The sequence below is a fragment of the Stylophora pistillata genome, chromosome 6, assembly GCF_964205215.1.
Source record: "Stylophora pistillata chromosome 6, jaStyPist1.2, whole genome shotgun sequence".
Lineage (NCBI taxonomy): Eukaryota > Metazoa > Cnidaria > Anthozoa > Scleractinia > Pocilloporidae > Stylophora > Stylophora pistillata.
The window spans coordinates 34,107,052-34,179,140 of NC_142524.1; the positions used below are offsets into that span (position 1 = coordinate 34,107,052).

General features: G+C 40.1%; 1 protein-coding gene and 7 pseudogenes across 7 annotated transcripts in view; 5 read left to right on the forward strand and 3 right to left on the reverse strand.

The window, feature by feature from the left end:
* LOC148729554 (uncharacterized) overlaps positions 1-6,126 on the forward strand; it is a 7,904-nt pseudogene extending 1,778 nt beyond the window's left edge. Inside the window, exons 1-4 of the transcript XR_015989116.1 lie at positions 1-1,920; positions 2,490-2,587; positions 5,113-5,227; positions 5,799-6,126. The exon at positions 1-1,920 is cut by the window's left edge and continues 1,778 nt beyond it. The product of XR_015989116.1 is annotated as an uncharacterized LOC148729554 (transcript). The remainder of the gene's footprint in view (positions 1,921-2,489; positions 2,588-5,112; positions 5,228-5,798) is intronic.
* Positions 6,127-8,428: 2,302 nt separating this feature from the next.
* Positions 8,429-10,868, forward strand: LOC148729555 (uncharacterized). The gene is made up of 3 exons (XM_088725165.1): positions 8,429-8,517; positions 10,131-10,410; positions 10,734-10,868. Exons 1-3 carry the CDS (start codon positions 8,429-8,431, stop codon positions 10,866-10,868), a joined length of 504 nt encoding a protein of 167 aa, XP_088581291.1.
* A 6,011-nt stretch (positions 10,869-16,879) lies between these two features.
* On the reverse strand, positions 16,880-19,433 carry LOC148729556 (kynurenine formamidase pseudogene; annotated as a pseudogene). The gene is made up of 2 exons (XR_015989112.1): positions 19,175-19,433; positions 16,880-17,955 (listed from the first exon to the last, which is right to left on the reverse strand). The product of XR_015989112.1 is annotated as a kynurenine formamidase pseudogene (transcript).
* Positions 19,434-19,704: 271 nt separating this feature from the next.
* LOC148729557 (uncharacterized) lies at positions 19,705-52,756 on the forward strand (annotated as a pseudogene). Its single transcript, XR_015989115.1, has 7 exons — positions 19,705-19,767; positions 20,544-20,604; positions 34,039-35,013; positions 39,550-40,020; positions 45,410-49,154; positions 51,740-51,854; positions 52,427-52,756. The product of XR_015989115.1 is annotated as an uncharacterized LOC148729557 (transcript).
* LOC148729558 (uncharacterized) lies at positions 20,598-28,572 on the forward strand (annotated as a pseudogene). Its single transcript, XR_015989109.1, has 3 exons — positions 20,598-21,421; positions 22,480-26,103; positions 26,595-28,572. The product of XR_015989109.1 is annotated as an uncharacterized LOC148729558 (transcript).
* Positions 35,029-36,984, reverse strand: LOC148729559 (uncharacterized; annotated as a pseudogene).
* A 5,428-nt stretch (positions 52,757-58,184) lies between the features above and the next one.
* Positions 58,185-61,641, reverse strand: LOC148729560 (kynurenine formamidase pseudogene; annotated as a pseudogene). The gene is made up of 2 exons (XR_015989113.1): positions 61,500-61,641; positions 58,185-60,280 (listed from the first exon to the last, which is right to left on the reverse strand). The product of XR_015989113.1 is annotated as a kynurenine formamidase pseudogene (transcript).
* Positions 61,642-61,859: 218 nt separating this feature from the next.
* The window catches only part of LOC148729561 (uncharacterized), a 10,526-nt pseudogene continuing 296 nt past the window's right edge, over positions 61,860-72,089 (forward strand). Inside the window, exons 1-5 of the transcript XR_015989108.1 lie at positions 61,860-62,092; positions 62,574-62,634; positions 64,512-66,086; positions 66,207-69,936; positions 70,459-72,089. The exon at positions 70,459-72,089 is cut by the window's right edge and continues 296 nt beyond it. The product of XR_015989108.1 is annotated as an uncharacterized LOC148729561 (transcript). The remainder of the gene's footprint in view (positions 62,093-62,573; positions 62,635-64,511; positions 66,087-66,206; positions 69,937-70,458) is intronic.

The following is a 72,089-nucleotide window of genomic DNA, read 5'->3' on the forward strand; positions in this document are numbered from 1 at the left end:
CGAAAAGGCTAAAGAATACGCAAAGAAAGCACTTGCTATCAGTAAGGAGATTGGTGACAGAAAGGGAGAAGCAGCTCACTAGGGAAACTTAGGAACATTGTTCCATTTGCCAAGTGAATATAAAACGGCTCAAGAATTTATCGAGAAAGCACTTGCAATCAGAAAGGAAATTGGCGACAGAGCGGGAGAAGCAACTGACTACGCAAACTTAGGAACAGTGTTTCATTCTCTAGGTGAGTGCGCAAAAGCTAAAGAATTCATCGAGAAAGCACTTGCAATCAGAAAGGAAATTGGCGACAGAGAGGGAGAAGCACGCGATTATGCAAGCTTAGGAAGATTGTTTCATACGCTTGGTGAATATGACAAGGCCGACGAATATTTCCTCAAGGCCCTCCCAATTTGCAAAGGCATAGGAGACAATATGAACGAGTTTCAAATATTTTGCGACCTCATAGTTTTGAAGCTGGCTCTGTTCAATCATAAAGAAGCGTTCAGGTATCTTTATCAGTGTATTGAAAAATACGAAAAACTGCGAGACTTCATTAAGCACAACGATTGTTTCAAAATATCTTGTTTGGAAAAGCATGGTGTTTTTCCTTATGAAATGCTCAGTAAAATACTTTGACACTGGGGATTCTAAATATGCTCTTTACGTCGAAGAACTCAGACGGGCAAGAGCTCTGGCGGACTTAATGGCTGCTCAATATTCTATTATGCGGCCCCAGTTCTCAGGCGATCTCCAATCATGGTGTGACATCCAGGATATCATTAAAAAGGAAGCCAGTTGTAACTGTCTGTACCTTTCGATTCATTATGAAGATGTACGGATTTGGATTCTCAAAACAAGCGGAGATATTCATTTCCTCAGACTGCAGACAATAGATTCGGATGATTTTGGAAATTCCGGGTCAGTTCCTAACCTGAAAGCGCTTTTTTCGGAGAGTTTCCGCCACTTTGCCATTCTACCCGGAGATGTTTGCGAAGATCGCTCTTTAAATGACGAACGTCTTCTAAGATCATCTGACGATATCAACCGATCGCCTTTGGCACACAATAAAGCTGATGATATGGAAAAAGAGCTTCGTTGATGCTACGAAACAATCGTCACTCCCGTGGCCGATTTATTGAAGGAGCCTGAAGTTATTATCGTCTCTGACAGCTGCATGTACCAAGTACCATTCGCAGCCTTGCTTGACGAAGAAGGAGGATATTTGTTTGAAAAGTTCAGAATCCGTATCGTTCCTTCTTTGACCACCCTCAAGCTTATTAAGGACAGTCCTCCAAACTAGCACAGTCAGAGTGGGGCTCTCATAGTGGGTGAACTTGAGGTGAGCAAAGTGATTTACAAGGGACAACCGATTATCCTCAAGCCATTACCAGGTGCAAGAAAAGAAGCTCAGATGATTGGAAGAATGCTTGGCGTTCCCCCATTGTTAGGGAAACATGCAACAAAGAAGGCGGTTATTGGACAGATGAAGTCAGTTGGGCTGATACATTTTGCTGCTCATGGAGATCCCGAGAGAGGAGAAATCGCACTTTGCCCTGGTCGTACAACGAATGATATTCCACAAGAAAAGAATACCTTCTGACGATGGCTGACGTATCCAAAGTTCAACTTCGAGCTAAACTGGTTGTTTTAAGCTGTTGTCACAGTGGACGCGGAGAGACTAAAGTCGAAGGAGTAATTGGAATCCCTCGGGCGTTCTTAGGATCCGGTGCTCGCTCTGTGTTAGTGGCACAGTGGGCCCTGGATGACGAATCAACAGAGCAGTTCATGAATCATTTCCACGAACACTTGTTTCGTGTTGAAAGTGCCAGCGAATCTCTTCACGAGGTCCGAAAGTGGATGAGAGATAATGGCTTTCCCGAAGTGAAGAAATGGGCTCCTTTCATGCAGATTGGCGATAATGTCACTTTGAGGTAGATAAGAGTGTAATGAGCCAAGTTTTCAATTAAGAAACCGAAGAAATGAACCTCAGATTGGCAACTTTGTATGACATGTTAGAAGGAAACAAGAATCAAATATATAAAACCACCAACGTTTTAGGAAGTCGGGAAGACTGACGGATTGGCTATTTTACTTGTTCAGTAACCTCTCCACAGAGTGTACAAGGAGACTTTGGAACGCATTTTATTAAATTAGGACGATTTGGAAAAGCCAAAAGTCTTAAGACACAAAATACAAATTCTTTAGTCTTCTCACACGCCCACCCTCATTTAATTCATTTTATGGAGCAAAGAAAGGAAGCTGGTTTCGGTTAAAAAAAGGATTTGTGTTGTGTATCCCATACAGTTCTCAAAAAAGACCAACGAGACAAAAAGAAGAGGGAGTCTTAATTTCAAAGCGAGCTGCGCGACAATATCTATAGTTCACAGCAACTAAATCTGGCATAACCGTGACAGCAAAAATTCCAGGAAGTAACATATTAAATTACTTAACAATTAATTTACTGTTTTTCTTATATTCAGCTGTAAATTTTCCCTTTCAGGAAAGAAGACATAATATGCAAGGTTCAAAACTGATTAGGAAATCCTTAGAGCCTGAGTGAAGCTGACTTCTTTGAAGATCCTCATCTTTGTCTCTACTGTATTAAACGGAACTTTTCGTGTGATATGACACAGGTATATTTTGCAGTTGAGCAGTGAATAGAATTTTGGGTTTCCTCCTTAGCAGAAAGGCATGCCCCTCATTTAGATATTAGGAATAGTTTTCGTTAGAAGCCGTCCATTATATTTACAGCCCGATCAATCAATATTTTTGAAGAACGAATTATCTTTTGAATAGACGTCTAACGAAAAGGTTATCGTTGTGATTATGAGCCGCTAACTTTCTTTAGCCTTTCTTACAAAGAAAAAAGTCATTCATATGGATGTTTAGGATACTGATTTTTCAGTAAATGTTTTCATTCTTTAAACAAAAGGTCTTCACAAAGTATCAGACTTATAAAGGCTGGAACGCCCTTTGGAACTGATATGTCGAAAAGGGCTCATTTATTTATTCAGTCAGTTATTGGAGACTTTGGAAAACTTCAGAAGTTAACCCCAGTCATATATATCAATCATGGGGCAAAAAATGCGGTCGAGGATACTTCTTTCTTGGCAGCTGCTCTTGTCATTCATTATTAATTTTATAGTCGAATGTGAGTGTTAAAACCAATCACGATTAAGACGTCGAATTTTTTGTTTTTTCAGGTAAGTCTTGGCACCTGACAACTATGTTATGCTTAATTTTTTTCCGAAAGTAATTTTGGCTCGGCATGATCTACGTTCAAATTTTCAAGTACTACTTTTAATTTACTGAAAATCTGACAACTCTTTTTTTGTCATGATCATAACATGCATTACATCCATCTCGCAGATGAATGAGTTACTTTCGAAGTTTGTCATCTTAATTCTGACGATCAGTTTTCAGTCCAGTGGGGAAAATCTTAATCGTCAAGATTCTCGATCGAGTTTCGCAAACTTTGTTGAAAAGCCTTTCTCGAAGCTGACGTCTCCGATCTTGGCTTCGTTGAAGTCGTCAACTCTCGATGAATGTGTTTTCGAATGTCTGGCTAACAAGCAATGCTTCTCCATAAACTTCGCGACAGATTCGGGAGCTGATGACATGTACGAGTGTGAGTTATTATAAAAATTGTGGGACGTTAAAGAACCCACACACTCTTCGAAAAGAGTAGGGCACGTAGTGCCCGGTGTTGTAGTCTATCTTTGTGTAGTGTCTAATGTGTAGTGTCTAATGTGTAGTGTCTAATGTGTAGTGTCTAATGTGTAGTGTCTAATGTGTAGTGTCTAATGTGTAGTGTCTAATCTAAGGTGAGTTGGGGAGGAAAGGTGAAATCAATACATGGACTGAAGTGGCTGCATAGTGCGCCTGATGAATTCTGACGTCCGATCTCACCTTAACTGATTGTAAAGCGCGACTGATTATCTATATAGTAGTCTGCGCTATATAAATGTTAAATTGTTGTTGTTGTTGTTGTTGTTGTTATTGAACGCTGATATTTTTAACCAAACGGATAAGTTTGCTGCCAGCGGAGAGTTTCATTACTACCAGAACAAACTTGGTTCAAACTTAATGTTCATGCAGAAACTGCTATGCTGTAAATTTGAAGTACGTAGTTCTCGATCGCAACCTTGCTACACAAGCTGCTAAGGCTTAAATTCTATAAATAGAAATAAAGATATTCCATTGGTGTTATGTTGAAATTAGCACTGTTCTGACAGACCGAATATCTTTCCATTTTATTTCATTTTGAATTAGTCGCAATGTTTGAAGAAACAGAAAAACGACTTCTCGAAATAAAATTCCTCAATTAAACCAAACATCAACACTTTCTTGGCTTTTTAAATTCAGACACCTAGACTCCAGCAGAGAGAAATTCACAAATTAGTTGCAAGTACACTTTTTTTGTAACGGAAACATACGGCTTGCATCGATGAAAAATTCTGTAGTTTTTTGATTTTCATTCGAGCGTTCTCATTGACCAAACGTCTCGAAATAAAATTTCTCAATTAAACCAAACATCAACACTTTCTTGGCTTTTTAAATTCAGACACTGAGACTCCAGCAGAGAGAAATTCACAAATTATTTGCAAGTACACTTTTTTTGGAACGGAAACATACGGCTTGCATCGATGAAAAATTCAGTAATTTTTGTTTTTCATTCGAGCCTTCTCATGACCCAAACGTATTATTCAACAAGAATTGAGACCGAGAAAATAAAATCTGATATTCTCTTGATAACACCTATTAGTAAGTGAAGTCACGATAAGAAACAAACTCAAAACAAACTCGAGTAGATACAAATAAACACTGTGTTCTCTTTGCACTGATCCATTTTGCCGATGGCTCACCGATCGATTTAGGTTTTTCAAGTAATCAATTTGTAATCACACGTTTTCAAATACAATTTCCAGTTTTTGAAAAATTATTTAAGTCAGTGATATTTGTCACAAAGGTGCAGAAAATTGATAAACTTGGAACGAATTAAAGGGAAGGTAAAATCAGCAACTGAAGCCGAGGGTGTTTTGGCAAACGATACCATTATGAATATGCGGCTTTAAAAGTTTCTCACCATTCACAAGGGAGTTGTTATTTTCTATGTTGTGCAGAGTCCTTGCAAGGAGCATCCTTGTAAAAATGGCGGGTCCTGCTTCCCGACTTTCAACGAGGAGGAATACATCTGCAAATGTGCCTCTGGATACAGCGGAAAACACTGTGAGATGGGTGAGTTACCCAGCCTACAGCATTTAAAAGACGTTTTTTTACATCGCTTTTGCAAAAAATCTGCTTTGTTAACCCGGTTCCCTTAAGATGAAGGATGAATGATGCCCCTGTTATCTCCCTTAGATGCGATATAACATAGGGGATACGCCCAACCCCTCTCCCCCAACCTTCCTCAAAGCATTTAAAGACTCCAGTGAGTGATGCAAAATAAAAGTGAATAGAGTAAAAAATGACCTAACCATTTAACCCCTAAAGAGTGACCAACATCTAATTTCTCCTGACAATATCAGCCCCGAATCACATGTTGACGTTGTGAGAATAAAGGAAATCATCGGCAACCAAAGAGGCTCTTGATTGTTAAACAAATTCTCCTTGTCAGCACCTTAGGAAATGTATAGAGAATGGTATGGAGAATTTGGTTACTGATATTAGGGTGGAAAGGGTTCAATACCAAGATGGAATATGAAACATGAAACTAACCCCTTCAAAATGAATTAAGCAATACTGAACCATAAAAATTTCCGAATGGTTCATTCTGCTTTAACACTGATGTCAAAAGCTTTTTCGACAGGTCACCTTTTAATCTGCGAGGGTGAATCAGGCCAATTGAGATGCAAAAATGAAGGAAAGATAAAAGTTCTGTCTGCAAACTATGGGAGGCTTGACTCTCACTCGTGTCTTCACCAATGGATTGGTAACACCAACTGCCGCTCAGGGAACTCTCTTGCTCGAGTACAGCAAATCTGTCAAAGTAGCTCCACTTGTGAGCTGGAAGCGACTAATGCGTTTTTTGGCGGTGATCCATGCCGGCGAATACATAAGTATCTATTTGTTGAATATCAATGCCAATAAAACTTCACATTCAGAAAATTTAAGGGTAACCTAAGAGAATTAAAACAGACTATCCCAAGTCGTTACCTGAGCTCTCTCCCTTCCCCGACCAAAGAGGTATACTACTACTGTCCTAGTAAAGACTTTAGACGAGTGCTCGGTGATATTCACACGGCAAAAAAACCGTCGTTCACTGTTAATTTTACGAAATGGTGAATGTCTGAGAAATTCAACATTAAACTAACGTTTTCCGATATCTGTAAACTGCGGCAAATTCACTGCCCACCCTCAGTAAAACTCCGGAAAAACATGAAGTTCGCCTCAAGTTATCCAGCACCAGGAAAACTCCAATTATTATACCTGTTCTCCTGAACGTTTTTCTACAGTTTTCCCGTGCGCGCGAACGCTGCATTTTCCAAGCGTTTTCCCACAAAATAACCAACGGTGAATGCCATGAAAACTGGATGTTTGTCGATTGTTTCCCTGCTCCACGAAAACGCTAATGTATAGCTTGTTTTCCTGAACATTTTACTATGATTTTCCCGTGCGCGCGAACGCAGCATTTTCCAATCGTTTTCCCACAAAATAACCAACTGTGAATGCCATGAAAACATGATGTTTGTCAATTGTTTTCCTGCTCCACGAAAACGCTAGTGTCTACCTCGTTTTCCTAAACGTTATTCTATAATTTTCCCGAGCGCGCGAACGCTGAGTTTTTCGAGCGTTTACCTGCAGAATTGCGAACAGTAAATGCCATAAAAACAAGAAGTTCGCCGATTGTTTTCCTGCTCCACAAAAACGCTAGCGCTAGCTTGACTTCCTGAACGTTTCCTCTAGTTTTCCCGAGCTTACGATCGCTGCATTTTCCAAGCGTATTCCTAGAGAATTACTAATAGCATGAAAACATGATCTTCGTCGATTTTCTTTCCTGCCCCATGAAAACGCTAGTGTATAGCTTGTTCAAGCAAAAGTCTTTCTCTAATTTTCCCGAGCAAGCGAACGATGCTGTTCTCTCAGAATTATTCATGACCGTGTTTAAGTAATAAAGATCATTGTTGTTCGTCTCTTGCTTTCATGCTCTATCAAACACTTGTAAACAGCTTACATTGTTTTCCTGTAATATTTCGTTACCCCCACCGACGCAGCCCCAAACAGTTTCTTTAGAAACTATCAGCCTTTATTCATTTGCTTTCCTGTAGCTTTTGTAGTTTTCGTAAGGACAAGAGCACTGCAATTTCCAAGCGTTTGATTGTTCACACAGAATTACTAACGGTTAACGTCAAGAAAACATGACCTTCGTCTATTGTTTTCTTACTCAAAGGGAAACGCTGAAGTAGAGCTCGTTTTCTAGTGCATAGCGGATTTGGTCCCCTCGCGGATTTAAATCCCCCGGTGCAAGTCCGCCAACAGATGTAAACACCCCTTCGCAGATTTAAACTTTCCTACCAAACTTCCCTTTAAGCGTTGTTTGTATCATATAGCCCTAATCCCAATCCTAACCCTAATCCTAAACCCTAGCCCTAAGCCCTAGACCTTAACCTTCAGCGCTTTCGCCCTTAAATGTAAGGAACGATGTTTTCACTAGGTTTTGTTGGGTGTCCAAATCCGCAGGCGGGGCAGATTTGAACCGGGGCTTCTCAGATTATTGACCATGATTGGGTCATTTGAGGAAATTCAGTCATTTGAGCCAGTTTGGTCATTTGAGACAACTCAGTCATTTGAGCTGGTTTGGTCATTTGAGGCAATTCAGTCATTTGAGCTCCTTGGGTCATTTGAGGCAATTGAGCTGGTTGGGCCATTTAAGGAAATTAGCTTTAATTGACTGATTGGTTTATTTGAGGCAATTCAATCATTTGAGCTGGTTGGATCATTTGATAGAAATTTTGAGTTTGAGTTAAAACAATTCCAGTTTGAGTATGAAATTTGGAGTTTGAATTAGAATTGAAATTTTGATCTCTAGTTAAAATTTTAAGTTCTTGTTTAAACATCGATTTGGAAAGAATGGAAGGACCTGAAAAGTCACAAATTTCATGATTGAGGATGGAAAAAAGAAAAAGTGTAAAGTATATGCTTTCATGAAAAACTTCTATCGATCTGGTGAATTCGGCGTCGATTTCTGCGCCAAACTAACAAACCGCTGATCCAAAATACCAGCGCCCGACAACAAAGCCGCTGAAGCTGCTGACACCTGCGGGCCCGACCGCGATGAATTATCCTTTCAGATCTAATCATAGAACTGGACCTTGTGAATTGACCAATCAAATAACCTTGCTTTGATAGCGTCTTGGGGGAACCTCGAAGTGCTCAACAAATATCTGACTCGACTGTAAAAACGTGTCTGCCGATCTGTCGTCTAACTTTCGATCAGAAATGGCAAGTTCTAGAATCGGAAACGCCAGTCCTTCAGAATTCCGCCTTCTTTTAATGAAACTGGCTGAAGTTCAAAACAAATTGGACACACACAAATTGGGCTCAATTGTACACTGAAGTGTTGAACAAACACGCACCAATAAAGAAAAAACGGGTCAGAGGTGATCAGTTGCCATGGATAACTCCATTAATTCAACGCGAAATCTCGCGTCGTAATCGACTGTTTAAGAAACATGCAAAGAGCCCAACAACAACCTTTTGGGAGGAATTCAAGAAACAGAGAAACAACGTCACATCCCTGAAACGAAAAGGGTTGAAGGCGTTCTGCATGGAGGCATCGTCAAACACTAAACATCAGGGTGAGTTTTGGAATAAGTTGAGACCTTTGTTGCCAAGCAAAGAAAAGAAGCAATCAAAGACAATTCTGATTGAGAATGAGCGTGTAATTACCAATTCATTAATGGTGGCTGAAATGTTCAACAACTACTTTTGCGAGGTGTCCAGGAGTGATGGTGACAGTAAGGAAATGGTTGAGTTTGTTGATCATCCTAGTGTTAAAGTCATTGCTGAGAAAACTTGTGATGATGTTTTTGACCTCGTTCCAGTTGATGTTGGCTACATAGGGAAAATTTTGGATACTCTTGACCCTCACAAGACTGTTGGTTGCGATAAAATATCTCAGAGGCTACTTCGTTTATCCTCACCTGTTATTACCGAGCCGGTTACCCGTTTAATCAATTATTTATTATTTATTTGTTATTTATTATTTAATCAATTATTTTATTACCAATCGTCAATGGCCGATAGTTTGGAAAAGCAGTGACGTTGTTCCTGTTTTCAAGAAGGAAAGTATGACGGATAAGACCTGCTATCGTCCAGTTTCTGTTCTGACTTCCTTATCGAAATTATATGAGAAGGTATTGTTCGATCAAATCTATGAAGCCTTTTATTGGCGACTCTCACCGAATCTGTCTGGCTTTCTCAAGAGTCACTCGTGTTGCACGGCCTTATTGAAATTGACTGATTGGAGAGATTGGAGAGCCTGTCTTGACAGAAGAGTAGCTGCTGCAGGTAGGTAACGCGGAGACTACTAAAATAGGGACAACTAATTACTTTATATTAAGAACTATATTAGGCTTCTCGAAGTCTGTGTCATACGACTTCCTCCTCAAGTTGGCCGACATTAAGTCTTTGGAGAATCGTAGGGAATTCCAATCGTTAGTTATGTTATATAAGTGCTTGTATGATAAAGGGGCTCCTTATATAAGTGATTTTTTTAATTTTAGAAATGTACCGTATAGTTTACGCGGGCTCAGTACAAGGCTAGATTTACCTCTTTTTAATCTCGAGTTTTTACATCGGTCTTTTTCATTTTTAGCTAATAAACTTTGGAATGCACTACCCCCTAAACTCAGAGAATATCAAGATATTGTTTCATTCAAGCGTTCTCTTAAAGCCCACACGGCTTATTGGTAGTGATTGTAAATATCGTTATTGTTAATATTGTTAATATTGTAACTTTTTATTGATAGCTCTTGTCTATGATCTTCGATCCTGTTTTTAGTTATTTAATAGATTTACTTATTACTTGTATTCTTACAGAAATTATGTTTTATTTCTAATTGTACATACACGTACACGTTTTAACGAGAACTTCTGTACTCCTAGGTGTCACGTGTTTAAATAAAGGATTGATTGATTGAACGGATCAATCGTCAGTCATAGCGCAGCTGAGACAAGTAAATGATTCACTTCAAATCATTGAGGGAAACCAGAGCGATATTTCCGATCCCATCCTTAACAAGCTGCAGAGTATCGAGTCGCGGCTCGAGAACGGTTTCAAGGCCTTGGAGGAGAAGATTGCAGCTTTAGAAGGAAAAGTTGTGGACTGTCCTGCAATCGCAGAGGGAAGCGCTTTAGGAATGCTAACGCCACCAAATTCTTCAAAGAAAAGAAAGATCGCCCGCCATCCTGATCTCTCGGTGAGTAATCTTAATAGACAACATATACGTTGTCCTTAGTGCATGTTTCTTACGCGGATAATATGATGACTTGTTTCAACAAATTTTGCGGCTTGCCAACCAAACTCGAGAGCCGGTTTTAAAATGCGCGCCATACAAATTTTTTATTTCTCACACCTATTGTTTGTCTTGCCGCACAACCGCCTGTAGATATGTTTGAAAGACCGCTTCTGTCCTGTTTCAAAGGCGCCGAGGAATCTTTAACAGTCATTTCTTAATTAGTTAGTTTGGAAATAAAATGGGACACGCACTTTTTAATACTAATGCACTGGTATCGTTCACAGCACTATAATCGTTCAAAGATGGAACAGTGGGACCCACCGCGGTCGCCGGTGATCACCGGCGACCGCGCTTTTACAGGGTCTGCCTCGATAAACAAGATAGTGAAGAGTGTCGTGGCTTCGTCACTCTTGCCATAGCGCCTTTGTGAACCTGCTCTTAAACCATTATAACGCAGGTACTGTGGACAAATGTCTTGCAATTTCGTCTACGTTGTTCGCCTGCCTGGAGCCATTAAGCTTCACAGACGAGAGCATAAAGGTGATTCGTGGCGTATGATGGTTGTGTTGATGCTGCTTGAGTATGAAGGCCAATTTGGCCACGTGCATCACATTGCAAGAAAAGAGCAACACATGGCAGTGCCAGCTTCCTTGATAAAAACGCTTAAATGGAATCACCACATGGAGAAATTAAGACATCAAAATTCTACTCTCTGGTAAAACTGTGCGCTAAACGTTTCAGGTGGGGCTATGGGTGGAAATTAATCTTATATGATATAAAAATAGATCGTGAAGCTAAGGTATCAGGTAATTCTGCCAACAGATGGACTGCAATAAATAATGGTAATTATAAGACTGAGTGGAGTTTAGGTGAGAGTCTGATTGGTTAATCATGTGTATGATTACAGACTGAATTCGACCATGAAGTCCTGTTACCGTTGTACCATTACAATTTCTGCATAAAACGAATACATTTATTTGAGAAAATATCTCTGATATACAGACAATTTCTAGACTGCTAGCATTGAGCCTGGCTGAGGTACTGAAAAATAATGACTGAACATGTTGGGGCATGGCTCAGCTGGTAGTAATGCCCAACTAGTATCTGGCTGGCACAGGTTTGAGGCCAACTGAGGCCTGGTAATAAACCCATTGACCCCTAAGAGTGATAAGCATCTAATTTCTCCTTACAATATCACCCCTGAATCACACATTAAGGTCACGAGAATAAAGGAAATGATCACCAAAGAAAGATCCTCTGGATTGTTCAATAAATTCTCCTTGTCATCAGCTTAGGAAATGTATAAAGAACAGTATGGAGAATATACAAACTGACGTTAGGGTGTAAAGGGTTAATAAATAGTTGATGACTCATGTCAACCAGTTATTCAGAATATAAATAGCAAATGTTTAATTACTTGAAATTAAGTTGATAATTATTCCCAATTGAAACAAACTTTAGCCACTGGTTGGCACAACCAAACTCTAAGCCATCTTTACTTAGCCGAACCTTTTATCTGAACTTTAACATTAATTTTGTGAACAGTGCCAATAAGGCCAAAAGCTAACAGTGAAGGATATTAAACTCTCTTATAGAGAATCCCTGAGGCTCTCTGCTTTTGTAAAACTGTAGTTTGGGTGAGACCTTGTGTAAATAACCTGCCCTGCATCGTTGTTTCAAAGGCATTAAAAATAGAGATGTTTTCACTCTAAGTATAATTACTACAAAGAACAACTTTAAAATGTTCCAGACAAAACCAGTTTTCAAGGTAATTTTGATATTAGTTTCTGATTATACAATATTTTCTAAATTATCATAACAGGTTTCTTGAATGTGTGAAAAAGAAAACAGCAAAAAATTTACATTTTCTCTCGGAGATCCTGCTCTCAGAATCCTTAGTAAAACCCTAATCAATCAAGGTAATACTCAAGTTGAAAACTGAAAAAAACCTTTAAAACCACAGCATGACTATGCACTTTGCTATGTCGGGCATGCCGGCCCGCGGTATCTGTCACATATGCGCACGCATGCCACGTGCGCACCTTGTAGATTTGACAATCGCCATGTTGAAAACAGAGATGTTGAGTTTGTATTGAGTTGTAGTAATTCGTCTAACTTAAATCCGTGAAACACAACAGATTGGCGACGAGATTTTCAGAACTCACAAAAGAGACGTTCAGGCCTAGGACAATATGCCGATTGGAAAGATAGAAGCCTTCGATGAAACTAACGACGACTGGCTTGCCTACGTTGAACGAGTAGAGCAATACTTTCTCGCCAACGACATTAAGGAAGACAAACAAGTAGCAGTGATGCTCAGCCTAATGGGAAACAAAACGTATGGGCTATTACGAAACCTCTCTGCCCCAGAGAAACCATCCAGCCTGTCTTTCAAAACCATCGTGGAAACTCTACAGAAACATCTTTCTCCGAAACCACTGCTCATCGCAGAGCGATTTCGCTTTCACAAGAGAAACCAACTGGAAGGTGAAACCGTAAGTACTTACATTGCTGAATTAAAGAAGTTGACACTTTATTGTGAATTTGGAGCGAGCTTAAATGATGCATTAAGGGATAGACTAGTGTGTGGACTACACAATGAACTTATCCAGAAACGATTACTCTCCGAATCAGAGTTGACCTTAGCAAAGGCGACGGAAATTGCATTTGCCATGGAAGCTGCGGCAAAAGATACCTTAGAGTTACAGGGTAGTAAAGAATCCGACGTTAACAAAATAAACACTGAAAACGCACGAGTATATAATGTGAAGCCGAAGCCCCGTGATAATTGTTATCGATGCGGTGGCACCACACATGAATCATCTGAGTGTTACTTCAAGAAGGAAACATGCCGGAAATGTGGAAAACTGGGCCACATCCAACGAGTTTGCCGCTCTGGAAGAAATCAGAACACTACCCAACGAAGAAAAGTTGATAAACCCAATCTGCATTCTTTTGAGATGAGTGATGAATGTGATGACGACAGTTTTGTGGCATCACTAGAAGTAAACAATGTCAACCAAGTAACAGCTGGTGAGGTCATCTGGGTTACACCAAAGATCAACGGACACACCCTGAAAATGGAACTCGATACGGGCTCAGCAATATCCACACTTCCATTGCAGAAATACAAGGAAATATTCGCAGACACACCACTGGTGGACACCAAAGCCATTTTGAAAACCTACTCAGGAGAGAAGATGAAACCAGAAGGAAAACTCCTTGTACGTGTGGAACACAACAATCAGGTTAAGAACTTAACATTGTACGTGGTAGAGACACAAGGCCCAGCCTTGTTTGGAAGAGATTGGCTACACGAGATACAACTCGACTGGAAACAGATCTGCGCCATTTCAAAAGAGAAGACACCACAAGAAACCCAAAAGAAATTAGAGAAACTCCTGGACGAGTACAGTGAAGTGTTTCAAAACGAAACTGGCACACTCAAGTCCACCAAAGCAAAACTAACGCTTAAGGAAAACAGTCAACCCAAGTTTTACAAAGCAAGACCTGTTCCATATGCCTTGAAACCCAAAGTCGAAGTTGAGCTGAAACGTTTAGAGGAAGAAGGAATACTGAGCAAAGTCAACTTCAGCAACTGGGCAACGCCTATTGTACCCATCGTCAAACCAAACGATACAGTAAGGATCTGTGGTGACTATAAAATCACAGTAAACCCCCAACTGCAGTCAGAGGAGTACCCTCTCCCTCGCATTGACGACATATTTGCTAAGCTGGCAGGGGGGAAGAAGTTCACCAAAATCGACCTTAGACAGGCATACCACCAGATGGAAGTGGAGGAAGAGTCACAAGAGTACCTGACAGTCAACACCCATCAAGGATTGTACCGATACAATCGCCTGGTATTTGGAATAACGTCAGCCCCAGCCATTTGGCAGAAATCAATGGATCAAATCTTAGAAGGAATAGAAGGGACAAGCTGCATCTTAGACGATATGATAATCACAGGAAAAGATGACGAAGAGCATCTCGCCCACCTGGAGGAAACACTGAAGAGGTTAAAGGAACATGGCCTGAGAGCAAATCGCGGGAAATGCGAGTTTTTCCATACAAAGATCACCTACTGCGGACACGAAGTGGACCAATACGGACTACACAAGACCCAAGAGAAAGTTGATGCCGTCGTCAATGCCCCAAGGCCAGAGAACGTTCAACAAGTCCGTTCATTTTTGGGATTGGTAAACTATTACCATAAGTTCTTACCCAACCTCGCAACCACCCTCAACCCCCTGAACAGGCTCTTAGAACAAGGCAAGCCGTGGAAGTGGTCCGCAGAGTGTGAAGAAGCCTTTTTCTCGATGAAGAAACTCATAGCATCAGATATGGTACTTACCCACTATGATCCAGAACGACCATTGAAACTAGCATGCGACGCCTCACAAGTCGGAGTCGGGGCCGTACTATCGCATGTAATAGAAGACGGCTCAGAACGGCCCATAGCCTTCGCGTCACGTACCCTTACGAGAGCAGAAAGAAACTACTCCCAGATTGACAAAGAAGCCTTAGCCTTGGTTTGGGGAGTCAAGAAATTCCACCTATACCTATTCGGCCGCCATTTCACGCTGGTCACAGATCATGAACCTCTGACCTCAATTCTTAACCCCAAGAAAGGGATACCAGCCATGACAGTTGCCCGTTTACAACGTTAGGCATTGTTCCTAGCAGGATTCAAGTACAGCATTGAGTACAAAAACACCACCCAACATGGAAACGCGGATGGACTATCACGCCTACCCTTGGAAAAGGCGTACAGCAAGGAAGTAGCTGATCCAGCGGAAATTTTTCAAGTGTCACAGCTCGAAGTACTGCCAGTCAATGCAGATATGGTTCGTCAAGCAACCCAGAGAGATCCGGTATTATCACGTGTGGTAGAACACACGAGACAAGGGTGGCCACCAGTCAGTGAAAAAGAATTGGAACCATTCTACAGAAGGAAGGATGAACTTACATTACAGGATGGTTGCCTTCTGTGGGGCTCTCGAGTGATAATTCCACCTAAGTACCGAACACAGTTGTTAGAACAACTTCACGAAGGCCACCCCGGAATCGTAAGGATGAAGGCGTTGGCTAGGAGCTACATTTGGTGGCCAGGAATGGACAAGAAAGTCGAGCAAACAGCAAAAGGATGCACTGGCTGTCAACTCACCCAGAACAATCCTAAGACCGCCCCACTTCATACGTGGGAGTGGCCAGCACGCCCATGGCAACGTATCCACATAGATTTTGCGGGACCATTCTTGGGAACAATGTTTCTCATTGTTGTGGATAGCCACTCAAAATGGCCCGAAGTAATACCAATGACCACTACAAGCGCTGCAAGAACAATTGAGGAACTAAGAAAGCTGTTTGCGACACACGGATTACCACAACAACTGGTCAGTGATAACGGCCCACAATTCACATCAGACGAATTCAGAACATTCATGAGGAATAATGGTATCAAACACAAAAGGACAGCGCCGTATCACCCAGCTACAAATGGCAGCGCTGAACGTTTTGTACAGACATTCAAGCAAGCTCTACGCGCAGCACTGACTGAGAAGAAAACCCTCTCCTGGAAACTGGCAAACTTCTTGCTAGCCTACAGAACAACACCACATGCGCTGACTGGTGAGGCACCAGCGGTACTCCTCATGGGAAGAAACCTCAGAACGAAACTCGACATACTGAAGCCTAACATACGGAAGCGAGTGGAAGAAAAGCAGCAAGACCAAGAGTTACGATCCAGCCACAACCCTACCCGTGAGTTAACCGTAGGTCAAGCTGTCGTTGCACGAAACTACAGAAGCGGAGATAAGTGGGTTCCTGGTATCATCACAGCTCACCCTGGACCCTTATCCTACGAAGTCAGAGTCGGACCAAATACAGTATGGCGACGACATATCGATCAACTCAAGGAGACTGCAGTAACTCCGAGCGTTAATAAGGAGTACTTCTCCCCACACCTAGACCCAGCTGTGTTAGTAGGAATTCTACCAGCGACATGCAGCGCCGAAAGTGAAGAACCACAACCTCCTTCTGCGAATGATATGGAGAAATTACCAACCATAGACATAGATGTGACCAACCAACCGAGCAAATCTCCTAGCAGCCAGAACGAGATCACGACCAGCAGTTCTGCAACACCACCACCTAGGCGCTATCCCAGTCGGCTGCGGAAACCCCCTGAAAAACTAAACCTATGAACTGAACTGAACTGAACTCAATTATTTTAGATTAGTTCTGACATTTTGGGGGGGAGGAATGCTATGTCGGGCATGCCGGCCCGCGGTATCTGTCACATATGCGCACGCATGCCACGTGCGCACCTTGTAGATTTGACAATCGCCATGTTGAAAACAGAGATGTTGAGTTTGTATTGAGTTGTAGTAATTCGTCTGACTTAAATCCGTGAAACACAACACACTTAACCTTTTAATAACATTAGGGTAAACACATAAAACATTCACAAAGTCAAATCAAAGACCTGAGTTTGGAATTTTGACTCCTTTCTCACCCTTTGCTGAGTTGATGTTTCTGATAACTTTCAAAATCTCCTGGCAGAGTAGATCATCACTATTCACCATGTTTTCAATCATGCTGAAGTGATCTACCCCTGGTAGCTGAAGCAAACAACACTGAACCTTATGACTTTTTAAGATTTCAACAAATTCTTTAGCTTGTCGAAAAAACTCTGGGGATCCGTACTCTTCCATTACAACCAAAATATGGCAAACAAACGTTGGTGACATCTTTGTCAGAAGTTTTTGAGGACTGACTTGTGCAGCAGATTCTTCAGTCAGTTTTAATGCATCATTGACATAAGTGCTTACAATAGGTACCAAATCAAAAACTCCTGATAATAAGAACATACCATGAATGGCTTGTGGAATTGATGGATCCTTGCTCCAGTCTGACACCATCATCATGGCACACAAATGTGCGCCAGCTGAGTGGCCGCATAAGAATAGTCTGGATTTTGGAAACCTGGTATTGACATATTTCACTGCTGACTGTATTTCTCCAACCATCTGATCCAAGCTGGCTTCTGGTGCAAGGTTATAACCGACCACTGCTGCAACGCAACCATTTTTAGTCCATGATTCACTAACAAAGCTGTAAATCTTCCTACTCCCTTCTTGCCAATACCCGCCATGAACAAAGAGCACCACTGCTGCAGAGCTGCCACTCTTTTCATGTACAGATTCAGCTGTGTCATCATTCTCTTCAGCAGGGTAAAATATATCCATCTTAGCTTTCTTTTCACCATAACAGATACTCAGTTCGCAGTGAGAGCTTTTACGAGTGGTTTCGCTGTAGCCAGTACAAATGTTCACATGATAATCTACTACCCCTCCTGGGTCCATTCTGTTGTTCCATTTGCTTGGAGAATAGTACTGAGCCAGCCATTCATTCTTCTCCTCATCCATGTTTGCAATATTCAATGACAAGCACACACCACAAAGTGCTTTTTAGGTTTCCTCTTGAATATCTTGATCTTTTGCCCTGTTTTGAATGCAATACATTTATTTATATGAGTGACCATAAATTGGTAAAGGGAGGAGGTTCAGGTCAGCCATGTTCTTAATATCCAGAAAATTTTTCAAAGAAAATCTGACAACCCTACACCAGCTCCAAGGACATTTGGAAAATTCTCAAACTCCCAAGACATCCCAAAAAGTTCTGACACAATCTTATCTCCCAAGAAAGTGTGATCATTTACAAAAGACATCTCTCTTCTTTGACTAGTTCAGGATTTTTTTTGTCATAAGTGTTTTTAGAAGGGTGTCAGTCGATAAAGGCTGTTATGGTGAAAGGTTTTTGTTACATCTAAGAGAGCTAGCGAGTGTGCGCTGTAAGCTGGCTAGTGATGAAATTATTTAACTTACAGGTGCAAAAATCAAGCCAAACTTGTGAGATTGTGATGTATATATTCAGTATAATTGCTCAGGTTTCTATAGAGAGGTGTGCTCTGATTGGCAGAGGATCACATCATATCTTCCTATAATCACCCTACACAAAGTGATTTATGGCAGGAGTGCCACATTTAAAATGGCTGCCCTGCATTTTGTCAAAATTTCTAAGGAAGTGATAAAAAGGAAAAAATTCAATTGTAAAGAGCAGAAAAGATGCTACTGAGTTTGGCAGGACACTTTTCAAAAGGAAATTGTAAAGTTTTTGCTGATCAAATTTAATAAACCTGTGATAATTGTCTTACTTTGATATGAGTAGTAGAAACTGTTAAAATGTGTGCAAAGCTCTCTTTAGTTACAGAATTTACAACAGAATTCAAAAGCACCGGAGCAGTTATACTAAAGTAACTATTTCCCGCAGGCTCATTGAATATTGTTGAAGAATCCCTTCAATTTCATCTTGGGGATTATATTCAACAGCATTCAATAATTTCAAGATCACTGCAAACACAAGAAGAATTATGTTTATAGTAAATAAACGGTGAAATAGAAGCTGTAGCAAGTTAAGTTAATATTTTCAGCGTTTCATAACGTTTGCTTATAAAAAACTTGTGATCTACTCTATATCTGTCTGACTGTGCCGGCTTCCTCGTTGTTTAGACGCAAACTGGGTCCCTAAGAAGGCAAAGTGTTTGACCGAACTGAGAGATTTCATTGTCTCATTAGTAACCTAAATCTACTTCATTTAACACGAATAGCACTCCAACAAGCCAACTATTATCTAGGGAATAAAGTTAGTGTCTAAAACCTACCACAAAGACGTTCCACAATCTTCAAATCCGAGCTGTTCTTGGAGAGGAACACAGGACGTGGAGAACTAGGGCTAGTCGAGGAGAATTGGGGGGAGGGGAGGGTAAAGTAAATCAACGTTTCCGTTTTCTGTTGCTGAAGTACTTTGCTTTTCTCAAAATGATATCAAAGCTAACATTTGAAACTTCGGAACAATCTCAGAAAGAATTGTGCTTAATTTTCTTTTCGGTGGAGGAATGTTATTGTATGACGTGACCATGAACAACAAGGGGAGGTTGAAAAACAAACATCATGATCACGTGATGCATTCTTCCTCGGCAAGATCCTAACTTTCACTTTCGAAAGCGGACAACACGGTAAGTATTGTCTGTTCAGTTTGTTCGGTATTATAGTAATTTTACAGCTCATGAATCAGTTTTGATTCAATTCGTAATGTCTTAAGCGTAATCTGTTCTACAGAGAGCCATCTTCTCGATGAATCTCTAATATTAACGTTGTGGTCGACTAAATAATTGTCAGGAGGAAGTAAACCAGTGGCATCAAACGGGTCCAAAGAAAAGATCCAGAGAATCTAATACATCTTAAAGACATCTCGGTAAATACTTGCGTACATCTAACGCCTAAAATATCATTCACTTGATCTTTATTCTTCTGACTAAATCTAATGCTTCCAACCTAAGTGGGCCGATTTCGAACGAAGTCCCAACCGGAAGTAGTATCCCCGGGTTTGCTGCTGAAAATTTGGTTTAGAATTATGAACATGCTGAAAATATGCCTAAGAAGTATAGACATGCGGTATATACGTTTTTTGCCGTTCTTCCTTGAAGTACTCTATGCATAGATATCCAGAGGAAGATAACATCTCAGCTCGAATTCCGCCTTTTATATAGTCCGGTCTTCTATCCGCGGGCTCGTTTCCCGACTAGTGTTCAGACGAAAACTTTTACAACACAAAGTTGTCACTCTTTTTTTTTTTTTGTTTTTCAGGCGCCCCCGGCCACGGACCCTTTAGTGCAATGGTCAGTGCTGCAACGGCCGGACGACATATACACTTAACGGAACCGGAGTGCAATGGTTCCGCCGAGTAACGCCTGAAGGAGGGTACACCAGTACGCCAAAATCGCCCAGGAATCGAACCTGGCCCCCCGGAAGCGCTCCCCGCCTAACGGGGCACCTGAGCAGTCGGGGTGTGCAAGGACTGCTGTTGGGTAACGAGTCCCATAATGCAGAGAACTACATGCTATGAGACCCTAACCCGCGTGTTTCATGTCTAGGTGTCTATGACTTTAATAATACTGAGAGTTGTCCCCTCCACATGGTAGGTGTTTTATGTTTTAACAAGTAAATGTAACACCTTGTTATTTTTTTCAGGGAAAGTGGAGCTTCAGTATTCATTGTTTTTATCTGGATTTCAAGAAACTTTAGACGGAAGGTAATTGTGGTAGAACTGTGTGTTTGTCATGTTGACAGTTTTCCTTTGATTTTAAACCAAATGCCAGAAAAGAATGATAACGAAAAGAGTGTTGAGGTGGGCGATCGAACCGAATTGGTTGGAATCAATTGGTCACTTGGTTATCTGCTGAGATGTTATTTTCTTCCTTAAATAACATGAAGGGCGATTTGAGGTCTTTGTAAGAACTGTAGTGCAAAGTGAGAAGTTTGGTCATGCGCACTAGTATACTCTTTCGGTGAAGCTTAAATAAACAAGACCACTGTTGAAGGTGGTAAGCAGATAAATGCTCGGCGAATAAATAGTGTCGAGTCGATTTCCACAAGTTTGTCAAAAACAGAAATTGCCGACTTTACTTCACTTCGGCACAGTGACGTGACCGGCACAGTGACGTGACCGACACAGTGACGTGACCGGCACAGTGACGTGACCGGCACAGTACCCGTTTTCCATTTCCGTGAAATGTCACGAGGTGAAACCGAAAACACCAAGGGTTTAACAGGAACCAGAAGTGATAGAAGGAGCGAGCAAAGGAGTGACTTTCATGGTCCGACCAAAATTCAGAAAATGAGGTCATTTCTGAGCCGAACAGGACAAAAAACGGCATTTTGCGCCAAAATTGACCGCTAATGTACAAAAACTGGCTTAAAAGTACTACCAACATTGATTTCTAGAGAGAAATATGACTTAAATTGTACCTGGAAGATTAATCTTAGTTTTACTTGAGTGGTTCCGCTATAAATGACCGTTCTATATAGGTGCAAGACAACACAAACAGGCCGTTGGGACTCACTCAAAGGTAACCAGGTTCGCCTAATATATGGGACCGGTTAAAAGAGGTGATAAGTACAATTATTAAGGGGAAACAAATTCGGGACTCTGACAACCGACCGCCTAATACAGGGTAACCGCTTTATACGGTGACACTTAATACTGTTCGACCATTCGAGGGCGAGAGACTCCAAGTGCACATCTCTTGTGTAAGGAGCTAGTTATGCGTAAGAAAGGCAATTCAACAGTCTACCCAATGTTTCACAATATCAAACAATATAATAACATTTCTTTATTGGGCGTCACATTTCAAGGTAATTGTAAGTTCAGCATGCATGTCAAGGCCAAGCTTCATGAAGCCAACAAGTGTTTATTTATCATCAGAAGCCTACGTCAAGAAGGATATACGCAAGACGAAATAGACTACCTCTTTAATTCAGTTGTGATCTCTAAGTTATTATACGGCCTTTCAGTTTCTGCTGCAAGTGTTTCCGACCTTGCTGTTAAACAAAGGTTTTTAAAAAGATGCTATAAGAGGCGCTATACGTCGGTCAATTACAACAGATATGAACTTTTGGAGAAAAGCGACAGACGCCTTTTCTATAACCTCAAACATGATGACCATCCATTAAAAAGCCTACTCCCAAGGTACAAAGACTATATTGTAAACATTCGAAGGAAATCCATTGTCAGGCCCAGCATTGATACTGAACGTTTAAAACGTAGCTTTTTTAATAGATTAATTTTTAAATAAAGTCTAGCTGTGTTCACACCCCATATGTATTTCTAATCATTTTTAATAATATTATTCGATTTAATCATTGTAATCTCTCCCAACAATATATATTTTTACTGTAACATCAGATATGTAATTTTATCGCATGGTTTTTTAATAAAGACGAATTTACTTATTTATTTAAAGACGGCAAGCAAAACAAAACACGTCTGACCAACTACCGTAACCTATTGAGATTGTTGGAAAGTGTTGGGATTACCTACCTTCAGAATCAACACATTACTTGAGTAAAAATATTTGATCTAGCGGCGGCCACCGACGGAACTAACCCAGTTGAATTAAATCCACAGATTGATGCTGTCTCATTGAATTGACTCGTGTAATTTGGAAAACGGTCGTCATGGACAACGAAGGAGGATTTATAACAGTATCCGGTATAGTTACACTTGTTGTTGCCTTCCTTCTTAACACTGGTCGTGGCTTAGAAGCCATGAAGTTAGGCAAAGAATGTTTGATTTTTCTAACCTCCAAAGCACGGATAAAAGAATACCACTGGTTTTACCATGAAATACATTTGCTAATGTTTCATGCTGCATGCAAGGTCTCCAACTACACATCTGCAGAAAGATATGCGAAGGAACTTCTTATCATATACCATGCCTCTGGTGACACACTTAAGGAAGGGAGACTAAACTTGGTACTGTGACAGATATATCACAAACAAAATGAATTTAAAAAGGCTAGAGAATACTATCAAAAGGCAGCTGATATAACAAGAAGTACTGGAGACAAACAAACAGAGGCACAATGTTACATGATGATAGGAAAATTATTTAATTCACTGTGTGAATATCACAAGGCTGAGGAGTATTACAAGAAAGCACTGACAATCACTGTGTCAAATGGCGAAAGAGATAGGGAAGCAACCATTTACGGAAACCTAAGTACAATCGTTCAGTCGCTTGGGGAATACGACAGAGCTGAGGAATATTACAAGAAAGCGCTACCAATAAGAGAGGAAATTGGCGACAGAGAAGGAGAAGCAGCTGACTACGGAAACTTAGGAACGTTGTTTCAGTCGCTTGGTGAATACAAAAAGTCGCAAGAATACACCGAGAAAGCACTTCTAATCAGAAAAGAAATTGGCGACAGAGAGGGAGAGGCAGCTGACTACGGAAACTTGGGAACATTGTTTCATTCCCTAGGTGAATACAAAAAGTCTCAAGAATACACCGAGAAGGCACTTAAAATCAAAGAGGAAATTGGCGACAGAAAGGGAGAAGCAACTGCCTACGGAAACTTAGGAACATTGTTTCGTTCCCTAGGTGAATACAAAAAGTCTCAAGAATACACCGAGAAAGCACTTAAAATCAGAGAGCAAATTGGCGACAGAAAGGGAGAAGCAGCTGACTACGGAAACTTAGGAACATTGTTTCATTCCCTAGGTGAATACAAAAAGTCTCAAGAATACACCGAGAAAGCACTTAAAATCAGAGAGGAAATTGGCGACAGAGAGGGAGAAGCAGCTGACTACGGAAACTTAGGAAAATTGTTTCATTCCCTAGGTGAATACAAAAAGTCTCAAGAATACACTGAGAAGGCACTTAAAATCAGAGAGCAAATTGGCGACAGAAAAGGAGAAGCAGCTGACTACGGAAACTTAGGAACATTGTTTCATTCCCTAGGTGAATACAAAAAGTCTCAAGAATACACCGAGAAGGCACTTAAAATCAGAGAGCAAATTGGCGACAGAAAGGGAGAAGCAACTGCCTACGGAAACTTAGGAACAGTGTTTCATTCCCTAGGTGAATACAAAAAGTCTCAAGAATACACCGAGAAAGCACTTAAAATCAGAGAGGAAATTGGCGACAGAGAGGGAGAAGCAGCTGACTACGGAAACTTAGGAACATTGTTTCATTCCCTAGGTGAATACAAAAAGTCCCAAGAATACACCGAGAAAGCACTTAAAATCAGAGAGGAAATTGGCGACAGAAAGGGAGAAGCAGCTGACTACGGAAACTTAGGAACATTGTTTCATTCCCTAGGTGAATACAAAAAGTCTCAAGAATACGCCGAGAAAGCACTTAAAATCAGAGAGGAATTGGCGACAGAAAGGGAGAAGCAGCTGACTACGGAAACTTAGGAACATTGTTTCATTCCCTAGGTGAATACAAAAAGTCTCAAGAATACACCGAGAAAGCACTTAAAATCAGCGAGGAAATTGGCGATAGAGAGGGAGAAGCAGCTGACTACGGAAACTTAGGAACATTGTTTTATTCCCTAGGTGAATACAAAAAGTCTCAAGAATACACCGAGAAAGCACTTAAAATCAGAGAGGAAATTGGCGACAGAAAGGGAGAAGCAGCTGGCTACGGAAACTTAGGAACATTGTTTCATTCTCTAGGTGAACTTGAGAAAGCCGAAGTATATTTTCGCGAGGCTCTCTTAATTTGCAAAGGCATTGGAGATAGTATGACGGAGTTTAAAGTTCTTTGTGGTCTAACGGTTTTAAAGTTAGCGCAGTTTAATATCGAAGAAGCTTTTTCGTATCTTTTCCAATCTATTGCAAAATTTGAAAAACTGCGAAACTTTCTAAAAGGCAACGATGACTTCCAAATATCTTTATTAGAGGAGCATGGCGCCTTTCCCTACGAGATGCTCAGTAAATTGCTTTTTGTTAGCGAAAATTTCGCAGATGCTCTTTCCGTTGAAGAACTTAGACGGGCGAGAGCTCTAGCGGACTTGATGACATCTCAATATTCTGCCAAAGAGTTTCAGTTTTCAGGCGATCTGCGATCATGGTGTGGAATCCATGATATTATAAAAGGAGAGGCCAGTTGTAATTGTCTTTACCTTTCGGTTGGTGATGAAGATGTACGGATTTGGATTCTCCAACCAAGTGGAGAGATTCGTTTCCGAAGAAAAAGAATGGACTCAGATTGTTTTGAAAATGCCGGGTCAGTTCCTAACTTGAAAGCGCTGTTTTCGCAGACTTTCCGCCATTTTGCTGTTCTACCCAAAGAGGTTTGTGAAGATCGCTCTTTAAATGACGAACGTGTTCCAACATCGTCTGACGATGTCAACCGATCGCCTTTGGCACACAGTAAAGGTGATGATATGAAAAAAAATCTTCATTTGTGCTACGAAACAATCATCGCTCCCGTGGCCGATTTATTGAAAGAGCCTGAAATTATCATTGTCCCTGATAGCTGCATGTACCAAGTGCCATTTGCAGCCTTAATTGACGAAGGAGGAAGATATTTGTCTGAAAAATTCAGGATCCGTATTGCTCCTTCTTTGACTACGCTCAAGCTTATCAAGGACAGTCCTCCAAACTACCACAGTGAGAGTGGGGCTCTCATAGTGGGTGAACCTGAGGTGAGCAAAGTGATTTACAGGGGACAACAGAAGACCTTGGGTCCATTACCATGCGCAAAAAAAGAAGCTGAGATGATTGCAAAATTGCTTGGCGTTCCCCCATTGTTAGGAAGACATGCAACAAAGGAGGCGGTTATTGAACAGATGAAGTCAGTTGCGCTGATACATTTTGCTGCTCATGGAGATCCCGAAAGAGGAGAAATCGCACTTTGCCCTGTTCGTACAACGAATGATATTCCACAAGAAGAAGAATACCTTTTGACGATGGCTGACGTATCAAAAGTTCAACTTTGAGCTAAACTGGTTGTTCTAAGCTGTTGTCACAGTGGGTGCGGAGAAATTAAAGTCGAAGGAGTTATCGGAATCGCTCGAGCGTTCTTAGGATCCGGTGCACGCTCAGTGTTAGTGGCGCGGTGGGCCTTGGACGACGAATCGACAGAGCAGTTCATGAATCGTTTCTACGAACACTTGTTCCGTGGTGAAAGTGCCAGTGAATCTCTTCACGAGGTCAGAAAGTGGATGAGAAGTAACGCCAAGTATTCTGAAGTAAAGAAATGGGCTCCGTTCATGCTGATTGGAGATAATGTCACATTGAGGTAGGTTGGAGGTTAAAGATTCAAGTTTGTATGATCGGGCATGAAATCACCATTTCGTCACAGCTCGTGGTATTGCTCTTAACATCTGTATCATATTCAGTGATAAAGAAAAAGTATTGAACAAATCTCTTTCAAATTAATTCGAATCTTTTCATAAATACGTGAGTCAGAAATAAAAATAAATTTATGTTGTGTGCTGACATGCTCGCTCTCATTCATTTCTTCTTACGGAGAAACAAGAGTAGAGTTGTTATGATTAAGAGGTATTCGCCCAAAGTATCCCCTATCGTCCCCTTTTGTATATAATTGTTGGAAAGTCAAACGGGGTGAAGTGCTTGTAGATATAGAAGGTCTTGATTTCAAATCTAGCTGGTCTGAGTGAAAACCTGTCTTCACAGTAGAACTGACTTAAAATAATAATTGATTTACTCACCAATTATATCAGAACTCTATAACTCCTTTGCTTATTAGCAAAAAATTATATTTTACAGGAAAGAAGACATAGTGTGTGAGGGACAAAACTGATCAGTAAATCCTGATTTCTGATTGAAGCTAACTTCTTTGAAGACCCTAATCTTTGTCTATGCCGTTAACAAGAAACTTCCTGTGATATTATTATTAGTATTCTCCTTTGCGAAAGGCCATGCTAGTCACTTATTAGATGTTAATGATAGTTTTCGCGAGACGCTCTCTTCTTTTCATACAAACTATCAGCAGCTTGAATAATCACTATTTACAAAGGACGAATTTACCGCGAGGGAGGGGTGGGTAGCTTTTGAGTGATTCTACTAAGACACTCATCTTTGTCTATTCCGTCTGAAAAAGGATAATTCGCGTGATATAACAAAGGCTTTAACATTTTTCAGTTAAACGGTTAATCAAGTTTAGGGGTTTATCTTTTGAGGACAGGGGTTTTTGTCACTTAGGTGTTAGGAATAGTTTTCGCGAGGAGTTTTGTACTGCATGTATATACTTCCTGGGCAATAAGTATTTGGAGGACGAACTAACTTTTGTATAATTAGGGAGAAGGTTATCACTGTGAATAATGAGCCAGATAACCATCTTAAGTCCATATTCAAACAAAAAAGTCAGTCATATAGATAACGATTTTAAGAGTACAACTAACAATCTCGAAACTACGTTCAAGGTTAATGCAATAGCGGGATATTTCAAGATTGTCAAAAGTTGCCACGAAATGCACCTATACCTTTTAGAATTTTTGTTAGAATATAGTTGTAGCCTTTAACACCTTAATGAGCTAAAGTGCTTTAAAGAAATCGCCTTAAGTGCTGTGTAGTTTGTACCGCCTAAGAAAGCTGCACAAGCGCAAGTTTAGTTATCTCCCTTGGGTGAACATGTTGCGCCGTTTTGGCAAGGATCGGGAATACATTATTCTATAAAAAATTGTCACAATTTAGTTACCATAAGTAACAACGTAGAACAGCTAAACATCTTTGTTTACATTGCTAGGCTGAGCCATAACATTAGACCCACATGGACGAGCGTCTTACATACTAGATTACAAGGATCGAATTCAAGAGAATTGTGTAAAAAATATTATTGTTACCTTTTACACTTTAATTAGCTACAATTGTATAGTGAAATATTGTCTTATTTGTTGTGCAGTTAGTTCGTAACGCCGTAAGCAGTGGCAGGGACATAGCTATCTTCCCCTGGTAAATAGGTTCGCAGTTCTGGAAAGGACCACATTTATAACTATCTGTAAAAAATGGAAACGATTGAGCAACTGTAAGTGAACTAAGTGATGACGTAGAGTTGCTAAATTTTTGTGTTTAATTTCTTTAAGCTAGGATCTCGTGGAGCAGTAATGAGCGTAAGAGATGAAGCAAAGTATAGAGAATGAACATTGTGTTCTGATTCCTTCAAATTTAATCACATTGTCAGACATTCTTGTTAGATAACGCCGACTTGTATGCCGACCACAGCGATAGTTGAAAATCACCAACGAGAAGGCTGTGAAAGGACGGAGAGGACGAGAGGCCTTGAAATATCAAAATTTTTGTAAGGCTGGAACGAACTTTGGAAGTGATTCTTAGAAAAAGGGATCGTTTTTTATTCAGCTAGTAACTGTAGACTTTTAGAATACTTCAGAAGTTAACCTCATCTATATATCAATCATGGGGCCAAAAATGCCACTAGAATATTCGATTATCAACTACCTATGTTGTTTAACAGGTCACTTAACCATTTTTCTTATTGTAATCGGTCTGAGGTTCCGGTATCTTAAATTAAAGCTATTCATTGTGGATCTCACTATAGATTGGTTACAGTAAGGGAGCTGACTCCAGCTTTATGAAAAGGAATGGGCCAGAAATTCAATTATAATTTTTTTATTATTCGATTATCAAATACACATTTTGTTTAACAGGTCACTGGACCATTCATTTTAATTGTCATCTGTCACATTTGAATTTATTTACATCCTAAATAAAAGCACCTGTTACCACATGTTAGTTTTAGTTTTAATTTCGCTTTATAGGGGGCCGCTTACACGAGAAATAGTTTTCGTGATGCTGTCTATTTTTGTGGAATAAATCAGTCCAACTAGTATAGGTATAACATGATTTCGAGTGCAATATGCACTTTGTCCTGTCGAATTACTTATGGGATCCATGACGGTTCGCTCATCACAACCAGAACAGGGGAGGCAATTGCTTTTGACGTCTGCATCACAACTTGTTGAGGACTAATTTGTGCAGCTGATTCTTCCTAATGCATCGTTGACATATGTTCTTACAATAGGTAGGAAATCAAAAACTCCTGATAAAAGAAACATACCAAACACTGCTTGTGGAATGGAAGTATCCTTTTTCTAGACACCTCATTGAGTTCTGATACAATCTGAATTCCTGAAAGAACATAACCATTTACAGAAAACCACTCTCTCCTGGTGCGAGATGTTTTTACATTTCTAGAAAGGTTTCAGTTGGTGCAAGACTGTAATAGTGACAAGTTAAGTAAGAAACAAGAGCTGGCGAACATAACCTGTGAGCTGGCAAGTGATCAAATTGTTTCACCTGCAGGCGTGAGAATCATCCCAAGGTGCAAAATAGTGTGGTACTAAATGTTGTTTCCTAGTTTCCTTGCTAATTGTACGATCACCGAAAGCACAAGAACAATCCTGTTTGTAGTAAATTAAGGTGCAATCGAAGTTGCAGCAAGTAAAGTTAATCTGTGCAACGTTTCTCGTCACATACTTACATTAAATTTGTGATTTTCTGGTCTTATTGCTTTACGCAAACTGTGTCGCTAAGCCAGGCCAGAGTGTTTGACCGAACTCAACAATTTGAATGCCTGGTTCGTAGCCTAAATCGATTTCAGCTAAATCGAATAGCATTCCGAGAGGAAGTACACTATCGAGGGAATAAATTTATGATCTAAAACTTACCACAAAGAATGTTCAAAACTCTTCAAATGCAAACTTTACCATGAGAAGAAAACAGCAAAGCAAGGCACTGTTTCCGTTTTCTGTAGCTTCCCAAAACTGGAGAAAACTAACTTTTAAAACCTCTGAATGTTCTCAAAAAGAAATTGATCACATTCAGGTTGAATTTGCTTCTTGATAGAGAAATTTAATCCACAGAATATGAACTGTTTATTCTATTTATGTTATTGTACGGCATTACAATAAACGAGCCGGTTTTAAAAAAAAATAATTAGCACAAAAAGAAAAGAAAAACACTAAGGTCATGTGACTCATTCTAGGTCAGCAAGATCCTCAAAGCGGAGAACACGGTAAGTACTGTCTGTTCAGTTTTTCCGATATTATAGAAATTTTACAACTCGGTCGTGCATTCGTTCAGAAACGTCTTAGGCTAGAGAGCCTATCAGGCAACGAATTGTTGATATTCACGGTGTGGTCGCTCAAATAAAATTGCGAAAGTAAATCAGTGGCATCAAGCAAATCGAAAGTGAAGATCCAGAGAATCTGATATATCCTGGTGATATGTTGATATACACTTCAAAATTGTCTTAAATCTAAGACTTGAGAAATCATATCTGCTTGGGCTTAACTTCTCTCAGTAAATCAGATGTCTCCAAATCGGGGTGAGTTGATTTGGAGCGAACTCTAAGCCAGAGATGGCTTTTATAATGATAATAAAATCATTTTGTATATATATACCACACAGGTGAATAGTTCTATTTCGCGCGCTGATTAGCTGATTCGGAAGTGTTTAGCAGGTACTATTCGCCTCCGACCACCCGAAGAGACAATTTCGCGTCAAAAGTTTAATTTCCGTCCATTTTTAGTCGCCGTGGAAAACTCACTCAGCTGTAAACAAATAGATATGTCAACGGCAGTCCAATTGATATGGACCTTCAGAAATTATACCGGAATGCCTCTATCGACTTTCCGAAGTAATGCTGCGACGTTGAAATATGACTCGACTTTTCTCCGCGGGAGTTTCGATCAATGCTGGTCGCAGTTAGCAAAAGAAACGGCTGCGAGGGAGACTAATGTGTAACCGGTTGTTGAAATTTACATCGACTTTCTGGAAAGCTATCACCTAAAAATCTCAGCTTACCTTCTCTGGAAAACACCTTCTTCATCATGGTAAATTTCAACAACCGGCAGCAGATCTATTCGCGTAATAAAGGCTGATAGTTTCTAAAGAAACTGTTTGGGGCTGTGTCAGTGGGGGTAACGAAATAATTTGAATATATCAACAAAGTTGAAATGGTAATTTTTGTCACCGTTACGATTATCAAAGCTGACGTTTCGAGCGTTAGCCCTTCGTCGGAGCGAATGGCATTCGCTCCGACAAAGGGCTAACGCTCCGACGAAGGGCTAACACTCGAAACGTCAGCTTTTATAATCGTAACGGTGGCAAATTTACCATTTCAATTTTGTTGATATATTCAAATTATTCGCGTAAAAGACTCTCTCTCGTACTCGCGTGTTGTATTTTCCCGCCAGTTTTCACAGAACATGATGCTGGTATATATGACGTAGGTGAGCTGTCACGCCGCAAACCCCACTGACCCAGATGCATATTATATATGCGACCGTGACCGGCAGTCTCACAAATGGCTAAGTGTCGATAACTCCGCAATTTGACGGTATACATAAGCTCGGTAAATTCGTCGAATGTAAAACCAAAATAATTGTAAGAATCGCTTGACATTTCTAAAGAATCGTCACATACTTTCAATAGTTTTGAATGAGGATTTCAGTCAAAATTCGACGAATATTTTGGACTGCCGGGCATTTAGTCTATTTGAGACCGTGACTGGCAGTGTCACCGTGAATGGTAAAGTGTCGATAACTGAGCAATTTTACGGTATACACAAGCTCGGTAAATTCGTCGAATTTAAACCTAAAATAATTATAAGGATTGCTTGACATTTCTAAAGAAACATTAAATACTTTCAATAGGTTTGATTGAAGTCTTCAGTCGGAATTCGGTGAATCAGTTCCTGACTGCCGAGGATTTAGTCTATTTGAGACCGTGAGTGACCAGCACTCTGATATCACAGATACTGAGCGATGTGATGGCAAACACAAGCTCGGTTAAATCTTCTTATGTAGAACCAAAATAATTTTTAGGATCGCTTGACATTTCTAAAGAAACATCAAATACTTTCAATAGGTTTAAATGAGGCTTTCAGTCGGAATTCGTCAAGTGATTATTTCGCTAGTGGGTTTGAGTCGAACTGTTCTAAGTGTCGCGAGATGTTCTAAGTGTCGCCATTTTATAGTAAATAATTTTTAGAGTCGCTTGACATTGATAAAGAAACATTTCATACTCTCAAGAAGCTTCAAAGAAGCTTTCAGTGAAAATTTGGTGAAATTTTCTGACTGCTGGGCATTTAGTCTATTTAAGACCGTGCCCGGCTGCCGGGCATATAGCCACAGCGTAATCAATAGTGGTGGACTGAAGTAAACCAGTAGCATCAAGCGAGTCCAGAGAAAAGATCCAGAGAATCTAATATATCTTAAAGTTATCTCGGTAATACTTAAGTAAATCTAGCACCTAAAAGGTCCTGCACTTGAACTTTATTTCCCTGAATAAATCTGATGGCTCCAAGTGGGCTGTTTTCCAACGAACTCCAAACCAGAAGTAACATCCCCAGGTTTGCTGTTGAAAATTTGTTCTAGAAGTATGGACATGCTAAATATTTGCCTAAGAAGTATGGACATGCGATATATGCGTTTTTTCCGTTCTTCCTTAAAGTATTCTATGGATTAATATCCAGAGGAAAAGAAAAACTATGCTTGATTTCCGCCTTTTCATCGAGTCCGGTCTTCTATCCGCGGGCTCGTTTTCCCACAGGTAACCCAGGCTCCCTGTTTGTGTCACGTGCACATGTATAAATAGAGAGAACATATGGGGCGAGGTTTAGGTCTGGAAATTTACTTGAAAATGGAAATGGAAACAATGAAACGTACCATGTGGCGGTTTGTTGTTGTCCTTAATAGGTACACGAAGTGTCGGGAAAAATACTCTTCTTCATTTTTCCTTCTCTCTGCTATGAACTTCGCCCCATATGTTCTCTCTATTTAACCATGTGCACGTGACACAAACAGTGAGCCTGGGTTAACTGTGGTTTTCCCGACCAGCTCTTAGCCGAAGACTTTTACGACAAAGAGTTAGCACTCGAGTTTTATGTTTATGTGTCTATGACGTTAATAATACTGAAAGTCCCCTCTACATGGTAGGTGTTTTGTGTTTTAACGAGTAAATGTAACAACTTATTTTTTTTGCAGGGAAAGTAGTGCTTCAGTATTCCTTGCTTTTATCTGGATTTCAAGAAACTTTAGACGGTAGGTAATTGTGTTAGAACTATATGTTTGTCATATTGACAGTTTTCCTTTGATATTGAACCAAATGCCAGAACGGGTCATGGGTGAACCAAATGCCAGAAAGAATGATAACGAAAAGTGTGTTAAGGTGGGCGACTGATCCGGAATCGTTTCAATCAATTGGTTCCTGAATTAACTGCTGGGAAATTATTTTTCCCCCTTAAATAACATGAAGAAGCGTTTTGAGTTCTTTTTTGGTACTGTGGTGAAAAATGGGAAGTTTTTGTCATGTGCACTCGTGCACTCTTTCGGTGAAACTTAATTAAATAAGACCACTGTTGAAGGTCGCAGGAGGTAAATACTTGACGGGCCAACAGCGTAAATTCGAGTTTCTCAAGTTTATCAAAAACAGCAACCGCTGACCTCACTTCACTTTGGCACAGTGACGTGACTGGCACCGTGCCCGTTTCCCAGTTCCGAGAAGTCTCACGTAGTGAGACCGAAAACACCTCGGGTTTAAAAGGTACAAGAAGTGATGGTAGGAACGAGCGAAGGAGTGACTTTCAAAGTCCTACCCAGACGTCATTTTCTAAGTAAACGCGATAAAAAACGCCATTGTATGCTAAGATTGACCGCTTAATGTACAAAAATTCGCTCAAAAATACTACTAACATTGATTACAGGAAAGCAACTTGCAATAAATTTTACCTGAAAGATTATTCTTAGTTTTATTTGAGTGCTTCCGCCTTAAATGACCACACGCGTTCAATACAGGTGCAAGACAACACAAACAGGCAGTTAAGACTCACTCAAATGTGACCACGACCACTCAATAGAGGTGACCGCGTAATAGAGGCAAAAATTTTCAGTGATTTATAGGGAACAAACTTGGGGTATGACAACCGACCGCTTAATACAGGGTGACCGCTCTATGCGGTACCGCTCAATCCAGTTCAACTGTTCAACTGAGAGATTCTAATCTCCAATAGAATATCTCTTGACTAGAGCAAGCCAAGCAAAGTTAAATACATCTGACTGATTATACTATTTGTAACGATGGAAATTGTATTCAGTTATCTGTCTTCAGAATCAATATAGTTTTTGAGTTAAAAATATTTAATCGAGTGGCTGCAAACGGCGGATCTAACCCAGTTGAATTAAATCCTTAGATTGACGCTGTCTCATTGAATTCAATGGAGTAATTTGGAAAACAGTCGTAATGGACAACGAAGGAGGATTTATAGCAGTATCCGTTATAGCTGTAGCAGTTGTCACCTTCCTTCACAACACTTGTCGTGGCTTACAAGCGTTGAAGTTGGGCGAAGAATGGTTGATCTTTCTAAACTCTAATGCACGGGTAAAAGAATACCACTGGTTTTCCCCGGTTTACCAAGCAATAAATACAGTAATGTTCAATGCGGCATTTAAGGTCTCTAATTACACATCTGCAGTAAGGTACGCGAAGGAACTTCTTATCATATACCATGCCTTTGGTGACACACTTAACGAAGGAAGAGTAAGCTTCGGACTGGGACAGATCTATCAGAAACAAAATCAATTTGAAAAGGCTAGAGAATACTATCAATTAGCAGCTGATATAACCGAAGAAGTACTGGAGACAAACAAACAGAGGCACAATGTTACATGATAATAGGAAAATTATTTAATTCACTGTGTGAATATCACAAAGCTGAGGAGTATTACAAGAAAGCACTGACAATCACTGTGTCAAATGGCGACAGAGGTAGCGAAGCAACCATTTACGGAAACCAAGGTACAATCGTTCAGTCGCTTGGGGAATACAACAGAGCTGAGGAATATTACAAGAAAGCACTTGCAATCAGAAAGGAAATTGGCGATAGAAAGGGAGAAGCAACTGACTACGGAAACTTAGGAACACTTTTTCAGTCGCTAGGTGAATACAAGAAGGCCAAGGAATATACCAAGAAAGCACTTGAAGTCAGAAAGGAAATTGGCGACAGAAATGGAAAAGCAACTGACTACGGAAACTTAGGAATAATTAAGTCGCAAGGTAAATACGAGAAGGCTATAAAATATATCGAGAGAGCACTTCTTATCAGAAAGGAAATTGGCGACCGAAAGGGAGAAGCATCTGACTACGGAAACCTAGCGACATTGTTTCATTTATTTTCATTACTTCATTTATGCTTCTGCCCTTCTACTGTCACGTTAATGGCTGTATCTTTAGAGGCTTCTCTAACAAGTGCCTCCTTTTCTGGAATTGCAATAATCCAGCACTTTTTTCCGTTTGGAAAGTAGCCAATGTCTGGACCGAATGTATTAAGACCATCCCACCATTGCTTGATTTCTGAGATAGTGCCAGCTCCACAAGCATCATCTGCAAACCAGCATTGCTTTGCATCTGACATGGCCTGTAGACTTTTTATCAAGGGCTGGGTGCTGAGGACATATATTGCCATAGCAAGTGGGTCGCCTTGAGTTGTTCCCTCGACTGATGTTATCTCTTTACCACCGGTGATAAATAACCGGGCTGAATGGCGATAGGTGTTTATGGCGTAGACTGCAATTACAGGACAAAGAACGCGGATATTGTGTAGAGCCGCTGCCCTATTAAGAGCATTAAATGCATTAGACGCATCTATCAGCAGGACCGCGTGGGCATCATCTGCTTCGAAGATTCTATGCATAGCGTGTATGGCAGCCTCGCTCCCTGATTTCTGCCCCGCGCACAATTGTAATGAGCCACTTGCCTCAACGACGTCCCTCTTGGCTATGTTCATGACGCATTTCCCGCATATTCTCCTGATCACTTCTCCAACCCCTATTGGCCTCACAGCACCCTCTCCCTTATCTAGAGGGATGAGGCGACTCGCTAATAATGGCTCTATGGTCGAAGGATCTATGTAATGAGTACATAGAGTCTTTGCCATTGTAGCCATCGCCTCACACAGCTTCTTCGATGACTGTTTGAACGATTTACAAGCCAGCATTCGTCTGAAACCGTTTGCGTCAACACCACAGCGACCCCCAGAACCTTTTGTTCTTTAAGCAGCTTGTCTGACCGTTTCACCGTTGATCCCAGAGTAACCTGATTCAGGAAACTCGTCATCAATCGGCCCAAACAGGAGTGAGCCCAATTTGGCTGGTTGAGGATTGGGGTGTTTTTGCTGTAGTTGCGCCATAACTTCATCGGTCAGCGGTAATACACCACCACTATTCCTTTCGCTCAGGAAGCGAAGTGCTGAATTTATCTGACCCTCCAGCACGAGTTTGGTGAACACTTTTGATCTATCAGGTGGATCTGTAGATCTGAGTTTGCCTATTCGACTTTGAATAATCCGACCTTCGCGCAGCAACTTGTTGATTTCCCCGTCTTTCCACTGTACAAGACGTTTTGACAACAGCTCCTGGTGCTATTTGGCTTTGGACTTGGGACCAGGCTTCTGAAGGCCCACTGCAAGGAGCACAAAGGCAGCTTTCAGAGCTATGTGTTGGCAGTTAGCAGCGTTATTCCAGTCATTAATGTGCGACGTAACTTGATCTATGAAGTCTCTCCCTGTGTTACCATAGGGGACGAGAATAAAATTTTTTTTCCAGGTCGCAATCTCATTATAGGCATCCGTTATGACTGAGGTCTGCAAAACAATCTCGCTGCCGTCTGTCCGCTTACCCGACTTTATGTTTTCTGGTTTGCAGACACTAAAGTGGTCAGGAATGAAACCGAGTATCGGAAAATTGTCTTCGCTCTTTATTGTCTGGTTTGGTCGTTCCGTTTGTTCAGGGCTATCTCCTGGGATTTGTTGTTTAGAAATCACATATATGGCTTTCAAGTCTTCTCGTTCTCGGTCACAGCCCATAACTCCATCATCTTTAACCTTCCGCGCAGAACTGTGTTCCATTTTCTCAAGCCTTGACGCTTGGTCTGGTAAATTCTGGCTCCTAATTCCTAAATGCTCGTAGCCTTTATCCTCCCACAACTGTTTCATAACTTCGATATAACCCTTTTTCCTGCCATTTTCATTACATGGTGGAGTATCCGATCCTACAAGTTCCTCCGCTCTTTTCTTGCATTCGAGTAAATCACAATTCATTTGTTCCGTCCATTTAAGTTTCACTCGTGATTTCGTAGACATCTCAATTTATCTGTCCATTACAATAAAATTTCCATTGGCTTGCTGTTCGCAAAATTCTTCAAACAATTTCCAATCGTATTTCGTCTTTTTCACAGTGTTTGACCACCTTTCATAGAGTAACAGGCTCTGGTACATCCAACATGGCCGCTTGGAGTGGAGGATAATAATAATATTAATAATAATAATAATAATAATAATTATTATTATTATTATTAGCCCCCCTCTCAAAAACTCGTCCAAACCGTTCTCCCTTCGGAAGGGGAGCTCGTGGCGGTCAGAATGGGAGGGCTCTGCAGTAATAAAATTGAGCAATTGTTGTCATAAAGTTTGTTGACTTGTCAATTATAATAAAGACAGGTTGTATAGATACCTTTTGTTTTCTTTCATTCAAGACTGGAATCATGGGATATCTGCTTTTGGGCGCTTCTTAGTCCAACACGTTTAGTTCTACAGGCTATTTTGTATGTTTCCTTTTGAAATGTTTGTGTATAGTAGAGTTCCTATACCGTATTTCACTAGTAAACCCGTTTCTCGGGCTTGAATTGCTCTGTTTGTTTCTTTGTATACTCTAATTCCAATTGAGGGTGAGTAACTCATATTGGTTTGCCGTTTCCCCCGGTGACCAATAGACCTTCTGATCCAGGGGTTGTGAAGTTGCTCCCTCCTGATTGGGAATCCTGTTTTCTTCGTTTCTGTTTCTTCAACCACAGTTTTCTCCGTTTTTCAAAGGAAAGTATTTGACCTTCGATATTTTCTGTTCTTGTGTGGGGCCCCGCAAGAGAGAAACAGAGTCCAGCAGACCCAGGCAATCAATTATAAGTGGTTTACTGCACAACTAGCAGCTTCACATTTTAAAACCTGGGAAAACTGGGTTGATATAAATGGGATTCCCATTCAGGAGGTAGAACAACTTACTAGCAGTTGGGAAGATGTCCTACGGTTAGGGTTAACATTGGTAGAACTTACATGCGTCTTAATACTCTGAAGGGGTTCTCTCCAGTACTCTAGTGACACAACCGGGTTATCCCTGCCTTTAGTATCTAAATTATTTAATGGATTGGGCCGGAAGTAGATGATTCGTCGAACGAGGGAATGACAACGGAAAAGCTTGGAGTTTTCAGTAGTTATTACGCAATAGTAATAGTTTACAATCTGAAGCTGTAAGAAAATTAATCAGGTAACAATGATTTGAAATATACCAAAATGGAAAATGAAAGCTCCACGAAGTTGTATGAACTTACGTTTGTCCAAGCTTGTCCAACATTAGAAGTCACAAAACAGAAAACAGCATTAAGCATCAAATCTTTAACGTTAACAAACAAAATTTTATTCGAACCGCAAAAACGCCTAGTCAATGAAAAACTAAAACTTCAGACCGTTCAGGGAGGTCACGTTGTGGACTTTGACTGTCTCGTTCCAGTCCCCGTGGTTCTGGAGTCCGCGAGTCCGCGTAACAGTAGTTTCTCTTGAGTCAGTATAATTTGGTTGTGGTGTTTCGTATAAGGACTGAAAGAGAGGCCAACAGACGGAGTTAGATCGTAATAATTTTTCCGGACAAAGAATAAATGTGCCATGCTTAGTAGTTAAAAGTTTTGTCAACTTTATGTAATCTAGCATCCCTATGGGAGGTATCAGCAGCGTTTTCGCATTGGGTGCGTGCTTGGTGTGAATGTCGCAAAAGTCAATGCGGGGCTTCGGGAAGTCCAGAGCGATTCCCCATACCTTATATAAATTTCATGAATAACAATACACAGAGTAGAATATTATACTGTTCGACTGTTGAAGAGTAACAGATTATAAATTTCCAAGAGCACATCTCATAACCAGAGTAAGTCAAGCAAATGAATAAAGGGGGAAAGTTTCTAAAGAAACTGTGGTGCTGCATCGGTGGGGGTAACAAGGTAATTTGGTTATATCAACTAAGTTGAAATTGTAACGAGTTAAAAAGCTATTTTAAAAAGCTTCTTAACTCGTTACAGTGGCCAATTTACAATTTCAACTTAGTTGATATAACTAAATTACTAAGTCAAGCAAATCCAAATTTATCTTGCCAATTAACCTATTGGAAATTGTAGTGAGTTACCCGCCTTCAGATTCAACACATTTCTGGAGTTAAAAATATTTAATCGAGCAGTCGTAAACGGCGGATCTAACCCAGTTTAATTAAATCCACAGCCTGACGCTGTCTCATTGGATTCAATCGAGTAATTTGGAAAACGGTCGTAATGTGGAAAACGGTGGTAATGGACAACGAAGGAGGACTTATGGTATCCGCTATAGTTTTTGGTGTTGTCACCTACCTTCTGAACACTGGTCGTGGCTTACAAGCCATGAAGTTAGGCGAAGAATGGTTGATCTTTCTAACCTCCAATGCACGGGTAAAAGAATACCACTGGTTTTCCCTGGTTTATCAAGCAACAAATAGGCTAATGTTCAATGCGGCATACAAGGTCTCTAATTACACATCTGCAGAAAGGTACGCGAAAGAACTTCTTATCATACATTACGCTTCTGGTGACACACTTAAGGAAGGGGAACTAAGCTTGAAACTGGAACAGATATATCAAAACAAAATGAATTTGAAAAGGCTACAGAATACATTCAAAAGGCAGCTGATATAACAAGAAGTACTGGAGACAAAAAAACAGAGGCACAATGTTCCATGATGAGAGGAAAATTATTGAATTCGCCGTGTGAATATCACAAGGCTGAGGAGTATTACAAGAAAGCACCAACAATCACTGTGTCAAATGGCGACAGAGATAGCAAATTAACCATTTACAGAAACCTAGGTACAATCGCTCAGTCACTTGGGGAATACGACAGAGCTAAGGAATATTACAAGAAAGCACTTGCAGTGAGACAGGAGATTGGCCACAGAGAAAGAGAAGCAGCTGACTACGGAAACTAAGGAACATTGTTTCACTCGCTTGGTGAACACAAAAAGGCTCAAGAATACACCGAGAAAGCACTAGCAATCAGAAAGGAAATTGGCGACAGAAAAGGAGAAGCAGCTGACTACGGAAACCTAGGAACATTGTTAAAAATCAACGAAAATTTATTCGTCAAGTTCACCATCTTAATTTTCACTGGCTAGTAACCTCGTTGTCGGAGTGTTCAATCTCCAATGTGGAGAATGGTGGGTTTACGTTCGTGTCGTCTGCAATCTGCAATTGTAATCAGCTGTAAAAATTGATCACACATTTGGCGGAGTCGGACTGGTCTGGTTTGCCGGGCTGGTTTGCTGTGATGTGTTTCAGCGCGGTATGACATGAAGAGAGCCAGCCCGGAGCTGTCTTTGTGTAAACCGGAGCGGGTTCGATTTTGGCGTTGCGATACTCCATCTTAGTTTTGAATTCACCTAGCGCGCGAAGAAGGTCTTCGACCATTCCAACTTAAATGTTGTACTTGTGGCCGCCATGTTTATATGAGATTGGAACCAATGCACATAGGCATTGTATTATTCACTGTACTCTCACTGGCTTAATGAACCAAACTGGTTCATGGTTACATGAGAAAATTTAAATTCCCCCCCCACCCCTTCCTCTACCGCTCCCTCGCAAAGAGAACCGGATCAATCAGTTTTCACGTCCAGCAGGTCTTCTTTTTAATACAAACCGCAAAAATTTATAAAAGTTGCCATTTTGATTTATAAGTAAAGCGAAAAATGCTATACCTCTTTCGTCGATTACCGTCGCCTGTTTGAAACCTAAGGGAACTGAAAGAACTGCGAGGAACAAAAATGACACTTGAACCAAATTCTGATTTCTGAGAGGAGTAGCCTTCGATAAAGACCTGATCAACAAGTCTATCATCTGAAAAAGAGCTTTCTCGTGTTTTGTCATGAATCATCGCAGTCGAGCAGTAAAACACATCTTTGAGTCATCGCATTTGCGCGGAAATAAGGGAATTATTTAAAGAGCCCATCAAGGGCTCCTGGTCATTTGGATTTGTATTAGAATTCTCATTAGAGGCTCTTCAGTCCAAATAAAATCTGTAAACGAAACAGCTTGAACAATCAGTTTCTAAAAGCCACGGAGATGTGTTACCTTTTAAATCCTTCGAGAAAAAGGTAATATTTGTGTGTATTATATCGCTGGCAGCGACAATGGACAATGTAAAACGAATCCATGTTTTGATTGGCTACTCGAGCAGCCAAAATGGGCCTGGCGTGAAAAATTTCACAGCAAATTCCTAAAGAAGCTCGAGTTAATGCTTCTAGTTCGTTGTAAATTAACAGTGGAACAGAAGTGTAGTATTTAAGGTCAATGGAATCGGCCTTGTCTCTCACTCAGCTCCATTACAGACAGTTGTGATAGTCTCTCTAAACCTGCTATGTTCTCGTTTACCTGTAAACAACGTGTCGCTAAGAGACCCGCATGTTTGACCGAATTTAAAAGTGGAAAAAAATATGAACGCATCGTTAAGCAAACTTAATCACAGGCGGCCCAAGCTCTCTTTAAGAACCACACAAGGAACACAATTTGCATATCGATTTATAACGATTTGTAGGAGATTTTCTACAAGATATCCATGGAGATAGTTAAAAGTGAAAATATTATATAAAAATGGCTTACCTTATTCTATACGGGTGTTGTTTGCTCCTGGTGGCGTTATTTTACCGATTTAACTTGATTTAAGCGGTTTTTTTTAATCCTGGTTTTCTCTTCTTAAAGAGAAATCAAGGCCAAACACTTTTGTCTAGACAGCCGCCCGAACAAAGTAAAAAATCCCAAGGTAAAATGTACCCACGGCCACAAATTCACCGCAAAATTGAAGGGCAAAGGTTGATCTTTCATTTCGATTCTCTAGCTAGCCACACAATCTCAGCCCTGCGATCGAGGCCAGGCGGCTCAGTTCGTGTCCTCAGTGAAATGCTAAAACGATGGTAGACATCCGCGTCATTTTAACCACGACACAACGGCCGTTGAAATCGGCTTGGTAACCTCGTCAGGTTGGCAAACCAAGACTCGCGGAGGTACTAGACCCCAACTTGTCAACAAAACGTCTTGTTTCACTTTTAACTATCTCCATGGATATCTTGTAGAAAATCCCATACAAATCCTTATTAATCGATATGCAAATTGTGTTGGGCTGCCTGTGACTGAATAGACTTCAGTTTAGACTAGTGCTGCATAAAGAAGCGCTGTGCGTTTGGTTTTTGTAATGATTTTAGGAACCAGCATGCAGGACTTATCAAAAATGGTCCAAGTCTGCAAATTACTACGGAAGGAAAACTGAAGGAAAAGAACTGAGAGGAGTCAAAGACAAGAGATTATAAAACTGAGGTCAGTTTGGAATGGAGAGAAGGGGAGGGTAAGATGAAGCTTTCCGCCACCTTTCAATATGTGTTCGCTATTTTCGAAAACGTGACATGCTGTAAAACAACTTGCAATTACTGACACAATATAAGGGTCAGTACAAGTAGCCTGGCGTGACGACGAAGACTGCGTGATGGCTTGGCTTTAATGTGTCACTTGGAATCACGATGGTGTACGATTACTATTGCGAGTGGTTTCACTTTCAAAAGCAAAGAGCACGTAATTATTGTCTTTTCTGTTCGTTCGATATTATGGTAATGCTACAACTTATCCTTAAGTTTTAATGCCTTCATCGTAATCTGTTCACACAGAGGGCTGATAGCTTTATGAATTTAGTCTAATCATGTTGTGGTCACTTGAAGAAAATAGCGAAAGTTGATCATTAGCATCAACGGAGTCGAACGAATGGATCCACTCGATCCGAAGTCTCATGGTGGTCTCTGCCTAGAAACTTAATCATTTTCTTAATTTTAGCACCAAAAAAAATCGTTTATGTAGAGTTCAATTCTCTGAAGAATTCTCCCGTCTCAATGAACTTTGATTTGTGAGAGAGCTGATGCCAAGCGAAGTAGCTTTTCAGGATTAAGGGTTAAATTTGCTTGAGAAATATGATCTGATCCTACGATACACAAGTTAAATTATTCCACTCCTACGTTATTTTACCATATTACGGCAATAGATCGCGCACAATATTTCACGGTATTACACAGTGGCTAGAAAGGGCTCAAACTATTCACGCGATCTTTAATTTCTCTTCCGTTTTTTAGTCACTATTGTTTCAGCAACGAACCTCGAAACCCACTGTGAGAGATTTTTCAATGTTAATTAATTTTCGGCTGATTTTTTTCGATAATTCGGTGACAGATAATTTGGACTTTGAGAACAAAAGGATCGTATAAATGAGAGAGACCAGAGCGTGGGAGTGGGCCAGTGATAGACAGAGGGAGAGAAAGTTCATCGAAATGGAAGATCAACTTTCGGAACGCAGAGGACACGTTCGTTTCATTTACTACACCACAATAATTTTTTTTGGTCATCGAGAACAATTAACTTAAATGGTTTCGTTTGTCTTGTTTTCTTTTTAATTTTCACGCACACCTTTTGCGATCGGTACGATGCTCACATGACATCGTACGAAGTTTCAAAAACTAAAAGCCAAAAGACTAGAAAATGATACAACAGTGGAATGATAAACCCGTATTCAATGGTTTAATATATAACAGGAGCGGACATTTTGCTCTGTGCCTTTATTTTTGCGGCCAGCAAACCCTCGGATTCCGCGCTCCGATGCTCGGAGGGTGGAACTGAGAAGGTCTGACGTTCGATGCCTCATAGAAACTCAGAGTTTTTCCTTTGTCCCACGCTCGTGACAAGACGAAGAACATCTTTCTCCATTTCTTTACCGTACTCAAACTGACTATCTTCCTTATTCTATTTATATAATGTATCCTTTACCTTGGTTAACTTTCTTCCTTTTTCTCGTGTCTGGGCTTCGATCCGCAGGCTTATTTTACGGCCAGCGGCTGTCTGATAGAGCCCAGATATAAATTCAAATTCTTACGATGGGGAGTTGTCACTTGAGTTTTATGGCGATATGTCTATGGCCTTAATCAGGCTGGAGAATTTCTCTCTCTACATGATAGACATTTTGTGTTTTAACTAGGGAAAGTCGTGCTTTGGTATTCATTGCTTTTAAGACGGCTCCATAGAGTTTTAGCTTAATTATAATGCGCCCGTCGGCGTTATATTTTTATGGAGAATTTTAGATGTTTTCTGTCCTCAAGATCACTAAAATTTACTTAAATGTAACAAACAAGGGCCGGACTTATATTTTGGTATTGACATGGTGGATTCCGTTCTTGAGCTGAAACACTACAAGGGTATAGGCGCTTACCAGCGATGATTTGGGTTTAATTTTAATTTTCTACCTCTGATTTAGATTGGTTGTATGAATTTTTTATTTCATAAATTGTCAGTAGAAAGGGCGCAAATAATTAAAACATTCCACCAAAGGAAAAGCGATGAATCCCACTCGAAAAAGTTCTTTTCTTACTCCAAAAACATTTCGTCATAGAATAGAACTTCACCAAGAACGATATCTGGGCATGCGTTAACTTTCGAATCTGTCGCACGCGAAGGCACTGTTTCAAGCAATTGTTGTCCAATTGATTTGACATGATTACTTCGGACTGGCCAATGTTAAACACAAGCAAAACCATCTGTCATTCTAACTTTAAAGTTAACTAGGTACCTACCTTTCAGATAAAAACCCTATGGAGCCTCCTTTTCAAACCAGTTGAAACTAGATTTCGATCAAAAGACCAAGAGACTAAAAAAAAAAGTAAGTCCTTTTGGTGAAACCGTTGACAGTTTCCCTTTAATTTTAAATTTGATTTTGTTCCCCAATTTCTTGTTTATGACAAAAACTTACTAAAACAGAAATGATTATGAAATACAGGAGTAAGTCAAGCGAAACCAAATCCATCACGATGATTAACCTACTGGGATCGACGACAATTTTAGTGAGCTACCTGTATTTCTTGAGTAGAAAAAACTCTTAACCGCTTAAATCGAGCAGCTACAAACGGATCTAACACAGTTGAATTAAATCCTCAGATTGACGCTGTCTTTCATTTCATTCGATCAACGGGAAAGGTCGTGATGGACAACGTTGAAGAACAAGCCTGTGGTCTCTTTACTTTGGCAATAGTTGTAGCTGTTGTCACCTTCCTCGTAAAGACTTGTCGTGGCTCACAAGCCATGAAATTGGGTGAGGAGTGTTTGATTTTTCTCGGGACTAACGCACGGCTAAAAGAAGACCACTTTACTTGGTTATACCTTGCACTCAATGAGCTGATGTTTAAAGTGGCGTGCCAGGTGCCTGATTACACATCTGCAGAAAGGTATGCTAAGGAACTTCTACGTTCGCACCATGCCTCAGGTTACACAATTAGAGAAGGGGAACTAAGCTTTGAACTGGGACTGATATATCAGAGTCAAAATGAATTTGAAGAGGCAATACAATACTATCAGAAGGCAAGTGATATAACGAAAAGTACTGGAGACAAAAAAACAGAGGCACTGTGTTACAAGCGCATAGGATTTTTATTTCAATCGTTGTGTAAATATCACCAGGCCAAGAAGTATTACAGGAAAGCGCAGGCGCTCACTGTGTTAATTGGAGACAGATTTAGCGAATCTGTCACTTACGGAAACCTAGGTTCAGTCTTTCAGTCGCTTGGGGAATACGACAGAGCTGAGGAATATTACAAGAAAGTACTTGAAATAAGAAAGGAAATTAGTGATGTACATGGAGTAGCAACTGATTATAGAAACCTTGGCACACCGTTTCATTCCTTATGTAAATACAAGAAGGCTCAAAAATATGCCGAGAAAGCTCTTTCAATCAGCAAGGAAATTGGTGACATAAAGGGAGAGGCAGCTGTCTATGGAAACCTAGGAGTTTTGTTTCAATCGCAGGGTGAATACCAAAGGGCCAAAGAATACACCGAGAAAGCACTTTTCATCAGAAAGGCAATTGGCGACAGAAGGGGAGAAGCATCTGACTACGGCAACCTAGGAACATTGTTTCAGTCGCTAGGGCGATATAAAAAGGCTAAAGGATACACTGAGAGGGCACTTGCGATTAGAAAGGAGATTAGTGACAGAAAGGGAGAAGCAAGTGACTACGGAAACCTAGGAACATTGTTTCAGTCGCTAGGTCAATATAAAAAGGCTAAAGAGTACACCGAGAGAGCACTTGCAATCAGTAAAGAAATTGGCGACAGAAATGGAGAAGCTACTGCCGACGGAAACTTAGGAATATTACTTAAGTTGCAAGGTGAATACAAGAAGGCTAAAGAATACTTCGAGAAAGCGCTTAATATGATGAAGGAAATCGGCGACAAACAAGGAGAAGCAGTTAACGTCGGAAACTTAGGAGCATTGCTTCATTCGCTAGGTGAATTAAAAAAGCCTAACGTATACGTGGAGAAAGCACTAGCAATCCAACAGAAAATTGGCGATAGAAAGGGAGAATCAGCTGACTACGGAAACTTAGGACAATTTTTTCAGTCTCTAGGAGGATACAAAAAGGCTAAAGAATATACCGAGAAAGCACTTTCAATCAGAAAGGAGATTGGCGACAGATACGGAGAAGCAGCTGACTACGGAAACTTAGGAACATTTTTTAAGTCGCTCGGTGAAAACGAAAAGGCTAAAGAATACGCAAAGAAAGCACTTGCAATCAGTAAGGAGATTGGTGACAGAAAGGGAGAAGCAGCTCACTACGGAAACTTATGAACATTGTTCCATTTGCCAAGTGAATATAAAACGGCTCAAGAATTTATCGAGAAAGCACTTGCAATCAGAAAGGAAATTGGCGACAGAGCGGGAGAAGCAACTGAGTACGCAAACTTAGGAACAGTGTTTCATTCTCTAGGTGAGTGCGCAAAAGCTAAAGAATTCATCGAGAAAGCACTTGCAATCAGAAAGGAAATTGGCGACAGAGAGGGAGAAGCACGCGATTATGCAAGCTTAGGAAGATAGTTTCATACGCTTGGTGAATATGACAAGGCCGACGAATATTTCCTCAAGGCCCTCCCAATTTGCAAAGGCATAGGAGACAATATGAACGAGTTTCAAATATTTTGCGACCTCATAGTTTTGAAGCTGGCTCTGTTCAATCGTAAAGAAGCGTTCAGGTATCTTTATCAGTGTATTGAAAAATACGAAAAACTGCGAGACTTCATTAAGCACAACGATTGCTTCAAAATATCTTTTTTGGAAAAGCATGGTGTTTTTACTTATGAGATGCTCAGTAAAATACTTTGACACTGGGGATTCTAAATATGCTCTTTACGTCGAAGAACTCAGACGGGCAAGAGCTCTGGCGGACTTAATGGCTGCTCAATATTCTATTATGCGGCCCCAGTTCTCAGGCGATCTCCAATCATGGTGTGACATCCAGGATATCATTAAAAAGGAAGCCAGTTGTAACTGTCTTTACCTTTCGATTCATTATGAAGATGTACGGATTTGGATTCTCAAAACAAGCGGAGATATTCATTTCCTCAGACTGCAGACAATAGATTCGGATGATTTTGGAAATTCCGGGTCAGTTCCTAACCTGAAAGCTCTTTATTCGGAGAGTTTCCGCCACTTTGCCATTCTACCCGGAGATGTTTGCGAAGATCGCTCTTTAAATGACGAACGTCTTCTAAGATCATCTGACGATATCAACCGATCGCCTTTGGCACACAATAAAGCTGATGATATGGAAAAAGAGCTTCGTTGGTGCTACGAAACAATCGTCACTCCCGTGGCCGATTTATTGAAGGAGCCTGAAGTTATTATCGTCCCTGACAGCTGCATGTACCAAGTACCATTCGCAGCCTTGCTTAACGAAGGAGGATATTTGTTTGAAAAGTTCAGAATCCGTATCGTTCCTTCTTTGACGACCCTCAAGCTTATTAAGGACAGTCCTCCAAACTACCACAGTCAGAGTGGGGCTCTCATAGTGGGTGAACTTGAGGTGAGCAAAGTGATTTACAAGGGACAACCGATTATCCTCAAGCCATTACCAGGTGCAAGAAAAGAGGCTCAGATGATTGGAAGAATGCTTGGCGTTCCCCCATTGTTAGGGAAACATGCAACAAAGAAGGCGGTTATTGAACAGATCAAGTCAGTTGGGCTGATAAATTTTGCTGCTCATGGAGATCCCGAGAGAGGAGAAATCGCACTTTGCCCTGGTCGTACAACGAATGATATTCCACAAGAAGAAGAATACCTTCTGACGATGGCTGACGTACCTAAAGTTCAACTTCGAGCTAAACTGGTTGTTTTAAGCTGTTGTCACAGTGGACGCGGAGAGACTAAAGTCGAAGGAGTAATTGGAATCGCTCGGGCGTTCTTAGGATCCGGTGCTCGCTCGGTGTTAGTGGCACAGTGGGCCCTGGACGACGAATCAACAGAGCAGTTCATGAATCATTTCCACGAACACTTGTTTCGTGTTGAAAGTGCCAGCTAATCTCTTCACGAGGTCCGAAAGTGGATGAGAGATAATGGCTTTCCCGAAGTGAAGAAATGGGCTCCTTTCATGCAGATTTGCGATAATGTCACTTTGAGGTAGATAAGAGTGTAATGAGCCAAGTTTTCAATTAAGAAACCGAAGAAATGAACCTCAGATTGGCAACTTTGTATGACATGTTAGAAGGAAACAAGAATCAAATATATAAAACCACCAACGTTGTAGGAAGTCGGGAAGACTGACGGATTGGCTATTTTACTTGTTCAGTAACCTCTCCACAGAGTGTACAAGGAGACTTTGGAACGCATTTTATTAAATTAGGACGATTTGGAAAAGCCAAAAGTCTTACGACACAAAATACAAATTCGTTAGTCTTCTCACACGCCCACCCTCATTTAATTCATTTTATGGAGCAAAGAAAGGAAGCTGGTTTCGGTTAAAAAAAGGATTTGTGTTGTGTATCCCATACAGTTCTCAATGTCTTCTAATATTGTTAAAAAAAAGACCAACGAGACAAAAAGAAGAGGGAGTCTTAATTTCAAAGCGAGCTGCGCGACAATATCTATAGTTCACAGCAACTAAATCTGGCATAACCGTGACAGCAAAAATTCCAGGAAGTAACATATTAAATTACTTAACAATTAATTTACTGTTTTTCTTATATTCAGCTGTAAATTTTCCCTTTCAGGAAAGAAGACATAATATGCAAGGTTCAAAACTGATTAGGAAATCCTTAGAGCCTGAGTGAAGCTGACTTCTTTGAAGATCCTCATCTTTGTCTCTACTGTATGAAACGGAACTTTTCGTGTGATATAACACAGGTATATTTTGCAGTTGAGCAGTAAATAGAATTTTGGGCTTCCTCCTTAGCAGAAAGGCATGCCCCTCATTTAGATATTAGGAATAGTTTTCGTTAGAAGCCGTCCATTATATTTACAGCCCGATCAATCAATATTTTTGAAGAACGAATTATCTTTTGAATAGACGTCTAACGAAAAGGTTATCGTTGTGATTATGAGCCGCTAACTTTCTTTAGCCTTTCTTACAAAGAAAAAAGTCATTCATATGGATGTTTGGGATACTGATTTTTCAGTAAATGTTTTCATTCTTTAAACAAAAGGTCTTCACAAAGTATCAGACTTATAAAGGCTGGAACGCCCTTTGGAACTGATATGTCGAAAAGGGCTCATTTATTTATTCAGTCAGTTATTGGAGACTTTGGAAAACTTCAGAAGTTAACCCCAGTCATATATATCAATCATGGGGCAAAAAATGCGGTCGAGGATACTTCTCTCTTGGCAGCTGCTCTTGTCATTCATTATTAATTTTATAGTCGAATGTGAGTGTTAAAACCAATCACGATTAAGACGTCGAATTTTTTGTTTTTTCAGGTAAGTCTTGGCACCTGACAACTATGTTATGCTTAATTTTTTTCCGAAAGTAATTTTGGCTCGGCATGATCTACGTTCAAATTTTCAAGTACTACTTTTAATTTACTGAAAACCTGACAACTCTTTTGTTGTCATGATCATAACATGCATTACATCCATCTCGCAGATGAATGAGTTACTTTCGAAGTTTGTCATCTTAATTCTGACGATCAGTTTTCAGTCCAGTGGGGAAAATCTTAATCGTCAAGATTCTCGATCGAGTTTCGCAAACTTTGTTGAAAAGCCTTTCTCGAAGCTGACGGCTCCGATCTTGGCTTCGTTGAAGTCGTCAACTCTCGATGAATGTGTTTTCGAATGTCTGGCTAACAAGCAATGCTTCTCCATAAACTTCGCGACAGATTCGGGAGCTGATGACATGTACGAGTGTGAGTTATTATAAAAATTGTGGGACGTTAAAGAACCCACACACTCTTCGAAAAGAGTAGGGCACGTAGTGCCCGGTGTTGTAGTCTATCTTTGTGTAGTGTCTAATGTGTAGTGTCTAATGTGTAGTGTCTAATGTGTAGTGTCTAATGTGTAGTGTCTAATGTGTAGTGTCTAATGTGTAGTGTCTAATGTGTAGTGTCTAATGTGTAGTGTCTAATGTGTAGTGTCTAATGTGTAGTGTCTAATGTGTAGTGTCTAATGTGTAGTGTCTAATGTGTAGTGTCTAATCTAGGGTGAGTTGGGGAGGGAAGGTGAAATCAATACATGGACTGAAGTGGCTGCATAATGCGCCTGATGAATTCTGACGTCCGATCTCACCTTAACTGATTGTAAAGCGCGACTGATTATCTATATAGTAGTTTGCGCTATATAAATGTTAAATTGTTGTTGTTGTTGTTGTTGTTATTGAACGCTGATATTTTTAACCAAACGGATAAGTTTGCTGCCAGCGGAGAGTTTCATTACTACCAGAACAAACTTGGTTCAAACTTAATGTTCATGCAGAAACTGCTATGCTGTAAATTTGAAGTACGTAGTTCTCGATCGCAACCTTGCTACACAAGCTGCTAAGGCTTAAATTCTATAAATAGAAATAAAGATATTCCATTGGTGTTATGTTGAAATTAGCACTGTTCTGACAGACCGAATATCTTTCCATTTTATTTCATTTTGAATTAGTCGCAATGTTTGAAGAAACAGAAAAACGACTTCTCGAAATAAAATTCCTCAATTAAACCAAACATCAACACTTTCTTGGCTTTTTAAATTCAGACACCTAGACTCTAGCAGAGAGAAATTCACAAATTAGTTGCAAGTACACTTTTTTTGTAACGGAAACATACGGCTTGCATCGATGAAAAATTCAGTAGTTTTTTGTTTTTCATTCGAGCGTTCTCATTGACCAAACGTCTCGAAATAAAATTCCTCAATTAAACCAAACATCAACATTTTCTTGGCTTTTTAAATTCAGACACTGAGACTCCAGCAGAGAGAAATTCACAAATTATTTGCAAGTACACTTTTTTTGGAACGGAAACATACGGCTTGCATCGATGAAAAATTCAGTAATTTTTGTTTTTCATTCGAGCCTTCTCATGACCCAAACGTATTATTCAACAAGAATTGAGACCGAGAAAATAAAATCTGATATTCTCTTGATAACACCTATTAGTAAGTGAAGTCACGATAAGAAACAAACTCAAAACAAACTCGAGTAGATACAAATAAACACTGTGTTCTCTTTGCACTGATCCATTTTGCCGATGGCTCACCGATCGAATTAGGTTTTTCAAGTAATCAATTTGTAATCACACGTTTTCAAATACAATTTCCAGTTTTTGAAAAATTATTTAAGTCAGTGATATTTGTCACAAAGGTGCAGAAAATTGATAAACTTGGAACGAATTAAAGGGAAGGTAAAATCAGCAACTGAAGCCGAGGGTGTTTTGGCAAACGATACCATTATGAATATGCGGCTTTAAAAGTTTCTCACCATTCACAAGGGAGTTGTTATTTTCTATGTTGTGCAGAGTCCTTGCAAGGAGCATCCTTGTAAAAATGGCGGGTCCTGCTTCCCGACTTTCAACGAGGAGGAATACATCTGCAAATGTGCCTCTGGATACAGCGGAAAACACTGTGAGATGGGTGAGTTACCCAGCCTACAGCATTTAAAAGACGTTTTTTTTACATCGCTTTTGCAAAAAATCTGCTTTGTTAACCCGGTTCCCTTAAGATGAAGGATGAATGATGCCCCTGTTATCTCCCTTAGATGCGATATAACATAGGGGATACGCCCAACCCCTCTCCCCCAACCTTCCTCAAAGCATTTAAAGACTCCAGTGAGTGATGCAAAATAAAAGTGAATAGAGTAAAAAATGACCTAACCATTTAACCCCTAAAGAGTGACCAACATCTAATTTCTCCTGACAATATCAGCCCCGAATCACATGTTGACGTTGTGAGAATAAAGGAAATCATCGGCAACCAAAGAGGCTCTTGATTGTTAAACAAATTCTCCTTGTCAGCACCTTGGGAAATGTATAGAGAATGGTATGGAGAATTTGGTTACGATATTAGGGTGGAAAGGGTTCAATTACAAAGATGGAATATGAAACATGAAACTAACCCCTTCAAAATGAATTAAGCAATACTGAACCATAAAAATTTCCGAATGGTTCATTCTGCTTTAACACTGATGTCAAAAGCTTTTTCGACAGGTCACCTTTTAATCTGCGAGGGTGAATCAGGCCAATTGAGATGCAAAAATGAAGGAAAGATAAAAGTTCTGTCTGCAAACTATGGGAGGCTTGACTCTCACTCGTGTCTTCACCAATTGATTGGTAACACCAACTGCCGCTCAGGGAACTCTCTTGCTCGAGTACAGCAAATCTGTCAAAGTAGCTCCACTTGTGAGCTGGAAGCGACTAATGCGTTTTTTGGCGGTGATCCATGCCGGCGAATACATAAGTATCTATTTGTTGAATATCAATGCCAATAAAACTTCACATTCAGAAAATTTAAGGGTAACCTAAGAGAATTAAAACAGACTATCCCAAGTCGTTACCTGAGGTCTCTCCCTTCCCCGACCAAAGGGGTATACTACTACTGTCCTAGTAAAGACTTTAGACGAGTGCTCGGTGATATTCACACGGCAAAAAAACCGTCGTTCTCTGTTAATTTTACGAAATGGTGAATGTCTGAGAAATTCAACATTAAACTAACGTTTTCCGATATCTGTAAACTGCGGCAAATTCACTGCCCACCCTCAGTAAAACTCCGGAAAAACATGAAGTTCGCCTCAAGTTATCCAGCACCAGGAAAACTCCAATTATTATACCTGTTTTCCTGAACATTTTACTATGATTTTCCCGTGCGCGCGAACGCAGCATTTTCCAAGCGTTTTCCCACAAAATAACCAACTGTGAATGCCATGAAAACATGATGTTTGTCAATTGTTTTCCTGCTCCACGAAAACGCTAATGTATAGCTTGTTTTCCTGAACATTTTACTATGATTTTCCCGTGCGCGCGAACGCAGCATTTTCCAAGCGTTTTCCCACAAAATAACCAACTGTGAATGCCATGAAAACATGATGTTTGTCAATTGTTTTCCTGCTCCACGAAAACGCTAATGTATAGCTTGTTTTCCTGAACATTTTACTATGATTTTCCCGTGCGCGCGAACGCAGCATTTTCCAAGCGTTTTCCCACAAAATAACCAACTGTGAATGCCATGAAAACATGATGTTTGTCAATTGTTTTCCTGCTCCACGAAAACGCTAGTGTCTACCTCGTTTTCCTAAACGTTATTCTATAATTTTCCCGAGCGCGCGAACGCTGAGTTTTTCGAGCGTTTACCTGCAGAATTGCGAACAGTAAATGCCATAAAAACAAGAAGTTCGCCGATTGTTTTCCTGCTCCACAAAGACGCTAGCGCTAGCTTGACTTCCTGAACGTTTCCTCTAGTTTTCCCGAGCTTACGATCGCTGCATTTTCCAAGCGTATTCCTAGAGAATTACTAATAGCATGAAAACATGATCTTCGTCGATTTTCTTTCCTGCCCCATGAAAACGCTAGTGTATAGCTTGTTCAACCAAAAGTCTTTCTCTAATTTTCCCGAGCAAGCGAACGATGCTGTTCTCTCAGAATTATTCATGACCGTGTTTAAGCAATAAAGATCATTGTTGTTCGTCTCTTGCTTTCATGCTCTATCAAACACTTGTAAACAGCTTACATTGTTTTCCTGTAATATTTCGTTACCCCCACCGACGCAGCCCCAAACAGTTTCTTTAGAAACTATCAGCCTTTATTCATTTGCTTTCCTGTAGCTTTTGTAGTTTTCGTAAGGAAAAGAGCGCTGCAATTTCCAAGCGTTTCATTGTTCACACAGAATTACTAACGGTTAACGTCAAGAAAACATGACCTTCGTCTATTGTTTTCTTACTCAAAGGGAAACGCTGAAGTAGAGCTCGTTTTCTAGTGCATAGCGGATTTGGTCCCCTCGCGGATTTAAATCCCCCGGTGCAAGTCCGCCAACAGATGTAAACACCCCTTCGCAGATTTAAACTTTCCCACCAAACTTCCCTTTAAGCGTTGTTTGTATCATATAGCCCTAATCCCAATCCTAACCCTAATCCTAAACCCTAGCCCTAAGCCCTAGACCTTAACCTTCAGCGCTTTCGCCCATAAATGTAAGGAACGATGTTTTCACTAGGTTTTGTTGGGTGTCCAAATCCGCAGGCGGGGCAGATTTGAACCGGGGCTCCTCAGATTATTGACCATGATTGGGTCATTTGAGGCAATTCAGTCATTTGAGCTGGTTTGGTCATTTGAGGCAATTCAGTCATTTGAGCCAGTTTGGTCATTTGAGCCAGTTTGGTCATTTGAGACAACTCAGTCATTTGAGCTGGTTTGGTCATTTGAGGCAATTCAGTCATTTGAGCTCCTTGGGTCATTTGAGGCAATTGAGCTGGTTGGGCCATTTAAGGAACTTAGCTTTAATTGACTGATTGGTTTATTTGAGGCAATTCAATCATTTGAGCTGGTTGGATCATTTGATAGAAGTTTTGAGTTTGAGTTAAAACAATTCCAGTTTGAGTATGAAATTTGGAGTATGAGTTAGAATTGAAATTTTGATCTCTAGTTAAAATTTTAAGTTCTTGTTTAAACATCGATTTGGAAAGAATGGAAGGACCTGAAAAGTCACAAATTTCATGATTGAGGATGGGAAAAAGAAAAAGTGTAAAGTATATGCTTTCATGAAAGACTTCTATCGATCTGGTGAATTCGGCGTCGATTTCTGCGCCAAACTAACAAACCGCTGATCCAAAATACCAGCGCCCGACAACAAAGCCGCTGAAGCTGCTGACACCTGCGGGCCCGACCGCGATGAATTGTCCAATCAGATCTAATCATAGAACTGGACCTTGTGAATTGACCAATCAAATAACCTTGCTTTGATAGCGTCTTGGGGGAACCTCGAAGTGCTCAACAAATATCTGACTCGACTGTAAAAACGTGTCTGCCGATCTGTCGTTTAACTTTCGATCAGAAATGGCAAGTTCTAGAATCGGAAACGCCAGTCCTTCAGAATTCCGCCTTCTTTTAATGAAACTGACTGAAGTTCAAAACAAATTGGACACACACAAATTGGGCTCAATTGTACATTGAAGTGTTGAACAAACACGCACCAATAAAGAAAAAACGGGTCAGGGGTGATCAGTTGCCATGGATAACTCCATTAATTCAACGCGAAATCTCGCGTCGTAATCGACTGTTTAAGAAACATGCAAAGAGCCCAACAACAACCTTTTGGGAGGAATTCAAGAAACAGAGAAACAACGTCACATCCCTGAAACGAAAAGGGTTGAAGGCGTTCTGCATGGAGGCATCGTCAAACACTAAAACATCATGGTGAGTTTTGGAATAAGTTGAGACCTTTGTTGCCAAGCAAAGAAAAGAAGCAATCAAAGATAATTCTGATTGAGAATGAGCGTGTAATTATCGATTCATTTATGGTGGCTGAAATGTTCAACAACTACTTTTGCGAGGTGTCCAGGAGTGATGGTGACATTAAGGAAATGGTTGAGTTTGTTGATCATCCTAGTGTTAAAGTCATTGCTGAGAAAACTTGTGATGATGTTTTTTACCTCGTTCCAGTTGATGTTGGCTACATAAGGAAAATTTTGGATACTCTTGACCCTCACAAGACTGTTGGTTGCGATAAAATATTTCAGCGGCTACTTCGTTTATCCTCACCTGTTATTACCGAGCCGGTTACCCGTTTAATCAATTATTTTATTACCAATCGTCAATCGTCAATGGCCAATAGTTTGGAAAAGCAGTGACGTTGTTCCTGTTTTCAAGAAGGAAAGTATGACGGATAAGACCTGCTATCGTCCAGTTTCTGTTCTGACTTCCTTATCGAAATTATATGAGAAGGTATTGTTCGATCAAATCTATGAAGCCTTTTATTGGCGACTCTCACCGAATCTGTCTGGCTTTCTCAAGGGTCACTCGTGTTGCACGGCCTTATTGAAATTGACTGAAGATTGGAGAGCCTGTCTTGACAGAAGAGTAGCTGTTGCAGGTAGGTAACGCGGAGACTACTAAAATGGAGACAACTAATTACTTTATATTAAGAACTATATTAGGCTTCTCGAAGTCTGTGTCATACGACTTCCTCCTCAAGTTGGCCGACATTAAGTCTTTGGAGAATCGTAGGCAATTCCAATCGTTAGTTATGTTATATAAGTGCTTGTATGATAAGGGGGCTCCTTATATGTGATTTTTTTAATTTTAAAAATGTACCGTATAGTTTACGCGGGCTCAGTACAAGGCTAGATAGACCTCCTTTTAATCTTGAGTTTTTACATCGGTCTTTTTCATTTTCAGCTAGTAAACTTTGGAATGCGCTACCCCCTAAACTCAGAGAATCTCAAGATATTGTTTCATTCAAGCGTTCTCTTAAAGCCCACATGGCTTAGCGGTAGTGATTGTAAATATCGTTATTGTTAATATTGTAACTTTTTATTGATAGCTCTTGTCTATGATCTTCGATCCTGTTTTTAGTTATTTAATAGATTTACTTATTACTTGTATTCTTACAGAAATTATGTTTTATTTCTAATTGTACATACACGTACACCTTTTAACGAGAACTTCTGTACTCCTAGGTGTCACGTGTTTAAATAAAGGATTGACTGATTGAACGGATCAATCGTCAGTCATAGCGCAGCTGAGACAAGTAAATGATTCACTTCAAATCATTGAGGGAAACCAGAGCGATATTTCCGATGCCATCCTTAACAAGCTGTAGAGTATCGAGTCGCGGCTCGAGAACGGTTTCAAAGCCTTGGAGGAGAAGATTGCAGCTTTAGAAGGAAAAGTTGTGGACTGTCCTGCAATCGCAGAGGGAAGCGCTTTAGGAATGCTAACGCCACCAAATTCTTCAAAGAAAAGAAAGATCGCCCGCCATCCTGATCTCTCGGTGAGTAATCTTAATAGACAACATATACGTTGTCCTTAGTGCATGTTTCTTACGCGGATAATATGATGACTTGTTTCAACAAATTTTGCGGCTTGCCAACCAAACTCGAGAGCCGGTTTTAAAATGCGCGCCATACAAATTTTTTATTTCTCACACCTATTGTTTGTCTTGCCGCACAACCGCCTATAGATATGTTTGAAAGACCGCTTCTGTCCTGTTTCAAAGGCGCCGAGGAATCTTTCTTAATTAGTTAGTTTGGAAATAAAATGGGACACGCACTTTTTAATACTAATGCACTGGTATCGTTCACAGCACTATATTCGTTCAAAGATGGAACAGTTGGACCCACCGCGGTCGCCGGTGATCACCGGCGACCGCGCTTTTACAGGGTCTGCCTCGATAAACAAGATAGTGAAGAGTGTCGTGGCTTCGTCACTCTTGCCATAGCGCCTTTGTGAACCTGCTCTTAAACCATTATATCGCACGTACTGTGGACAAATGTCTTGCAATTTCGTCTACGTTGTTCGCCTGCCTGGAGCCATTAAGCTTCACAGACGAGAGCATAAAGGTGATTCGTGGCGTATGATGGTTGTGTTGATGCTGCTTGAGTATGAAGGCCAATTTGGCCACGTGCATCACATTGCAAGAAAAGAACAACACATGGTAGTGCCAGCTTCCTTGATAAAAACGCTTAAATGGAATCACCACATGGAGAAATTAAGACATCAAAATTCTACTCTCTGGTAAAACTGTGCGCGAAACGTTTCAGGTGGGGCTATGGGGGGAAATTAATCTTATATGATATAAAAATAGATCGTGAAGCTAAGGTATCAGGTAATTCTGCCAACAGATGGACTGCAATAAATAATGGTAATTATAAGACTGAGTGGAGTTTAGGTGAGAGTCTGATTGGTTAATCATGAGTATGATTACAGACTGAACTCGACCATGAAGTCCTGTTACCGTTGTACCATTACAATTTCTGCATAAAACGAATACATTTATTTGAGAAAATATCTCTGATATACAGACAATTTCTAGACTGCTAGCATTGAGCCTGGCTGAGGTACTGAAAAATAATGACTGAACATGTTGGGGCATGGCTCAGCTGGTAGTAATGCCCAACTAGTATCTGGCTGGCACAGGTTTGAGGCCAACTGAGGCCTGGTAATAAACCCATTGACCCCTAAGAGTGATAAGCATCTAATTTCTCCTTACAATATCACCCCTGAATCACACATTAAGGTCACGAGAATAAAGGAAATGATCACCAAATAAAGATCCTCTGGATTGTTCAATAAATTCTCCTTGTCATCAGCTTAGGAAATGTATAAAGAACAGTATGGAGAATATACAAACTGACGTTAGGGTGTAAAGGGTTAATAAATAGTTGATGACTCATGTCAACCAGTTATTCAGAATATAAATAGCAAATGTTTAATTACTTGAAATTAAGTTGATAATTATTCCCAATTGAAACAAACTTTAGCCACTGGTTGGCACAACCAAACTCTAAGCCATCTTTACTTAGCCGAACCTTTTATCTGAACTTTAACATTAATTTTGTGAACAGTGCCAATAAGGCCAAAAGCTAACAGCGAAGGATATTAAACTCTCTTATAGAGAATCCCTGAGGCTCTCTGCTTTTGTAAAACTGTAGTTTGGGTGAGACCTTGTGTAAATAACCTGCCCTGCATCATTGTTTCAAAGGCATTAAAAATAGAGATGTTTTCACTCTAAGTATAATTACTACAAAGAACAACTTTAAAATGTTCCAGACAAAACCAGTTTTCAAGGTAATTTTGATATTAGTTTCTGATTATACAATATTTTCTAAATTATCATAACAGGTTTCTTGAATGTGTGAAAAAGAAAACAGCAAAAAATTTACATTTTCTCTCAGAGATCCTGCTCTCAGAATCCTTAGTAAAACCCTAATCAATCAAGGTAATACTCAAGTTGAAAACTGAAAAAAACTTTTAAAACCACAGCATGACTATGCACTTAACCTTTTAATAACACTAGGGTAAACACATAAAACATTCACAAAGTCAAATCAAAGACCTGAGTTTGGAATTTTGACTCCTTTTTCACTCTTTGCTGAGTTGATGTTTCTGATAACTTTCAAAATCTCCTGGCAGAGTAGATCATCACTATTCACCATGTTTTCAATCATGCTGAAGTGATCTACCCCTGGTAGCTGAAGCAAACAACACTGAACCTCATGACTTTTTAAGATTTCAACAAATTCTTTAGCTTGTCGAAAAAACTCTGGGGATCCGTACTCTTCCATTACAACCAAAATAGGGCAAACAAACGTTGGTGACATCTTTGTCAGAAGTTTTTGAGGACTGACTTGTGCAGCAGATTCTTCAGTCAGTTTTAATGCATCATTGACATAAGTGCTTACAATAGGTACCAAATCAAAAACTCCTGATAATAAGAACATACCATGAATGGCTTGTGGAATTGATGGATCCTTGCTCCAGTCTGACACCATCATCATGGCACACAAATGTGCGCCAGCTGAGTGGCTGCATAAGAATAGTCTGGATTTTGGAAACCTGGTATTGATATATTTCACTGCTGACTGTATTTCTCCAACCATCTGATCCAAGCTGGCTTCTGGTGCAAGGTTATAACCGACCACTGCTGCAACGCAACCATTTTTAGTCCATGATTCACTAACAAAGCCGTAAATCTTCCTACTCCCTTCTTGCCAATACCCGCCATGAACAAAGAGCACCACTGCTGCAGAGCTGCCACTCTTTTCATGTACAGATTCAGCTGTGTCATCATTCTCTTCAGCAGGGTAAAATATATCCATCTTAGCTTTCTTTTCACCATAACAGACACTCAGTTCGCAGTGAGAGCTTTTACGAGTGGTTTCGCTGTAGCCAGTACAAATGTTCACATGATAATCTACTACCCCTCCTGGGTCCATTCTGTTGTTCCATTTGCTTGGAGAATAGTACTGAGCCAGCCATTCATTCTTCTACTCATCCATGTTTGCAATATTCAATGACAAGCACACACCACAAAGTGCTTTTTAGGTTTCCTCTTGAATATCTTGATCTTTTGCCCTGTTTTGAATGCAATACATTTATTTATATGAGTGACCATACATTGGTAAAGGGAGGAGGTTCAGTCAGCCATGTTCTTAATATCCAGAAAATTTTTCAAAGAAAATCTGACAACCCTACATCAGCTCCAAGGACATTTGGAAAATTCCCAAACTCCCAAGACATCCCAAAAAGTTCTGACACAATCTTATCTCCCAAGAAAGTGTGATCATTTACAAAAGACATCTCTCTTCTTTGACTAGTTCAGGATTTTTTTTGTCATAAGTATTTTTAGAAGGGTGTCAGTCGATACAAGGCTGTTATGGTAAAAGGTTTTTGTTACATCTAAGAGAGCTAGCGAGTGTGCGCTGTAAGCTGGCTATTGATGAAATTATTTAACTTACAGGTGCAAAAATCAAGCCAAACTTGTGAGATTGTGATGTATATATTCAGTATAATTGCTCAGGTTTCTATAGAGAGGTGCGCTCTGATTGGCAGAGGATCACATCATTTCTTCCTATAATCACCCTACACAAAGTGATTTATGGCAGGAGTGCCACATTTAAAATGGCTGCCCTGCATTTTGTCAAAATTTCTAAGGAAGTGATAAAAAGGAAAAAATTCAATTGTAAAGAGCAGAAAAGATGCTACTGAGTTTGGCAGCACACTTTTCAAAAGGAAATTGTAAAGTTTTTGCTGATCAAATTTAATAAACCTGTGATAATTGTCTTACTTTGATATGAGTAGTAAAAACTGTTAAAATGTGTGCAAAGCTCTCTTTAGTTACAGAATTTACAACAGAATTCAAAAGCACCGGAGCAATTATACTAAAATAACTATTTCCCGCAGGCTCATTGAATATTGTTGAAGAATCCCTTCAATTTCATCTTGGGGATTATATTCAACAACATTCAATAATTTCAAGATCACTGCAAACACAAGAAGAATTATGTTTATAGTAAATAAACGGTGAAATAGAAGCTCTAGCAAGTTAAGTTAATATTTTCAGCGTTTCATAACGTTTGCTTATAAAAAACTTGTGATCTACTCTATATCTGTCTGACTGTGCCGGCTTCCTCGTTGTTTAGACGCAAACTGGGTCCCTAAGAAGCCAAAGTGTTTGACCGAACTGAGAGATTTCATTGTCTCATTAGTAACCTAAATCTACTTCATTTAACACGAATAGCACTCCAACAAGCCAACTATTATCTAGGGAATAAAGTTAGTGTCTAAAACCTACCACAAATACGTTCCACAATCTTCAAATCCGAGCTGCTCTTGGAGAGGAACACAGGACGTGGAGAACTAGGGCTAGTCGAGGAGAATTGGGGGGAGAGGAGGGTAAAGTAAATCAACGTTTCCGTTTTCTTTTGCTGGAGTACTTTGCTTTTCTCAAAATGATATCAAAGCTAACATTTGAAACTTCGGAACAATCTCAGAAAGAATTGTGCTTAATTTTCTTTTCGGTGGAGGAATGTTATTGTATGACGTGACCATGAACAACAAGGGGTGGTTGAAAAACAAACATCATGATCACGTGATGCATTCTTCCTCGGCAAGATCCTAACTTTCACTTTCGAAAGCGGACAACACGGTAAGTATTGTCTGTTCAGTTTGTTCGGTATTATAGTAATTTTACAGCTCATGAATCAGTTTTGATTCATTTCGTAATGTCTTAAGCGTAATCTGTTCTACAGAGAGCCATCTTCTCGATGAATCTCTAATATTAACGTTGTGGTCGACTAAATAATTGTCAGGAGGAAGTAAACCAGTGGCATCAAACGGGTCCAAAGAAAAGATCCAGAGAATCTAATACATCTTAAAGACATCTCGGTAAATACTTGCGTACATCTAACGCCTAAAATATCATTCACTTGATCTTTATTCTTCTGACTAAATCTAATGCCTCCAACCTAAGTGGGCCGATTTCGAACGAACTCCCAACCGGAAGTAGTATCCCCGGGTTTGCTGCTGAAAATTTGGTTTAGAATTATGAACATGCTGAAAATATGCCTAAGAAGTATAGACATGCGGTATATACGTTTTTTGCCGTTCTTCCTTGAAGTACTGTATGCATAGATATCCAGAGGAAGATAACATCTCAGCTCGAATTCCGCCTTTTATATAGTCCGGTCTTCTATCCGCGAGCTCGTTTCCCGACTACTGTTCAGACGAAAACTTTAACATCACAAAGTTGTCACTCGTTTTTTATGTTTAGGTGTCTATGACGGTAATAATACTGAGAGTTGCCCCTCCACATGGTAGGTGTTTTATGTTTTAACAAGTAAATGTAACACCTTGTTATTTTTTTCAGGGAAAGTGGAGCTTCAGTATTCATTGTTTTTATCTGGATTTCAAGAAACTTTAGACGGAAGGTAATTGTGGTAGAACTGTGTGTTTGTCATGTTGACAGTTTTCCTTTGATTTTAAACCAAATGCCAGAAAAGAATGATAACGAAAAGAGTGTTGAGGTGGGCGATCGAACCGAATTGGTTGGAATCAATTGGTCACTTGGTTATCTGCTGAGATGTTATTTTCTTCCTTAAATAACATGAAGGGCGATTTGAGGTCTTTGTAAGAACTGTAGTGCAAAGTGAGAAGTTTGGTCATGCGCACTAGTATACTCTTTCGGTGAAGCTTAAATAAACAAGACCACTGTTGAAGGTGGTAAGCAGATAAATGCTCGGCGAATAAATAGTGTCGAGTCGATTTCCACAAGTTTGTCAAAAACAGAAATTGCCGACTTTACTTCACTTCGGCACAGTGACGTGACCGGCACAGTGACGTGACCGACACAGTGACGTGACCGGCACAGTGACGTGACCGGCACAGTACCCGTTTTCCATTTCCGTGAAATGTCACGAGGTGAGACCGAAAACACCACGGGTTTAACAGGAACCAGAAGTGATAGAAGGAGCGAGCAAAAGAGTGACTTTCATGGTCCGACCAAAATTCAGAAAATGAGGTCATTTCTGAGCCGAACAGGACAAAAAACGGCATTTTGCGCCAAAATTGACCGCTAATGTACAAAAACTGGCTTAAAAGTACTACCAACATTGATTTCTAGAGAGAAATATGACTTAAATTGTACCTGGAAGATTAATCTTAGTTTTACTTGAGTGGTTCCGCTATAAATGACCGTTCTATATAGGTGCAAGACAACACAAACAGGCCGTTGGGACTCACTCAAAGGTAACCAGGTTCGCCTAATATATGGGACCGGTTAAAAGAGGTGATAAGTACAATGATTAAGGGGAAACAAATTCGGGACTCTGACAACCGACCGCCTAATACAGGGTAACCGCTTTATACGGTGACACTTATAATACTGTTCGACCATTCGAGGGCGAGAGACTGCAAGTGCACATCTCTTGTGTAAGGAGCTAGTTATGCGTAAGAAAGGCAATTCAACAGTCTACCCAATGTTTCACAATATCAAACAATATAATAACATTTCTTTATTGAGCGTCACATTTCAAGGTAATTGTAAGTTCAGCATGCATGTCAAGGCCAAGCTTCATGAAGACAACAAGTGTTTATTTGTCATCAGAAGCCTACGTCAAGAAGGATATACACAAGACGAAATAGACTACCTCTTTAATTCAGTTGTGATCTCTAAGTTATTATACGGCCTTTCAGTTTCTGCTGCAAGTGTTTCGTTTCCGACCTTGCTGTTATACAAAGGTTTTTAAAAAGATGCTATAAGAGGCGCTATACGTCGGTCAATTACAACAGATATGAACTTTTGGAGAAAAGCGACAGACGCCTTTTCTATAACCTCAAACATGATGACCATCCATTAAAAAGCCTACTCCCAAGGTACAAAGACTATATTGTAAACATTCGAAGGAAATCCATTGTCAGGCCCAGCATTGATACTGAACGTTTAAAACGTAGCTTTTTTAATAGATTAACTTTTAAATAAAGTCTAGCTGTGTTCACACCCCATATGTATTTCTAATCATTTTTAATAATTTTATTCGATTTAATCATTGTAATCTCTCCCAACAATATATATTTTTACTGTAACATCAGATATGTAATTTTATCGCATGGTTTTTTAATAAAGACGAATTTACTTATTTATTTAAAGACGGCAAGCAAAACAAAACACGTCTGACCAACTAACCTATTGAGATTGTTGGAAAGTGTTGGGATTACCTATCTTCAGAATCAACACATTTCTTGAGTAAAAATATTTGATCTAGCGGCGGCCACCGACGGAACTAACCCAGTTGAGTTAAATCCACAGATTGATGCTGTCTCATTGAATTGACTCGTGTAATTTGGAAAACGGTCGTCATGGACAACGAAGGAGGATTTATAACAGTATCCGGTATAGTTACACTTGTTGTTGCCTTCCTTCTTAACACTGGTCGTGGCTTAGAAGCCATGAAGTTAGGCAAAGAATGTTTGATTTTTCTAACCTCCAAAGCACGGATAAAAGAATACCACTGGTTTTACCATGAAATACATTTGCTAATGTTTCATGCTGCATGCAAGGTCTCCAACTACACATCTGCAGAAAGATATGCGAAGGAACTTCTTATCATATACCATGCCTCTGGTGACACACTTAAGGAAGGGAGACTAAGCTTGGTACTGGGACAGATATATCACAAACAAAATGAATTTAAAAAGGCTAGAGAATACTATCAAAAGGCAGCTGATATAACAAGAAGTACTGGAGACAAACAAACAGAGGCACAATGTTACATGATGATAGGAAAATTATTTAATTCACTGTGTGAATATCACAAGGCTGAGGAGTGTTACAAGAAAGCACTGACAATCACTGTGTCAAATGGCGAAAGAGATATGGAAGCAACCATTTACGGAAACCTAGGTACAATCGTTCAGTCGCTTGGGGAATACGACAGAGCTGAGGAATATTACAAGAAAGCCCTACCAATAAGAGAGGAAATTGGCGACAGAAAAGGAGAAGCAGCTGACTACGGAAACTTAGGAACGTTGTTTCAGTCGCTTGGTGAATACAAAAAGTCGCAAGAATACACCGAGAAAGCACTAGCAATCAGAAAAGAAATTGGTGACAGAGAGGGAGAGGCAGCTGACTACGGAAACTTAGGAACATTGTTTCATTCGCTTGGTAAATACAAAAAATCGCAAGAATACACCGAGAAAGCACTAGCAATCAGAAAAGAAATTGGCGACAGAAAGGGAGAGGCAGCTGACTACGGAAACTTAGGAACATTGTTTCATTCGCTTGGTAAATACAAAAAATCGCAAGAATACACCGAGAAAGCACTAGCAATCAGAAAAGAAATTGGCGACAGAAAGGGAGAGGCAGCTGACTACGGAAACTTAGGAACATTGTTTCAGTCGCTTCGTGAATACAAAAGGTCTCAAGAATACACCGAGAAAGCACTTAAAATCAGAGAGGAAATTGGCGACAGAGAGGGAGAAGCAACTGCCTACGGAAACTTAGGAACATTGTTTCATTCCCTAGGTGAATACAAAAAGTCTCAAGAATACACCGAGAAAGCACTTAAAATCAGAGAGGAAATTGGCGACAGAAAGGGAGAAGCAGCTGACTACGGAAACTTAGGAACATTGTTTCATTCCCTAGGTGAATACAAAAAGTCTCAAGAATACACCGAGAAAGCACTTAAAATCAGAGAGCAAATTGGCGACAGAAAAGGAGAAGCAGCTGCCTACGGAAACTTAGGAACATTGTTTCGTTCCCTAGGTGAATACAAAAAGTCTCAAGAATACACCGAGAAAGCACTTCTAATCAAAAAAGAGATTGGTGACAAAAATGGAGAAGGAACTGCCTACGGAAACTTAGGAACATTGTTTCAGTCGCTTGGTGAATACAAAAAGTCTCAAGAATACACCGAGAAAGCACTTAAAATCAAAGAGGAAATTGGCGACAGAGAGGGAGAAGCAGCTGACTACGGAAACTTAGGAACATTGTTTCATTCCCTAGGTGAATACAAAAAGTCTCAAGAATACACCGAGAAAGCACTTCTAATCAGAAAGGAGATTGGTGACAAAGATGGAGAAGGAGCTGCCTACGGAAACTTAGGAACATTGTTTCAGTCGCTTGGTGAATACAAAAAGTCTCAAGAATACACCGAGAAAGCACTTAAAATCAGAGAGGAAATTGGCGACAGAAAAGGAGAAGCAGCTGACTACGGAAACTTAGGAACATTGTTTCATTCCCTAGGTGAATACAAAAAGTCTCAAGAATACACCGAGAAAGCACTTAAAATCAGAGAGCAAATTGGCGATAGAGAGGGAGAAGCAGCTGACTACGGAAACTTAGGAACATTGTTTCATTCCCTAGGTGAATACAAAAAGTCTCAAGAATACACCGAGAAAGCACTTAAAATCAGAGAGGAAATTGGCGACAGAAATGGAGAAGCAGCTGACTACGGAAACTTAGGAACATTGTTTCGTTCCCTAGGTGAATACAAAAAGTCTCAAGAATACACCGAGAAGGCACTTAAAATCAAAGAGGAAATTGGCGACAGAAAGGGAGAAGCAACTGCCTACGGAAACTTAGGAACATTGTTTCGTTCCCTAGGTGAATACAAAAAGTCTCAAGAATACACCGAGAAAGCACTTAAAATCAGAGAGCAAATTGGCGACAGAAAGGGAGAAGCAGCTGACTACGGAAACTTAGGAACATTGTTTCATTCCCTAGGTGAATACAAAAAGTCTCAAGAATACACCGAGAAAGCACTTAAAATCAGAGAGCAAATTGGCGATAGAAAGGGAGAAGCAGCTGACTACGGAAACTTAGGAACATTGTTTCATTCCCTAGGTGAATACAAAAAGTCTCAAGAATACACCGAGAAAGCACTTAAAATCAGAGAGGAAATTGGCGACAGAAAGGGAGAAGCAGCTGACTACGGAAACTTAGGAACATTGTTTCATTCCCTAGGTGAATACAAAAAGTCTCAAGAATACACCGAGAAAGCACTTAAAATCAGAGAGGAAATTGGCGATAGAGAGGGAGAAGGAGCTGACTACGGAAACTTAGGAACATTGTTTCGTTCCCTAGGTGAATACAAAAAGTCTCAAGAATACACCGAGAAAGCACTTAAAATCAGAGAGCAAATTGGCGACAGAAAGGGAGAAGCAACTGCCTACGGAAACTTAGGAACATTGTTTCATTCCCTAGGTGAATACAAAAAGTCTCAAGAATACACCGAGAAAGCACTTAAAATCAGAGAGCAAATTGGCGACAGAGAGGGAGAAGCAGCTGACTACGGAAACTTAGGAACATTGTTTCATTCCCTAGGTGAATACAAAAAGTCTCAAGAATACACCGAGAAAGCACTTAAAATCAGAGAGGAAATTGGCGACAGAAAGGGAGAAGCAGCTGACTACGGAAACTTAGGAACATTGTTTCATTCCCTAGGTGAATACAAAAAGTCTCAAGAATACACCGAGAAAGCACTTAAAATCAGAGAGCAAATTGGCGACAGAAAAGGAGAAGCAGCTGACTACGGAAACTTAGGAACATTGTTTCATTCCCTAGGTGAATACAAAAAGTCTCAAGAATACACCGAGAAAGCACTTAAAATCAGAGAGCAAATTGGCGATAGAGAGGGAGAAGCAGCTGACTACGGAAACTTAGGAACATTGTTTCATTCCCTAGGTGAATACAAAAAGTCTCAAGAATACACCGAGAAAGCACTTAAAATCAGAGAGCAAATTGGCGACAGAGAGGGAGAAGCAGCTGACTACGGAAACTTAGGAACATTGTTTCATTCCCTAGGTGAATACAAAAAGTCTCAAGAATACACCGAGAAAGCACTTAAAATCAGAGAGGAAATTGGCGATAGAAAGGGAGAAGCAGCTGACTACGGAAACTTAGGAACATTGTTTCATTCCCTAGGTGAATACAAAAAGTCTCAAGAATACACCGAGAAAGCACTTAAAATCAGCGAGGAAATTGGCGACAGAAAGGGAGAAGCAGCTGACTACGGAAACTTAGGAACATTGTTTCATTCCCTAGGTGAATACAAAAAGTCTCAAGAATACACCTAGAAAGCACTTAAAATCAGAGAGGAAATTGGCGACAGAAAGGGAGAAGCAGCTGACTACGGAAACTTAGGAACATTGTTTCATTCTCTAGGTGAACTTGAGAAAGCCGAAGTATATTTTCGCGAGGCTCTCTTAATTTGCAAAGGCATTCGAGATAGTATGACGGAGTTTAAAGTTCTTTGTGGTCTAACGGTTTTAAAGTTAGCACAGTTTAATATCGAAGAAGCTTTTTCGTATCTTTTCCAATCTATTGCAAAATTTGAAAAACTGCGAAACTTTCTAAAAGGCAACGATGACTTCCAAATATCTTTATTAGAGGAGCATGGCGCCTTTCCCTACGAGATGCTCAGTAAATTGCTTTTTGTTAGCGAAAATTTCGGAGATGCTCTTTCCGTTGAAGAACTTAGACGGGCGAGAGCTCTAGCGGACTTGATGACATCTCAATATTCTGCCAAAGAGTTTCAGTTTTCAGGCGATCTGCGATCATGGTGTGGAATCCATGATATTATAAAAGGAGAGGCCAGTTGTAATTGTCTTTACCTTTCGGTTGGTGATGAAGATGTACGGATTTGGATTCTCCAACCAAGTGGAGAGATTCGTTTCCGAAGAAAAAGAATAGACTCAGATTGTTTTGAAAATGCCGGGTCAGTTCCTAACTTGAAAGCGCTGTTTTCGCAGACTTTCCGCCATTTTGCTGTTCTACCCAAAGAGGTTTGTGAAGATCGCTCTTTAAATGACGAACGTGTTCCAACATCATCTGACGATGTCAACCGATCGCCTTTGGCACACACTAAAGGTGATGATATGAAAAAAAATCTTCATTTGTGCTACGAAACAATCATCGCTCCCGTGGCCGATTTATTGAAAGAGCCTGAAATTATCATTGTCCCTGATAGCTGCATGTACCAAGTGCCATTTGCAGCCTTAATTGACGAAGGAGGAAGATATTTGTCTGAAAAATTCAGGATCCGTATTGCTCCTTCTTTGACTACGCTCAAGCTTATCAAGGACAGTCCTCCAAACTACCACAGTCAGAGTGGGGCTCTCATAGTGGGTGAACCTGAGGTGAGCAAAGTGATTTACAGGGGAGAACAGAAGACCTTGGGTCCATTACCATGCGCAAAAAAAGAAGCTGAGATGATTGCAAAATTGCTTGGCGTTCCCCCATTGTTAGGAAGACATGCAACAAAGGAGGCGGTTATTGAACAGATGAAGTCAGTTGCGCTGATACATTTTGCTGCTCATGGAGATTCCGAAAGAGGAGAAATCGCACTTTGCCCTGGTCGTACAACGAAGGATATTCCACAAGAAGAAGAATACCTTTTGACGATGGCTGACGTATCCAAAGTTCAACTTCGAGCTAAACTGGTTGTTCTAAGCTGTTGTCACAGTGGGTGCGGAGAAATTAAAGTCGAAGGAGTTATCGGAATCGCTCGAGCGTTCTTAGGATCCGGTGCACGCTCAGTGTTAGTGGCGCGGTGGGCCTTGGACGACGAATCGACAGAGCAGTTCATGAATCGTTTCTACGAACACTTGTTCCGTGGTGAAAGTACCAGTGAATCTCTTCACGAGGTCAGAAAGTGGATGAGAAGTAACGCCAAGTATTCTGAAGTAAAGAAATGGGCTCCGTTCATGCTGATTGGAGATAATGTCACATTGAGGTAGGTTGGAGGTTAAAGATTCAAGTTTGTACTAGGAGTCTCATGATCGGGCATGAAATCACCATTTTTGTTTTGATTTAGCGTAACGTCACGGCTCGTGGTATTGCTCTTAACATCTGTATCATATTCAGTGATAAAGAAAAAGGATTGAACAAATTTCTTTCAAATTAATTCGAATCTTCTCATAAATACGTGAGTCAGAAATAAAAACAAATTTATGTTGTGTGCTGACATGCTCGCTCTCATTCATTTCTTCTTACGGAGAAACAAAAGTAGAGTTGTTGTGATTAAGAGGTATTCGCCCAAAGTATCCCCTATGGTCCCCTTTTGTATATAATTGTTGGAAAGTCAAACGGGGTGAAGTGCTTGTAGACATAGAAGGTCTTGATTTCAAATCTAGCTGCTCCGACTGAAAACCTGTCTTCACAGTAGAACTGACTTAAAATAATAATTGATTTACTCACAAATTATATCAGAGCTCTATAACTCCTTTGCTTATTAGCAAAAAATTATATTTTACAGGAAAGAAGACATAGTGTGTGAGGGACAAAACTGATCAGTAAATCCTGATTCCTGATTGAAGGTAACTTCTTTGAAGACCCTAATCTTTGTCTGTGCCGTTAACGAAAAATTTCCTGTGATATTATTATTAGTATTCTCCTTTGCGAAAGGCCACGTTAGTCACTTATTACATGTTAATGAAAGTTTTCGCGAGACGCTCTCTTCTTTTCATGCAAACTATCAACAGCTTGAATAATCACTATTTACAAAGGACGAATTTACCGCGAGGGATGGGTGGGTAGCTTTTGAGTGATTCTACCAAGACACTCATCTTTGTCTATTCCGTCTGAAAGAGGACAATTCGCGTGATATAACAGAGGCTTTAACATTTTTCAGTTAAACGGTTAATCAAGTTTAGGGGTTTATCTTTTGAAGACAGGGATTTTTGTCACTTAGGTGTCAGGAATAGTTTTCGCGAGGAGTTTTGTACTGCATGTATATACTTCCTGGGCAATAAGTTTTTGGAGGACAAACTAACTTTTGGATAATTAGGTAGAAGGTTATCACTGTGAATAATGAGCCAGATAACCATCTTAAGTCTATATTCAAACAAAAAAGTCAGTCATACAGATATTGATTTTAAGGGTACAACTAAAAATCTCGAAACTACGTTCAAGGTTAATGCAATAGCGGGATTTCAAGATTGCCAAAACTTGCCACGAAATGCACCTATACCTTTTAGAATTTTTGTAAAAATATAGTTGTAGCCTTTAACACTTCAATGAGCTAAAATGCTTTATAGAAATCGCCTTAAGTGTTGTGTAGTTTGTACCGCCTAAGAAAGCTGCACAAGCAGTGGTTTAGTTATCTCCCTCGGGTGAACATGTTGTGCCGTTTCGGCAAGGATCAGGAATACAATATTCTATAAAAAGTTGTAACAATTTAGTTACCATAAGTAATAACGTAGAATAACTAAATATCTTTTTTTACATTGCTAGGCTGAGCCATAACATTAGACCCACATGGACGAGCGTCTTACATACTAGATTACAAGGATCGAATTCAAGAGAATTGTGTAAAATATTACTCTTGACTTTTCCACTTTAATTAGCTACAATTGTATAGTGAAATATTGTCTTATTTGTTGTGCAGTTGGTAACGCCGTAAGCAGTGGCAGAGACATAGCTATCTTCCCCTAATAAATAGGTTCCGCAGTTCTGGAAAGGACCACATTTATAACTATTTGTAAAAAATGGAAACGATTGAGCAACTGTAAGTGAACTAAGTGATGACGTAGAGTTGCTAAATTTTTGTGGTTGATTTCTTTAAGCTAGGCTCCCGTGGAGTAGTAATGAGCGTAAGAGATGAAGGAAAGTGCAGAAAATGAACATTGTGTTCTTATTCCTTCAAATTTAATCACCTTGTCAGACATTCTTGTTAGATAACGCCGACTTGTACGCCGATCACAGCGATGGTCGAAAATCACCGACGAGAAGGCTGTGACCGGGCGGAGAGGACGAGAGCCTGGAACGAACTTTGGAATTGATTCTTAGAAAAAAGGATGGTTTTTATTTATTCAGTTAGTGATTGTAGACCCCATCTATATATCAATAATGAGGCCAAAAATGCTACCAGAATATTCAATTATCCAT

What these genes read in the sequence shown, in the direction of transcription:
- LOC148729555 (XM_088725165.1), top strand. Translation starts at nt 8,429, where the DNA reads ATGGCAAGTTCTAGAATCGGAAACGCCAGTCCTTCAGAATTCCGCCTT. An exon ending in GTTCAAAACAAATTGGACAC is followed by an intron (nt 8,518 to 10,130) that starts ACACAAATTGGG and finishes ATTGATTGATTG; the next exon opens with AACGGATCAATCGTCAGTCA. An exon ending in CCCGCCATCCTGATCTCTCG is followed by an intron (nt 10,411 to 10,733) that starts GTGAGTAATCTT and finishes TATCGTTCACAG; the next exon opens with CACTATAATCGTTCAAAGAT.